This window comes from Manihot esculenta, chromosome 13, assembly GCF_001659605.2.
Source record: "Manihot esculenta cultivar AM560-2 chromosome 13, M.esculenta_v8, whole genome shotgun sequence".
Classification (NCBI taxonomy): domain Eukaryota; kingdom Viridiplantae; phylum Streptophyta; class Magnoliopsida; order Malpighiales; family Euphorbiaceae; genus Manihot; species Manihot esculenta.
In genome coordinates this window covers 3,683,947-3,748,549 of record NC_035173.2, presented here as the reverse complement: position 1 = coordinate 3,748,549, position 64,603 = coordinate 3,683,947, and the positions used below count along the sequence as shown (strand labels likewise).

The 64,603-nt window shown below is 34.0% G+C and overlaps 7 protein-coding genes and 1 long non-coding RNA gene across 20 annotated transcripts; 4 read left to right on the top strand and 4 right to left on the bottom strand.

Annotated features, from left to right (window-relative positions):
* Positions 1 to 18,035: 18,035 nt before the first annotated feature.
* On the bottom strand, positions 18,036 to 20,102 carry LOC110630525 (axial regulator YABBY 4). Of its 7 annotated transcripts, none has more exons than XM_021778056.2 (7): positions 19,894 to 20,102; positions 19,674 to 19,811; positions 19,408 to 19,540; positions 19,278 to 19,329; positions 19,106 to 19,184; positions 18,905 to 18,997; positions 18,036 to 18,422 (listed from the first exon to the last, which is right to left on the bottom strand). In XM_021778056.2, the coding sequence occupies exons 1-7, from the start codon at positions 19,972 to 19,974 to the stop codon at positions 18,339 to 18,341; spliced, it is 660 nt and encodes a 219-aa protein (XP_021633748.1). In that variant the 5' UTR covers positions 19,975 to 20,102; the 3' UTR covers positions 18,036 to 18,338. The 7 variants fall into 7 exon arrangements, with proteins under 7 accessions (XP_021633748.1, XP_021633752.1, XP_021633750.1 ...); XM_021778060.2 differs by having other exon boundaries at positions 18,036 to 18,416; positions 19,894 to 20,101; XM_021778058.2 differs by having other exon boundaries at positions 19,106 to 19,181; positions 19,894 to 20,101.
* Positions 20,103 to 24,692: 4,590 nt separating this feature from the next.
* Positions 24,693 to 25,392, bottom strand: LOC110629405 (ubiquitin-40S ribosomal protein S27a). Its single transcript, XM_021776364.2, has one exon. It carries the CDS (start codon positions 25,329 to 25,331, stop codon positions 24,861 to 24,863), a length of 471 nt encoding a protein of 156 aa, XP_021632056.1. The 5' UTR covers positions 25,332 to 25,392; the 3' UTR covers positions 24,693 to 24,860.
* Positions 25,393 to 29,947: 4,555 nt separating this feature from the next.
* LOC110630326 (CRS2-associated factor 2, chloroplastic) lies at positions 29,948 to 34,936 on the top strand. Its single transcript, XM_021777766.2, has 6 exons — positions 29,948 to 31,075; positions 31,190 to 31,317; positions 31,537 to 31,762; positions 32,179 to 32,306; positions 33,137 to 33,281; positions 34,133 to 34,936. The coding sequence occupies exons 1-6, from the start codon at positions 30,430 to 30,432 to the stop codon at positions 34,528 to 34,530; spliced, it is 1,671 nt and encodes a 556-aa protein (XP_021633458.1). The 5' UTR covers positions 29,948 to 30,429; the 3' UTR covers positions 34,531 to 34,936.
* Positions 34,937 to 37,319: 2,383 nt separating this feature from the next.
* Positions 37,320 to 42,016, top strand: LOC110630170. 3 transcript variants are annotated; one of them, XM_043949657.1, is made up of 10 exons: positions 37,320 to 37,479; positions 37,572 to 37,742; positions 38,488 to 38,839; positions 39,007 to 39,040; positions 39,461 to 39,688; positions 39,974 to 40,063; positions 40,598 to 40,663; positions 40,750 to 40,841; positions 40,932 to 40,979; positions 41,557 to 42,016. In XM_043949657.1, exons 3-10 carry the CDS (start codon positions 38,517 to 38,519, stop codon positions 41,672 to 41,674), a joined length of 999 nt encoding a protein of 332 aa, XP_043805592.1. In that variant the 5' UTR covers positions 37,320 to 37,479; positions 37,572 to 37,742; positions 38,488 to 38,516; the 3' UTR covers positions 41,675 to 42,016. The 3 variants fall into 3 exon arrangements, with proteins under 3 accessions (XP_043805592.1, XP_021633214.1, XP_043805593.1); XM_021777522.2 differs by lacking the exon at positions 37,320 to 37,479 and having other exon boundaries at positions 37,486 to 37,793; XM_043949658.1 differs by lacking the exon at positions 37,320 to 37,479 and having other exon boundaries at positions 37,486 to 38,839.
* A 422-nt stretch (positions 42,017 to 42,438) lies between these two features.
* LOC110629389 (signal recognition particle receptor subunit beta) lies at positions 42,439 to 45,720 on the bottom strand. 3 transcript variants are annotated; one of them, XM_021776334.2, is made up of 7 exons: positions 45,616 to 45,720; positions 45,363 to 45,517; positions 44,244 to 44,326; positions 43,915 to 44,001; positions 43,596 to 43,744; positions 43,344 to 43,475; positions 42,439 to 42,991 (listed from the first exon to the last, which is right to left on the bottom strand). In XM_021776334.2, the coding sequence occupies exons 2-7, from the start codon at positions 45,499 to 45,501 to the stop codon at positions 42,802 to 42,804; spliced, it is 780 nt and encodes a 259-aa protein (XP_021632026.1). In that variant the 5' UTR covers positions 45,502 to 45,517; positions 45,616 to 45,720; the 3' UTR covers positions 42,439 to 42,801. The 3 variants fall into 3 exon arrangements, with proteins under 3 accessions (XP_021632026.1, XP_021632027.1, XP_021632029.1); XM_021776335.2 differs by having other exon boundaries at positions 45,363 to 45,494; positions 45,616 to 45,718; XM_021776337.2 differs by lacking the exon at positions 43,915 to 44,001 and having other exon boundaries at positions 45,363 to 45,626.
* A 4,964-nt stretch (positions 45,721 to 50,684) lies between these two features.
* LOC110629042 (ATP-citrate synthase alpha chain protein 1) lies at positions 50,685 to 55,072 on the top strand. Of its 3 annotated transcripts, XM_021775881.2 has the most exons (13): positions 50,685 to 50,847; positions 51,167 to 51,272; positions 51,878 to 52,054; positions 52,152 to 52,313; positions 52,501 to 52,581; positions 52,847 to 52,898; positions 53,194 to 53,308; positions 53,444 to 53,525; positions 53,853 to 53,948; positions 54,057 to 54,158; positions 54,267 to 54,383; positions 54,573 to 54,689; positions 54,810 to 55,072. In XM_021775881.2, the coding sequence occupies exons 2-13, from the start codon at positions 51,174 to 51,176 to the stop codon at positions 54,879 to 54,881; spliced, it is 1,272 nt and encodes a 423-aa protein (XP_021631573.1). In that variant the 5' UTR covers positions 50,685 to 50,847; positions 51,167 to 51,173; the 3' UTR covers positions 54,882 to 55,072. The 3 variants fall into 3 exon arrangements, with proteins under 3 accessions (XP_021631573.1, XP_043805123.1, XP_043805125.1); XM_043949188.1 differs by having other exon boundaries at positions 53,853 to 54,158; XM_043949190.1 differs by having other exon boundaries at positions 50,687 to 51,066; positions 53,853 to 54,158.
* Positions 55,073 to 57,419: 2,347 nt separating this feature from the next.
* On the bottom strand, positions 57,420 to 57,770 carry LOC110629135. The gene is made up of 2 exons (XR_002490171.2): positions 57,629 to 57,770; positions 57,420 to 57,491 (listed from the first exon to the last, which is right to left on the bottom strand). It is a non-coding gene; the product is annotated as an uncharacterized LOC110629135 (long non-coding RNA).
* Positions 57,474 to 60,272, top strand: LOC110629134 (F-box/kelch-repeat protein At1g23390). The gene is made up of 2 exons (XM_021776045.2): positions 57,474 to 58,686; positions 60,087 to 60,272. Exons 1-2 carry the CDS (start codon positions 57,522 to 57,524, stop codon positions 60,104 to 60,106), a joined length of 1,185 nt encoding a protein of 394 aa, XP_021631737.1. The 5' UTR covers positions 57,474 to 57,521; the 3' UTR covers positions 60,107 to 60,272.
* The last annotated feature ends 4,331 nt before the right edge of the window (positions 60,273 to 64,603 follow it).

Here is a 64,603-nt window from a genome sequence, read left to right as displayed (position 1 = left end):
TATGACCTTTGTTGGTTGGTATTAACTTGCAAGATGATTGCAAATATAGCATCAAAAATAAAAAATTCAATTGGGATAAACCGTTGAAGATTTCGAGCAAACTACAGAAAGTTGAATGGGCCGGAAAAAAATCGTTAGTAATCATCATCACTCCTTATCAGGAAGTTTAAAGTTTTTTTTGTGAAAAGAAAATAATTTACTTATTCCAATTTAATTAATTTACTTATTACAAAATTATTTTTTAGAAAATAACATATTAGAACCAAATAAAATTTAAGAATAATAGTCATCGCTTATTATTTTACCCTTATCCTTAAGATGTAGAGAGTGATAAGTCTCTCCATTTATCTAATATATTTATTTTATAACGAAAAGAAAAAATGTTATTTTTCATTGTATAATATATTAATTCTATCGATTTTTGTATTTTTTAATATTAAAAAATAATATAGCTCATTGTATAAACTATTAATTATATTTAATATGATGGCTCATTGAATTTTTAATATTTAACTTAACACGCTAAAAAATTTAAAATTTAAATATTAATAAATGAATGTATCTCACTATTAAATTTTATTGGAAAAATATCAATATATATACTCCACATATAAATTTCTCTATATATTAAAAGAAAGACAAACTAAAATTTCAACCATGAAAATAAAATAAAGAGAATAACGAAATAAATCGAAAAGCAGAGTTTTATTGGAAATTAAGAAAAAAAAAAAAAGCCGGCCGGCAATTCCAGGGAAAAAAATTAATAAATAAAAAAGAAACGTGTGTGTGTTGGGTTGTGTTCAATCGCGAAATCAGAAGAAACGGAAGAGAAGAAGTGGGTGGGTAGGTGGGCCGAACAAACTTTCACTTGCATATTAAATTATCCTCCTAAGTGATTTTGTTCTTTTTTGAAATTATTCTTTTCAAGTGTTAATGGTTGGTAAATACATATAAACATGCTTAAATCATTTAAACTTTATTATTTTGTTAAATTTAAAGAATTGTCGGCAAAACTATGAGGATTATTTGAAATGTAAATTTAATAATTTTAAATTTTAAAATTTAAAATTTATATATTAATTTTTTTTTCATTTTATTAATTTATAGCTTGATGAGTAGAGTAGTATTTTGAAAATTAAGGAATATATAATAAATAAATGAAGGTGAGAATCATGAGGTGGTGGTGGTGGAGGCGGTGGGTGGCAGGTACGAGGGCCATCAAGAAAAAGGAAATTTAACAAGAAGCGGGAAAAGAGACAGACTGGGTCCCGTTCACATTTCTGACCCGCAATTCCTCGTTGTTTGTTGGCCGGTAATCAATACGACGCGCTTTGGAGGTCCAGGATTTGCGCAAGCAACAAAAATATCTATATTTGGGTTCTTATTCACTGTTTTCTGACTCATATTTATCAAAATCCTACCAATTTTACTTACTCCGTTACTTCTATAATTTTTATAAATTTTTTTTATATATAATAAAAAATAATAATTACTTTAATTAAAATAATTTTTTATTAATATTTTATTATATTTATTTTTAATATAAAATAAAATATTAAATTTTAATAAATACTAAAATATAATTTTAATTTTTTTTTAAAAATAAAAATTATATTGAAATAGTTTTATTTTTATATTAATCATAATATAAAAAAGTAAATAATATTTTAGAATAATTAAAAATTATAAAACGAAGTAATTAATTTGAATTTTAATGCATAAAAAATAATTTTATTCATCTACATGTTATGCATATATAACATATTTGGGATAAATTATTTATCGCAATTATTTTTATATATAAAAGTTAAATATTTACTATAATTAATATATATAATAATAAACTGTTGTACAATATAAAGTTTGGGTCCCTATGGTCATTATTTAATAGACCGAGCGGAAATTCGAAATTTAAGAAAAAAAATCCAAAGATAGAAAGGTGCATTAAAAATAATTATAAAACTAATTACATCTGAATTACCCATAGAATGTTTAATTACGGTGGTGACAGGCTCAAATAAAAATCCTTTTAACTCTAAAATCCTACACATTATCGGGAGCAAATAGTCTTCACATCCAACTTAATCTTAATTTATTTAGGTAAATTTGATCCGTATGAGGATTTAAAAGAATTAAGAACTCTCTTATTCGCTGTCTCATATCTATTAAATCAAGGGGACATATTCGATTGAGAAAACCTGAAAATCTTACCGGCGAGGAAAAATAAGAATATATTTAACTGAGAAAATCTGAAAATCTCACCGGCGATGAAAGATAAGAATCTCATCACAGTCGTAGCCACCATTAATTGTTAACTCAGATGAAGAAGAAAAAATCAACATGTAAGTCAAAAAATAAAAAAACTATAAGGAAAAATTCAAAAGACAAAATAAAGCATCATTAACATCTGTAAAGATAGAAACAAGGAGAAAAATCTCGTTCATAAGCATTAAGAAAAACTTGATAAAAATTGAACCGAAAAATAAAATTAAGACTCAAGAGAAAACCTATAAAGGATTGGAGCAACCCAAAATAAAGGTAAGCATTGCAAATGTCTTTGACATGATTTAATCGGAATTGTCAACAACGGAGAATCATCTAAAAAAATAATAAAGATATTAAAAGAATAAAAAAATTTGACATCAACAAACAAAAACAGCCTAAGCAAAAACCTTCTGATGACCGCTGGATTCCTTCACCCCGGACCAGGGGCTTGACCACAGCCCAAGGCCCATGACGTAGAGGCCCACACACCTGATATACATAACAAGCCTGGCTCATCCAACCTTCAAGACCGGGCTCGACCCATCTTTCTCACTCAAGCCGACCCGGTCCGCACGAAGCAGGCCCTCTCCACTCAGGCCTAACATCCGGCCCAACTCTCAGCCCAGCCCAGGACCCGGAATAACATTCACCAGACAGCCTGGCGGATCCGTTCGAACGTACGCACGAGGAGAATCAGAGGCCGTTGCGCATGGAGCAGGCGGCTGATACTCTAGTACCTCCGAATCCGCATGGCAGAGACGCGTGGCCCAATCCTGGAGAGACCTTTACACGTCACCAGCAGGCAAGACAATGTATAAAAGGAGAGTCCCCTCCTCAGAAAAGATAGGCCTTATTCAGTAATACAAAACCCTTGTAAAAACCCTATTCCATTGGATCTCAGATCATCAATTGGCGCCGTCTGTGCGAAACGAAGGAGATCTTTTCATCACCGGAGTTTTCACTTTCAAAACCCACTGAGATCCACGATGGCAAACCACCAAGACAGTAACCTTAATATTCCAAATGACCTGAGCTCTGCCCAAGATGGGCAGCAGTTCTCCTTTTCTAGCCCTACAACGTTGAATAACCAAACACCTATTTCTCTTAATCCCTCGCCAAGCCTGGCAGGGAATACTCCCACCATGACCCTGTCTAACCAAGACATTCAAACCATGGCTCTCCAGCTACAAACCACTGCTCACTGGTTGGGCCAGATAATGCAACAAAGGGGACTTAGCACCCCAGTAAACGCACTCCCAGTAGTGGAGGAACCCAGAACCGATGAACCCCAACCTACCTCTGCCCGCCTCCGAACTAACAACCACGATGCCGGAGAAGAGGAAGAACCGGAGGCCCGAATTCATGGGCGAAGGGCAAGAGAGTTGATAGAAAATGAAGAGGTGAACGACTATTCTGCCGAAACAACCAGAGAAACGGGAACTGAAACAGAGGAGGAAGAATGCAGTTTGGGCAAAAGATCCAACCCGGAAGACGAGAAAATGAACCAAAAGCTGAAAAGGTTGAAGGAGCAGCTCCTAGCCGAGCTAGGTAAGAAAGATCAGAGTCAAACCTCCTTGCCTACTTCTTCTCCCTTCTCAAAGTTAATGCAGCAGGAGACTGTTCCCAAAAAGTTTATGATGCCGCCGATGGCGGCCTATAATGGAGCTGGTAACCCGAGAGAGCATGTCATGAACTATAAGACCTTCATGGAGTTGCAAACTCTGTCAGATGCTCTGATGTGCAAGGTGTTCCCAACAACGCTCTCGGGGCCAGCGAGAGCATGGTTCAACAGCCTAGAGGCCGGAAGCATTAAAAGTTTCGGAGATCTGGCCACCCGCTTCATTAGCCGGTTCGTAGCCGGGGTGCCAGCAGATAGGAAGACGAGCTATCTGGAAACAGTGAGACAAAAAGCTGGTGAATCCCTCAGAGAGTATGTCGCCCGTTTCAATACGGAGGCCCTGCAGATTCCCGAGCTTGACGAAGGAAGGGCGGTAGAGGCCATGCAAAAGGGAACAACCTCTGCCGAGTTCTTTGGTTCTCTGAGCAGGAAACCTCCAACCTCACTGGCCGAGTTGATGAAGAGGGCGGAAAAGTATATAAGGCAGGATGACGCCTTAGTAACGAGTAGATTTGCCAAAGGGGGGGAAGGAAAAGAGAAAGCCCCGGAGGAGGGGAGGTCGGAGAAACACGAGAAGAAGCGTGGAAAAAGGCCTGAGCCGTACAAGCAGGCCTGGGAAAGAAGGGATCAAAGGCCTCCTCCTCCTCGGGTTCTCGAACCGAGAGTGCTCCCTCCTTGGGTCCCGGAGAAACCGACTCCATTAAATGCGTCCAGAGCCGAGGTGCTCATGGCTGTCCAGGATAAGGAGTTTCTCCAGTGGCCCAAACCTTTGAACTCAGAAGCAGATCAGAGGAATCCTGACAAGTATTGTCAGTACCACCGCACGCATGGCCACGATACAAATAACTGTTTTCAGTTAATTGCGGAGATTGAAAGATTGATAAAAAGGGGGCATCTCAAAAATTTTGTGAAGAAACCGGAGGGGCAGAGGCCTCCACCCGGTCTGGCAGCCCAGATGCCCAGGAGAACTGGAGCGGGACCAGTGAACGATGGGTCCAGTGGGACTATTAATATGATCGTTGGAGGAACTGGAGGACGGATGAACCGTCGAGGAAAGAAGAGAAACCGGGAAGGGGAGACCAGCAATGGCGAGGTTATGCAGATCGTTGAACACTCTCCCATGACCATCGCTTTCTCTTCGGAGGATGCACAGGGCATTCAGATGCCCCATGATGACGCGCTTGTCATTGAAGCAGTCATTCATAATTTTCGGGTGAAGAAGGTTGTGGTGGATGATGGGAGTAAGGTTAACTTATTGCCATATCGGGTTTTCCAGCAGATGGGAATCCCAGAGGAACAGCTGGTTCGGGACCAGTCACCCATCAAAGGGATCGGAGGAACACCGGTACTTGTAGAAGGGAAGGTGAAGCTGGCCCTTACCTTGGGAGAAGCACCCAAAGCTCGCACCCATTATGAGGTGTTCTTGGTGGTCAAACTCCCACTGAGCTACAATGCGATTTTGGGGAGGCCGGCGTTGTTCAGTTTCGAAGTTGTCACTAGCATCAGGTTTCTGGCACTCAAGTTCCCAACGGAAGGAGGAGTGGGAATGGTCCGGGGAAGCCAGGAGGAAGCAAGGGCAGTATACTTGGCCACAGTGACGGAACCGAACTCAACCGGAGAAGCGCTTGATTCGGAAGTTTTGAAGGTCAGGGATGAGACAAAGGAAGCCCGGACAGAGCCCGTTGGAGAGCTGGAGACTTTCTCCCTATCAGAAGAAGAAACGAGTAAGGTCTTCAGTCTCAATGCCGGCCTTACCAAAGAACAAAAAGGTGAAGCCATGGCCCTGATCCGAAGTCACTCGCCGACCTTCGCATGGAAGCCCTCAGACATGCCGGGAATTGACCCCAAAGTGATGACACACCAATTGAATGTCCTCCCCGAGGCCAGACCAGTAAAGCAAAAGAAGAGAGTAATGGGAAGAGAGAAGCAGCAGGCTATCCAGGAAGAGGTGCAGAAGCTAGAAGAGGCAGGCTTTATTAGGGAGGTTATGTACCCACAGTGGTTGGCAAATCCTGTGTTAGTCAAAAAAGCCGCAAATACAGGATGTGTATAGATTTTACCGACCTGAATAAGGCCTGCCCTAAAGATTGTTACCCCCTCCCCGATATTAATAAGATGGTCGACTCAACGGCTGGTTTTGATTATATGTCTTCTTTGGATGCTATGTCTGGTTACCACCAAATCCCAATGGAAAAAACGGATGAGGAGAAGACCTCATTTATAACTGAAGACGGGACTTACTGCTACAGAGCTATGCCCTTCGGATTAAGAAACGCCGGGGCAACTTACCAACGATTAATGAATAAAATCTTTAAAAACCAGATCGGCAGGAATGTAGAAGTGTATGTGGATGACATGGTGGTTAAAAGTTCAACTTTTCAACAACATATAACGGATTTAAGGGAGATATTTGGGGTGTTAGATCAATACAGGATGAAGCTGAATCCAGCAAAGTGCGCTTTCTTCATCAGGGGAGGAAAATTCTTGGGGTACATGGTGAGTGGAAAAGGCATTGAGCCCAATCCGGAGAAAGTGGAAGCCATATTGAATATGCCAGAGCCGACCTGTGTAAGAGACGTCCAGAGATTAACCGGGAGAGTAGTGGCGCTTCATCGATTTATGTCAAGGTCGGCAGAAAAGTGTTTGCCATTCTTCAAAAAATTGAGGAAGGTCCCGAATTTTGAATGGACAGAAGACTGCCAAAAAGCCTTCACAGAGCTTAAGGAATACCTCAGCTCACCTCACGTGCTCAGTAGCCCCGTAAAAGAGGAAGAACTCTTGATATACTTGGCAGCCTCAGAGCAAGCAGTCAGCGCAGTACTAGTAAGAGTGGAAGAAGGGGAGCAGAAACCTGTTTTCTACGTCAGCAAGGTACTCAGAGACACTGAGGTCAGATACTCGAACATTGAAAAATTGGCGTATGCCTTGTTGTTAGCAGTCCGGAAATTCAAAGTTTATCTGGAAGGCCACCAAGGAGTTGTGATGACGGACCAACCGTTAAAGAAGATCCTACGTAGGCCGGAAACTTCAGGACGGATGTTAGCATGGTCCGTGGAAATCAGCCCTTACTGTCTGGAGTACCGACCTCGGACAGCTATAAAATCTCAAGCGCTGGCTGACTTCATAGCAGAATGCTCATTCAACAAGGAGAAGGAAGGATCATCCTCGGAGATACCAAGCAAAGAAGGAGAGGGAGAGCTTTCCCAAGAGTCCAGCTGGAAGCTATATGTAGACGGAGCATCAGGCTCTGAGGGCAGTGGCGCTGGGATAATACTTAAGGGGCCGGAGGGCTTCAAAGTATGTTATGCCTTACGGCTAGAACTCAAAACTTCTAATAATGTGGCCGAATATGAAGCCTTGGTGAACGGAATGTTGGTAGCTTTGGAAATAGGGGTAACCGACCTCGAAGTAAATAGTGACTCTCAGCTGGTGATCAACCAGGTGACGGGAATATATCAGGCCAGAGATCCCATCATGCAGAGTTATCTTGATAAAGTAAAAGCTGTGGAAGCCGACCTCACGAGCCGAGGAGTATTTACGAGATTTCAGAGGATACCTCGAGATGAAAATGAGGAGGCAGACCTGCTTAGTCGACTGACCAAAGAAGAGTTAGAGCAGCTCCCTGATGAAGTATACATACAGCATGTCAGCACACCTGCTTTCAAGAAGACAAACACAGTACTGCAGGTGGAACAAAACCCAACTTGGATGAGCCCCTATCTAAACTATTTGGAGAAGGGCGAACTCCCTGAAGATAAAGACGAAGCCAGAAAGATAGCAGCTCGAGCTGCCAATTACCAAGTAATAAGGGGAACTTAGTACAGAAAGGGGAAGTCCAGCCCATGGCTCCGGTGTCTGAGTCCGGAAGAAGCTGCAAAGGTAATGGAGGAAATACATAGAGGCCTATGTGGAGCTCACGAGGGAGCAGGGACATTAGCTAACAAAATATTCAGGCAAGGATACTACTGGCCCACTGTTAAAAAAGAAGCAGAAGAGTTTGTCCGGAGGTGTGACGTATGTCAAAGATTTGCTAATGCCATCAGGACCCCTGTCACTCCTCAAGCAAGCATATCCAGTCCATGGCCTTTCTCACAATGGGGAATTGACATCCTGGGACCTTTCCCCAAGACTACGGGGCAAAGGAAATTCGTAGTAGTGGCTGTGGAATATTTCTCGAAATGGCCAGAGGCAGAAGCAATAGCCACAATCACAGCTCGCAAGATGATAGATTTCGTATGGGGACATATCATCTGCAGATTTGGCATACCAAGAGTACTTATCTCAGACAACGGCAGACAATTTGACTGCAGCACTTTCAGAGCCTTCACGACGAACATGGGCATATGGCATAAGTTCTCCTCCGTGGCTCATCCTCAGACTAATGGCCAAACGGAAGTCACTAATAGAGCTATCCTTCAAGGATTAAAGAAGCGGTTGGATGGCGCAAAGGAAAATTGGGCAGAAGAACTCAATAGCACTCTATGGGCACTCCGAACTACTCCCAGAGCGCCCACTCAAGAAACCCCGTTTGCACTTGCTTACGGCACAGAGGCTGTAGTCCCAGTTGAGTTGCAGATCCCCACTCATCGAGTTCAATTCGTTAGTGAGAACGCTAATGGGGACAAATTAAGGAGCAACCTAGATGCTCTTGAGGAAGTTAGGGAAGAAGCCCAAGTCCAAACTGCTGCTTATCAACAACGAGCGGCAAGATATTACAATCAAAAGGTCAGAGAAAAAAGCTTGAAGGTGGGAGACCTGACTTTAAGAAACCTGGAAGCTACAGGAAAAAGAGCAGCCGCAGGCAAGCTAGCACCAACCTGGGAAGGTCCATTCAAGGTGACAAAAGTGGTTAAGCCCGGGGTATACCGAATCGAAGATATGCAAGGAAACCCCGAGCCCCACGCTTGGAACATCCAGCACCTAAAAAGAAAAAACAGGGCTCAAAAAGACCCCTTGAAAACAAGACCTCAGTAAGGCACAAAAACCAGCTGAGATGACGAAGCGACAGTAAGGCCAATGAGCCTGAATCTTGCAAAAACAACCGGCGAGGCCCCGAGGTCGTCCCGAAAATTAAAAGAAAACCAGGATCCCGTAAGATCTCCTGCAAAAACAACCGGCGAGGCCCCGAGGTCGTCCCGGAAATTCAAAGAAAAACAGGATCCCGTAAGATCTCCTGCAGACAAAAACAACCGGCGAGGCCCCGAGGTCGTCCCGGAAATTCAAAGAAAACCAGGATCCCGTAAGATCTCCTGCAAAAACAACCGGCGAGGCCCCGAGGTCGTCCCGGAAATTCAAAGAAAAACAGGATCCCGTAAGATCTCCTGCAGACAAAAACAACCGGCGAGGCCCCGAGGTCGTCCCGAAAATTCAAAGAAAAACAGGATCCCGTAAGATCTCCTGAAGTCAGAAACAACCGGCGAGGCCCCGAGGTCGTCCCGGAAATTCAAAGAAAAACAGGATCCCGTAAGATCTCCTGCAGACAAAAACAACCGGCGAGGCCCCGAGGTCGTCCCGGAAATTCAAAGAAAAACAGGATCCCGTAAGATCTCCTGAAGTCAAAAACAACCGGCGAGGCCCCGAGGTCGTCCCGGAAATTCAAAGCAAAACAGGATCCCGTAAGATCTCCTGGAAACACAAAACAACCGGCAAGGCCTTGAGGCCACCCCGACTCAGCCAGGATCTCGTAAGATCTCTGAAAAACGAACACGGCTGGTGAAGGACTTAAGAGCCTCCTAAAAATATAAAATTTTTTCCACACAGGGACAACTCACAAAAACATAGTTCCGACCTCACAAAAACAGAGAGGCCCGGAGCTAAGGTTTCGACCTACTATAAAAGGCGCGAGGTGTAATAGCTATCGAAGTGCCGAGGACGAGCTCCCAGCTCGGATAAACTCATCTCCGCAAAAATTCAAAGTGCGAAAGAAAAAGGCCGAGTTTCCAGTTCGGATAGTCAGGTTTCGACCTATGGAAAAGGTACAAGGCCTAATAAGCTAAAGAAGCCCCGACCTCGAAAAAAAAAAAACAAAAAAAAAACAAAAAAAAAAAAGGAGGGGGGGCCGAGCTCCCAGCTCGGAAAGACTTATATTCTTACGACACTCAAGGTCGAGCTCCCAGCTCGGACTGATGTTAGCAAAGGCCCAAGACCGAGCTCTCAACTCGGGTAGACTTATATCCTTAAAGGATCCAGATACGAAGGCCAAAGAGAACGGCCGAGCTCCCTCCATAACAGGACTCATAAATGAAGATATCCTTAGAAGGATAAAAAAGGCTATAATCAAAGCCTAAATCAGTTTATCTGAAACAAATATACGAAGTCACAGCGCAGAAAGCAGGACTAAAAGCCAAAAACTGACATGATAGTTATCATTAAAAAGGTACGAGACTTGATCTCCCAAATCATCAGCTAAGAGCTGAGCTCGCAACTTAAGCTTAATTCAGCGCTTATGAATGAAAATATATAGTTTACATCACAAATACGAAGAGTAGAGATAAATGTCAAGAAATAAATGTCAAGAAATATGAAAAACAAGAAAGACACTAATATTGCATTACTGACTATTACAATTTATTTCTCCGGCGAGGAAGGAGGATAAATAGTCCTTAAAGGACTTACATCAGTAAGTACACCCTCGCCTGCATTATCTCTATTTACAGCCATCCCCGAAGGAAGCTCGGTGTCCCTGGGGCCAGAGCTCTCAACATTAATAGTAGGGGCCACTTCTGACCTAGGGTGGAGGCCGTCTTTCTCAGAATCAAGATCATCTTCCTCCGACCCTACCTCAGATTCCTCTGACGAAGACTCAGATGGCCGGTCTATGTTCCTCCGAGAATCCCCTCGGGGCAAAGGGCAATCATCCTCCCCGTATAGCACTGACTCGCCATCTGAGTCCACTTCGCGCCTCCGAAGCTCAGCTAAAGGAACATCAGGAGCCTGCCTAGCTTCTCTTAAACCGCGATTGTAGCCAGTTACGTACATGCGGTAGGCCTTATCAAGGATAGCCTTTTTCATCTCACCAGAAGCTTTATACTCATCAAGGTGTTCTTCACAAGCCTCAGCCACAAATTCCTTAAACTCAGAAGAGTCTTTGTAGTCCTGAAAATGAGCTTCACAGGCCTGATCAATTTTAACCTTCAGCTCATCAGACTCCTGATACTCCGCTATATAATGTTCACGCTTCAGCTGAGCCTTCCCTTCCGCATACTTTACCACCTCAAGCAGGGCTAAACATTTACGTTCCAAAGCCCTGACTTCATTCTTCAGCTGTTGTTGGCGAAGGTTGAACTCTTCAGCCGATGAAGACATATCTTTGATACGTTCAGAACTTGTGCCCAATTCCTGCTCAAGGACCTCCACCCGGGCTAGGGCACTTTCCTTCTGAGCCTTCACCTCACTCAGGTGAGCTTGAAGCCCCTCAAAATCAGCCTTTAAGGCCTCATGTTGGCGCTGGACCTCAGCCCTTTGGCTTACAGCCTCATCCCTCTCCTGAAGGGCCGTCGTCATAGAGGACAGCTGTTTTACAACCTCTACACAACGAGTTTCCACTTCAGCTGCCCTCTCATCAGACTCCTGGAGAACTCTGCGAGTACGAGATAGCTCTGACTCCAGGGATTTGCTATGCTCTGCCGCCTCAACTGCTTTGTCCTCAGCTCTTTTAGAGGCCTCCAGGGCAGAATGCAACTCCACTCGGAGAGACTGGATCTGCTCCCGGGCGGCTGCCAGGTGGCCCCTCGCGTCGCTGGTGGCAGTCAGGTTCTCATCACGACGCGCTTCCTCGATCCGGCGGTCCATGGACTCCCGGAGAGAGAGATCACGGGCATCCACCTCCATAACCAGGCCTAACACCTAGTACGGAAGAACAATTGTCAAGAAAAGAAACAAAGCAAACTCAAAGAAAGGTGAAAAAATAACTTACCATCAGCAACATTTCTCCAATCGTGGATCCGAGCTCCTCACGAGAGCGAGATTGGAAGGACACCTGCTCCTTGGTAGAACTGGCCAAGTGACCAGTCAGGGCCAGAAGACGAGGATCCGAAGCCTCTGTTATCCCGCCGAACATCCGTTCCTGGAGAAGTGCGGCAACAGCGGAGGCTGGAGACTCCGAGGAAATGCTTGACAGGTCCAGAATGTTGTCAGTAGGGGACGACGAAGGAACAGCATAAACACCCTTCCCTTTCCCAATGGGAGGAAGAGGTGGGGAAGGACCCACAACAGTCCGAGATTTTTTCCGAGCAGGAGATGGGACAGGCGTTCCAGAAGGGGTCGGACGCTTGCCCCCAGTCTTTGAGGGGACACCCTCAGATCCCTCAGGCTCAGTCCTCACAGGGGCAGGGGCACCTTCACCAGAAACCTCCGGGCTTTGATCCTCTAGGAGGACGATCTCCATCCCTGTCCCAGAGGTCTCCTTATCTTCAACAGGGGACTTAAATTTCCCCCCTAACACCTCCTCAGTAGAATGGACGGTACCCTGCCCCACTTGTTCAGTAGCTTGGGACTGCTCCACAACAGCTAAGGAAATTTCCCTCACGACCTCTGAGGAGGCTGGAACGGATCTAGACCCTTCAGCAGGCGTCGAGGTTGAGCTTGACCCACCATGGCTAGATGGCCGAGCTGATTTAATGCTGCGAGAGCTCGGCTTGAAAGTCCGAGAAGAGGCTTTGACAGGAGGTCGGCTGATCTTCTTGGAAGAAGCGGCCTGCGCCAGCTCTGCAGCGATCTCAGTTACAGAACGCCCATCCCCAAAGGCGTCAAAAATTGCATGCATGTTCTCCCGAGACAGGTCAAAATTCTTGGGGAATTTGATGCCATCCATTCTAACCTCAGAAGCTGCGAGAAACAAGAAGTTATAAAGAGTCAGCATACTTCCTGATATCATGAGCAAAGAAAAAAACAGAATAACCGGACAAAGCACTATACCCGTGTCCTGGATATCCCTAAGGTTTGACACAAACATACACTTCTCGACATCATACTTCCTCTCAACGGAAGTCAGTCGAAGCAGCCCGACCTGCTCAATAAGACTCAATTCGGGCAGATCGTTGCAGCCCGGAAAGATCTCCCCCCACCTCAGGTCCACATCCCACGATCGGCAGGACCCTAATTTCAACTCCGCCACAAGGAAATTCTCTACCCATCCCTTTATAGAATCCTTGTAGCCCGTAAGAAGAGACAGCCCATTACGGGGGGAAAAGTAATAGAAGTTTTGCTTCGCCCTAACCAGGCGGAAAAAAGTGACAAACAGACAGGCCGTAGGGGCGAAACCCCAACCCAGACAGATAGACTCGAAACAGGACATGAATAAAATGGAATTTGGGGATAACATTCGAGGAGTTACCCCAAAATATTCAAAAACCTCAACAAAGAAAGGGGTAAAAGGAAGCGGTAGACCAAATTCTCTCTGCTTCAGGAAAAACACTATGCTACGAACCTCTTGAGGATCCACTAAACCAGGAGGGCGAGGGTAAGGAAGAACTATCCTCTCATTTGGAAGAGGTGCTCGAATAAGATACAATGGAGTATCTAAAAGCCTCCGGGAAATGTGATTAGTTATGTTGGAAGGGGTAATATGCGACTCAAGGTCAAAAACATCAGGAAGCTTTAAACTTGCCATAGAAGAACAAGGAAGCGTACCTGAGAACACGATGGGATGAAAAAAGAGACGTAGAAGGAATTGCAGGAAGACAGAGAGCAACCAAGAGCTAGTTCTTCAAAGGACAGAAGGAATTCGAAAAGAAAGAAAGAAAGGCTATTATGAGGCAAAGCGTTGATACTGAACAGTTTTGTCTTGGAACGGTGCGATCATTAATTGTTCTCGAAATTTACCCTCTCGACGGTTAGGAAATAACCGGCGAGACGGTAAAGGGGCAAAAGGATGATCGCTAGGCTTCTCTACATCTATCAAGGGCCAAGTATACGATGACAGTCCATCATTTAAAAGCCCATTCACCACCCACATAATACAGGCCCAACTCATCAGTCAGAGCAACTTAGCCTACTACTTTACCATCCCTATGGTAAATGCCGAGGAAACAGAGGGGCAAGTCATGAAAAGACTCAAAAGTACAAGCAAATGGGAGCATGATAAAGGTCAGACTTGCGCATCACTTAAAAGTTATAAGATTTGATTTACCGCTACTAAACAAAGGGTGGGAGATCGGAAAGAAGCGCCAAAAGCACCTCGGAGTCATACAAAGCTGAGAGCTTAGAGTTCAACTCATCAGAAGCCGAGCTCAGAGGTCGGATTAGTCCAGCTCAAACAGCATGACTTGAGAGCTCGGCCAGCTAAAGGAAACTCAGAGCTCATTTCACTAAGCAAAGACAGAACTCTCAGGTCGGTCAGTTCAGCTCGGACAACATGACCTGAGAGCCCGGACGGATGAAGGAGACTCAAAGCTCAATTCAATTCATCGAAATAAAGACCGAGCTCACAGGTCGGTCAGACAGTCCAGTTCAAAAACTTGAAAGCCCAGTTGACTAAGTGGATCCGGAGTTCAACTCATCAGAGCTCGCAGATAGGTTAGATTAGCTCGGGAAAAAGCAGGACAGAGCTCAGTTGGTTAAAATTATAAGGCGAGCAATCTGAAGTATTTCACACATGATAAAAGGAGAACAGCTTAAGCATGAGAGCAAAACAAGAACTTCATTAAAAGAAAAGCACATTACAGCACGTTACAAAGGCCTACACTACGGGATGAAAGACTATCCTTAAAGAATTTACATATCCAGATACTTCCTCATCTGCGGCTATTATCTACCCTACTATTCTAGTCTTCAGCTCGGAGGACTTCTCGTAGCTCGGAATGAGAGTTTTTCAGAAAAGGCCAAGATCTGTCTCGCTATTACAGGGGAACTGAACAAGTTGATTCCCATAAGCATTTCTCATTGTTCCCCTGGGCAGACGTCTGGCTACCCAAATGTGATGCACGATACATTCGAACAGGCTCAGATATGGTATGCCGGCCGTACACCACACATGAAAAACATAAGTCTTCGAGGCTGTGGCCCCGAAGAGATCGCGAAGTACACATTCGAAGAAATCGCTGGAGACCTGACTGAGTGCAGCAGATCCCAGTCTCACGTAATACTGGTACTTCACACCAAAGGAAATAATAATACTGGTACTTCACACCAAAAAGAACAACAAGCTGAGCGCCGGCGCCACTCCCATTTATATCAAAAGAGGACAACAGGAGCATCGAGGAAATTCCCTGTTTCTCTGCGGAAAAAGGGGAAGTTAGAGCGAACCCCTCAACAGTCCAGAACTTCTCTGGAGCCCGGACAACAAGCAGAGGAGGAGGCCGGCCAGACGACCTGGGTAAAGCAGTTTCAGCAGCTTGCTGAATGGTCCCGCCCTTCGCCTGCCATATCCGAAGGATCTTCAATGCACCCTCCAGACGCCTTAGAGGTAACATCAAATTTTCAAGAATTTTGAACTGACCCATATTTATCTCAGGAACTGCAAAAAGTTTCAAAACAGGGACAAGTCAGAAACAGTTCTCCCTTAAGATGATAAGAGCACAATCAAGGCAAACCTCTGGGGCACAAGGCAATCTGTTTGAAGAAGGCGTCGGATAAACCTGCCACAGATAAAACAAGAATTTCTCGCTTCAACAGAAGACTCAAGAATGAATAAAAACTGGCGCTGATATATACTCGGAGCCTGAAGACTTAGCACGGGACGGAGCTACACTAGACTCTAAGCTAATGGCGTCAGATTTTAAAAAGATATTCACAGAAAAGGAAAGAAAGGAGATGTCCAGATAATGATGACAAGAAAGTAAAGGCGGCAGAGGACAAGAAAAATAGAGAAAAGACAGAAAGAGGAAAGAGCAGATAGAATTCAGAAACTGCGCAACGACTGAAAGATGAAAGGATGTTATTAAGGCACCTGAACCCGAACAGACGCGATCATAATAGTTCTTGGTATTCACCCCCTCGGCAGTTGGAGCAATAACTGCCGAGAAGGTGAAGGGGCAATTGATGACCGCTGGATTCCTTCACCCCGGACCAGGGGCTTGACCACAGCCCAAGGCCCATGACGTAGAGGCCCACACACCTGATATACATAACAAGCCTGGCTCATCCAACCTTCAAGACCGGGCTCGACCCATCTTTCTCACTCAAGCCGACCCGGTCTGCACGAAGCAGGCCCTCTCCACTCAGGCCTAACATCCGGCCCAACTCTCAGCCCAGCCCAGGACCCGGAATAACATTCACCAGACAGCCTGGCAGATCCGTTCGAACGTACGCACGAGGAGAATCAGAGGCCGTTGCGCATGGAGCAGGCGGCTGATACTCTAGTACCTCCGAATCCGCATGGCAGAGACGCGTGGCCCAATCCTGGAGAGACCTTTACACGTCACCAGCAGGCAAGACAATGTATAAAAGGAGAGTCCCCTCCTCAGAAAAGATAGGCCTTATTCAGTAATACAAAACCCTTGTAAAAATCCTATTCCATTGGATCTCAGATCATCACCTTCCAAAATCACCGCTGATGCAAGTAAAATCTAAGAACAAAAATATTTACACTCCAATCCAAACAGGAAGAGAGACTCACCCAGAGTTGGGAAAGGAGTGAACTTCCTCCGACCGATGACCAATCTAGAGGGACTAGCCCTAACAAAAAAAAAGGAATTGGGGAAAGAGAGACCATATTCTTTTTTTTTTTTCTATTAAATTAAAATAAATTAATAGGTAAGAAAAAGTTTGACCATATTCTTTTTTTTTCTATTAAATTAAAATAAATTAATAGGTAAGAAAAAATTTCACATCAAATTTTTTTTATTAAAAAAGACATAAAATCTTAATAAAAGATTTGAGGGGAAAGAAAAGTATGCATTGGAGCTTTTAATATTAACTATAATGGGATGGAAAATCATATAGATGCGTGTAATGGCGTACTGGCAATTTTTTGTTTGACCAAATGTTTGCATAATGGAAATGATTTGAGGATGCTGTCTATGAAAATCCACTAATTTATTAACACGTTGTTGCCTTTTTTGGGTCTACTTCTTTGATTTAACATGAGAAACATTATTTTAAAGTGTCATGCATGTATAAATTCAAATAATTAATATATAAATTTTATATAAAAAATTTAATATATTTATATTTTAGATTAATGATAGACCATATTTAAATTAAAATTCATCTGATAAAAATAACTGAATAAAATTTAAAGAAAATTATTTTTATCATTTTTAATTTGAAATTTTGTTAAAATAACTTTCAAAACTTATTTTATTCATTTATTAGGTCAAATTTCAAAAGCCTAAATGTTAAACATGTAAAGTTAGTGTACATTAGGCATAAATCCACTTTGATATGTTGGAAGTTTCTAAATTTCATGGGTATTAAGCCATGAGAAATCTGTGATTTATTAAATATGGCATAAGTAGTGACTTGAAATAAGCAGGTCAAGGAGAATTGTAATGGTGTGGAAAGGGTGAAGTGTAATCAAATTAGTGGGATATAGATCGATGATTTCAATCTGTATATCGAATCTGCTTATTAACGAATAAAATTACTTATAGTAAATATTTACTTCATTCATAAAAATCGAACTCTGAACTCATTTCGATATTTTTTATATCTCTTTGATTTGCCCATTTGTACGTGAGGAGAAATAGAAATGCATGATCACACCCACCGGAATCCTTCCTTGAATGCATGGCCACCCATGCATGGCTAAATTAGGATGGTCAGATCTAAAAACCTCTAGGAAAGGATTAGGATGGTAAGATCTAAAACCCTCTCTCTACTTCTCTAAAATCAAAACGAGTGAGCACTTGTGTGTTCTTGCATGCATAAATATAGAACAAGTTCACCTTACAGAGAAATGCTTGCTTCTTCCCATGAGCACAGACCAACATTCATCCTCCTGTTACACTTGCAGGTGTCTCTTTTCTCTCTGAGCAAGCTAAGGCCTTTCTTGTTCACTGTTTACAAAAGTCTACCAGCAACTTATTACACATATACATGGACAAGGATTTCTTTCAAGCATATTTCCTTTCTTCATCCAGACAAACCAAGTAAGAAATTGAACATCACACACCTCTTTTGACAATAAATTCCATAGGCTCGATTCATCATATATAAGTTTTTTCCGAAATTCCATGATCCAACCTTAAGTTATTAATCTTAATTAGCCCTAGTTAAAAGAAACTAAGAAAGCTTTATTTACCTCTGTAAATAGAAAGCTAGCTTGCTAGGCCTCGGATCAAATGAAAAGTTATTAGGCCCTGACAGACAAATTTAAGCACCTTGAAAACTTAAAAGTATCTTAAATTCAGTCTTTCACAAGAAACAGTACAGTGAAAATCTCATTTCCAAGAGCATCTACCCTCTAAAGGGACATATGATTCAGAAACCAACCCTAACCCTAAAAATTGACCAGTTTTCTTCTTACGGCAGTGTGTATAAGCCTCCTCCTCCTCCTCCTCCTCCTTCTTCTTCTTCACTTGAAGGGTGTCCTTGGCCATATGGAATGCCTTGGGACCTTTCTTTCATGGAAACCATTGCCTTCAGTGTTGTCCTGAAACTTTTCAAGACAGAAAGTTATGCATCTACTTCAGTGGCATAAATTACTATAAACATATAGAGTTAAAACTGTCTTTACAGTGAATTCAATGCCCTTTACAGGTTATTTCATAAATTCTAAAGAGGATAAATTATTTAATAAAATTATTATATATACAACTATATATTAACTTGTGTATAAAGAAAGTGACTGCCATTGGAATTTATCGAGAACTGAGGGACAAAATATCAGTAACTCGTCCTGTGTTGTGTCACTTCTGTCCATGAATAGCTTTCGACAAAACTAATCATTTCTTCCCACTTCAACCCAAATCTTAAATATTGAACTCTTGCACTCATATCCATCACAATACAGGATGTAATTAAGGTTGTTCAAACATATCAGGAAAAGGACATAATCATCGTCATCTCAATTATAATCAGTATGCAAAAAATTAACCAATTAATAAACCTGTGTGAGCAAATTATTTGATTCTTAATTACCTCAGTTGCATCACAACTCCATGTTGCCTTATCCTCTTCTTGGTCACCACCATCTCCACCTTCTTTATAATGAACTGGGGGGAAACTGGCCCACTAAAAGTCATAAAAGACAAGTTCAGGATTGAAACATTATTGTACTTCTCACAGATCAATAAAGAGTCTCATCAACAACCATGGTACGAGATAAAATATTTTCATTACATTTTTTGCAGCTGTACTGAAGGCTTCTTTGTGAGCCATGCTTGGATTTTCAGCTTTGAGCCTTCGGATCTCTTCTCTGCTATAAACATGTATATAATAAAGAATCCCAAAGCTAAATCATTACAGTAAATTAATATTGTCGTTATTTAAGACTAGCTAAGATTTTTCTTACTTGATGAAGCGGTTGTAAGCTGATGGTGCTCTCTGCCTTTTCTCTGGTGCTGCTAAGAGTATGCATGTGAGTTTACACAATTAATTTGCTATCACAGATCATCTTAATTAAGAAGATTAAGGTTAATTACGTTTATTAATGACACGATTGACAAGATTCTTATCCTCCTCTAATTCGTTATCAGAATAGGCCATCATGGATGATGATCTCTGAAGGTCTAAGGCTTTTGGGGTATCAGCTTCTTCTGGACCGACATCTTTTTGCTAGAGAATACAGAAAGATCATAACAAGAAACTATTTGATCATAATAATATTAATGGGTTATCTTTAGAATCAATATAAGGTTTCAAGAAAACGACAAAGATCAAGTGAGAATTAATAGAACTTATTGCACACCTGATGATCATGGCTGAGAGAAGCTAAAAACTGGAAAGGTACAAAAGAAACTTTCATCATGTTGACAGAAAGGAGGCTGGTGCAGTGCCCACATCTCACAGTCACCACCATTGACAGGCTGCTGCATGGGACACTTACCTATAAACTTGAAAGAGAAAAGGTTAAGTTTACAAGCCCTAAAAGAACAATCAACTGATCAATTTTCACTTTGAAACTCTACCAGTAAGATGGTGTTGCAGAAACCACACTGCACGTAGCAAATCTGCTCTGGAAGGTCAAAGAGATGGCTCAATGTCGCCATTGTTTGTGAGATAGAGAGGAATAGAAAGCCTTGTGCTTGTGGATCATATCTGATATAGAAAGTATAGATTTATAGAGTGTTGGAGGAAACCAATAAGGAACAATTGTCTTTAATATTGTGTTTTTGATGTTTTGTTTCTGCCAAAATGGTGAAGTCTAATTATTGTTTAACAAAAAAACAAGTACATATTCATAAATCAGCTGCCATTGGAATAAATGCTCTCTCTTTGCTCTAGTATACACTACTATAAATACGGATATAAGGTAATAGTTGCCGTTAGTTGCGATTATAAGATAATAATTAATTTACTTTTTTACGACGCATAAAAATATGATAAAAATTATAATTTTATTAAAGTTAGTGGTAAAAAGTGAATTTTTTTAATAATAATAGTAAAATTAGTGTCAAACTATTGTCTAATAAAACAATAAGACAATAATTTCATAACTGCTGCTAAAATATTATAGAATGTCTTAATCTCAAGAAAATCTGAATTACAATTACAGCCTTGAACAGGTTTAGGATTATCATCTTCCTTTGGATTTAATTATAACATCTCTTACCTTGGATTCACATTGTTTTATGTGGGTAGATGCTAAAAAAGAGAAAAACTTCAACATCTGAGATGGGGGGTTCAAATTTCAATGGATGCATGCAGCAAGTAAAATGAGCAGTGCCAATTTGTTTCATGTGTTGTTTTCTGTAATATTTACTCATCTTTGCTGTATGAGACACATCTCTCATTCAAGAGAGTGAAAGATGAAGAAAGATTTTGCCATAATAAGAAGAAGTGTAAGTTCCAGAAGAGTTCATGGAGAAGGAAAAGAGGCATCTTAAGATTTGTCTTTGTTGAGAAAGGGCAATTATAATTGACAATGTGAAGGGTTTACTTCCACTTTCTGTGCTCTCTTTGCTCATGCTATTTCTTATTCTTTATGGGAAATTTACTATTTACTCCCTGTGTTATGAAAAAACTCATCATTTAGTCCCTTCATTTAAAAAATTACATTAAAACATTCAATATTTTAAAAAGTATATTAATTAATCCTTCACTTAATTTTAATCACGTAAAATATTGTAAAAAAATCTAAAATATCTTCGATATGGAAAGACTAATTAATTAGTAAATTTTTTATAAATTTAAAAAACTAACTAATAAGTTTTTTCAAAACACATAAACTAAATCGTAAAACACTTAAGTACTAAAATTACCGTAGAAATTAGCTGGTAGTTTTTTAAAATGTTAAGAATATTTTAGTATAATTTTTCAAAATTAAAGTACTAACTAATAATTTTTTTCAAACTATAGGGATTAAATAGTAATATTTCCTTTCAGCCTTTTAATGCCTAACATCTACTTTGTCAGCTCAGCTTCAATTCCTCATTTTCTTCTTTGATGGTGTGGGTTGACTCACCCATGTGAGTCTTCTTAAGTTTTGGGTACATCAATAATTGAACTTGTGCGAGGAAATTTGCTAATTATAGTGTTGATGAAGAATGAGAAGAACTCAACAAATAAGCCAAGATTTTTATTTTTATTTTATTTTATTGTAATTGAGACTCAAATTTGTAACATGAAGGCTCACTATTTCATAAATAATTATAATATTTTTAAACTAATATTTATTAATTATAAATTATATTAAAATTTAAAAAAAAATACTATTTATTCTTTCTATTAACTGCGGACCGTTATTTTACTTTATAGTATAAAAAAATTTATTAATTAATATATTAATTTTATAAAAATATTTATTAATTAATTTATTAGTGTTGAGAGTATTTTAAATTTTATTGTAATATTTAATGGTTAAATTCAATAGAGAGAATAATTAAATAGATTTTTTAAAATTTTATAACTTTTTAATATATTTTTAAATTAAAAAATTAATTAAAAATTTTTGTTATATTACTTAGAATAAATAATAATTTTCTTTAAAAATTATACTATTTATAATATAAAAGCAGAATGATATGGTAAATAAATTTAATATTACACAAGTTGAATTATTAGAATTATTGCGCAACTACCACTGCAATCCTAGACACTGCCCTAGTATTGGAGAGGGACCACAGTCATTAGTGCTCCTTAGTTGTGAAATCTTCATCTTCATCTTCATCTTCATCTCACTATAATTGTCCTTTTGAAGACTAAAGAAAAAAAAAAAAAAAATCCTCAGAGGAGTATCTTTCTCTCTTATTAGATATCTTCGGAAATTCCTTGGGAGATAAGAGTTCAAACAGCTACAATAATTTATAATTGTTTGATGGATTGTTGCAAAAATTATATATACACACATGCTTAACTTTAAATTTTATTAATTTAGCTCTTAAATTTTTGAAACTAATTTCAATTTTAGTTGAGTTTTTGCATTGAAAACATTGCTGTAATAGTGTGTTTTTTTTCAATTCATAAAAATATTTTTGAATGAGAAACATTAAGACAATTAATAAAATATAGTTTTTTTGTACTAATATAATATTATATTAGTAATTTTGTATAATAATTTTTAAAGAAAATTCATCAAATACCTTAACTTTAAAATTAAAATGTTTCAGAGGTTGATTATTAATCTGATAAAATTAAGAAAAAAAAAAGTCAAATATTTGGCATTTTAGCCATCGCCACGCTTTTGTTTTTTAAAACTATCGATAGATAGATACAAGTATGGAAACTTACTCTTTGATAGATAAATGAATTATAAAAGGTTCATTATTTTATTTATAAATAAAATTAGTAATATTTTACGAAAAAATATTTGAATCCTTGAGAAATACGTTCTCATCGAGTCAAGACTGCTAATAAGGAGCAACAGCTTGCCTTGCGAATGCAATAAGCTTCCTAATTTCTAAATAGAATGCAATTCAAATGCATCCTGAACTAAGCCAAAGCACATAAAAATGAAACAGAATTCTTATTATAATAGGTTAAGAGCTGGTTGCCATTATTGTAAGAACTTTTCTTAAGAAAAAAAAAACATTTCTTAAATATTATAGTTAATATTGATTTATAATTATGTTTATCAAAATATAATAATAAAAACACCAAAATATTAAAATAATTTTTCATGTATCATTATACTAGAGCAGGATGTAAGATCTGACTAGGGGATCTGATGGCACTTAGAGCTGTAAACCTCCCTTGAAACAGAGTCGGGTATAGTCAAGTAAGAAGTCTACTTCAAATACAAACAACCACATCATTCCTAAGAATTTCCAAACTAAAAGGGAGAATCTAGCTGTAAATCCAACTGTGACTATCCACAGTTCAGAATCTCTTGGAAGACCTAATTCTTACATGCAAAGTTCAGTTCACCGCGAATATATAGATACCGGGAGCCTAATACTTGATAGGAGTTTGCTAGATCAATGTCTTCCTTAACAAATAGAACATGTCACAATTCTAAAACCACTAGGCAGCATTGGCCTTATGAATGTTTCAACACAGTTTTTCACATGAAAATGGAAAAAGATGAGAAGACATTTATGAAGCATGCAGCGAGATAACCTAAATAGTTTTGGTACAGTATTAATTGTATGAATACTTATTTTTTTCTCTGGCAAAGCTTTGAGCAATGACCATTTCGGAGGCAAAAATTCATACTCTATCCCAACAGCAATTTAACTTCCTGAATCTTAACTTATCACAACTCTGTACCATCATATCTACACAGTTTCATAATCAACACAAATTTCTCCTCGCAACCACATTATTTCTACACAAAACAATAGATGATATATATGGAATGGAAAACATCTAACATCAATTCACTAGATTTGCAAAGTTTCTCAGCATAGAAGCACAGAACATCCTAACATGACAACCCAATGCACCCATGGTTTGAACTAATTCATATTAAGAGGGTTTCTTCCAAAGAATTGGGAAAAATGTATTAAAAGAATAGCAAGATAGAAATACTGGCACCATTTTGATACATTCAACAGATTACTCATAAATCATAACAGAAATCATGATGTACACTTGGCGCAGACAACATATTACATACATAATAGGCAAAATGATTTACAGACAGTGATATACAGATTAACATATAGAAATCAACCGTGAGCTTCTTAAAATGAAGTGTGGGATGAGCAGAGTAACCAAACCTTACGGTGAGGGAAATTTGATATTGCAATCTGTTGCTCACTGAATGAGATAAAATTGCAATTTTGCTACAAATACTTTGCAAAGGTTCCAATTTGCACAGCAATACTCAAAAGGAATAGTTTATGAACTAGACAATTTTGTTCTCCTGTCCCTTGAGGAGAAATTAAGCTTTCAAGGGACAAGCCTAGTAGTTTAGGATGAGGACTGCATAGCTGACACTCCATATCCATCACTCACAATAAAATCCAACAACCATACAAGGTCGCAATATAGCATAGAAAGGATGATAATATTACTAGTATAATGTCTTTTTCAAATATATATATATATATATATATATGCACAATACTGGGGGATGATGACCACCAAGATCACCTTCACCTTCCGTATTAGCGAGAACCAAAAGAAAAAGGCTATTTTTTCTAGCCTAAAACTAATATACTTACTCGTTTAATAGTTCAATAGCATATGAAAACCACAAGAGCAAAAATACACATTAAACAGCCAAAAATCATTCAAATTCCAAGCAATGAATGCGAACATACCAAATCATACACCGAACTCTCAAAAACAAGATAGCATACTAACTAATCTAGAATATTCAGAATTTAGATAACCAAATAAATATATTAAGCAACTAAACCAGCAAACTCCATCTACTAATATCCAACCAAATCATAAAAATCAATATTCAGCTATTGAAAATTAAGCAAAAAGTACCAAAATTTAAATGCCAAGTCCATTATAACGAAACAAAAGCACATCATAAAAAAAACTAATCGCCACCAGCTTTATTGTAAACATAAGTCAAGCCACACTTGCCACAGTAGTGCCTATCAAAATGGTTGGCCATGAAAGTCCCAGCTCCGCACTCAGCATTTGGGCACTCCTTCCTCAGTCTCTGCACCTTCCCGGAGTCTTCAACCTTGTAAAACTGGAGAACTGCGAGCTTCACCTTCTTCTTCTTGTGCTTGATCTTCTTGGGCTTTGTGTAAGTCTTCTTCTTTCTCTTCTTGGCGCCGCCTCGGAGACGAAGCACCAGATGAAGAGTGGACTCCTTCTGGATGTTGTAATCAGCGAGAGTGCGGCCGTCCTCCAGCTGCTTCCCGGCGAAGATCAGCCGCTGCTGATCGGGAGGGATGCCCTCCTTGTCCTGGATCTTGGCCTTGACATTGTCGATAGTGTCCGAAGACTCAACCTCTAGGGTTATCGTCTTCCCCGTTAGGGTTTTCACGAAGATCTGCATGGTTGCAGACGAGGAAATAGATAGCCAAGTGAGAAATTAGGGATAGAAGAAAGCGAATGGTGCAAAGAGGAATTTATATACGAGGTGTTTAGGGTTTTCAGAGAGCCAATTCGATGCATTGCAGGTACATGTAAATTAGATAGTGCTGATATCAGGCCAAGACACGTGGATTTCACAAGTACATAACCCAACCAGATCTAATCGAAATTTTATTAACTAAACATTTTTTTAATCTAATTTAAAAATATATTTTGAAAAAAAAAACTAATTTTAAAATACTAATTGTATTTAAGTAAATTTTAAAATTTAACCAAAATTAAAAATTAAAATATTTCTTATGATTCTTTCTTATAATTAAAATTAACAAAGAAAATTTATTTGTAATATTTATGTTTAATATAAAACAATATCGATTATTAAAACAATAATTAACGTTATTTCAATTAGTTTAGTAATTAAATCTAATTTTCAGCTATTAAATAATAATCAATGGAGCTAAATATGTTTTTGTTAAATCCAATTTCATTAAACGGTGTATTCTAATAGGCTAAATACTAATTTTACTTTTATATTTTTTAGAAGTATTTAATTTTTTATTTTTTTTTTATGTAAACTACATATTTACACTCATTAAAATCACTTTTAAATATAATATAAAATTATATTATAAAAAAATACTTTAATATTTATATTTTTATTATAAACATCACAGTGTATAATACTATGTATTGATATTGTATTTTTAAGCTTATAATATAATAATATGACCATAATTTATATAAAATTTTAGATGATAAAATATTTAATAGAGAATAAACTAATAAATTTTTTAATTATTAAAATTACTAAATAATTTGTATATAATTCATTCAAACTCTAATAATAATAATAATAATAATATATAGTCATTTATTTTGAGTAAAATAATTTAATAATTCATCTTAAATATATCTTATACCCTTAATTTATCAGTATAAAAATTTTAATCTATGTTTAATTAAGTTACGCGCTGTAACGTTTAAATATTTAATTATTTAATTTATTTTAATAGTGCAATATTAAAATTTTCAAGTTAAATTGAATATAAATTAAAAATTTTAATTGATTTAATTAAAAATAAATTAAATCTAATTTTTTTTATCATATACACAATATTACATTAAAAAGTTCCACAATATCGCATTTGCCAATCATTTCACAAACATTTCGTTACTAATAGGTAGACATTTCAGAGTGAAAGAAAAAAATTATCAATTTTTTTTTAATTTTATTTTTTTGACACCAAAAAATTCCTTCCCTAATGTATAATCTCTTATAATATCCTCATTTAAATGAATTGTAAATGATAATAAATTTATAGATGATACTATATAGATGAATTAAGAGTAAAATTATTCGACTCTGAGAACACATAACAAGAGTTTTGGTTTGAAACTATCTTTTTATTGAGCTACTATTTTTGAACTTCTCAACATCTTTCATCATATTCTAAACATTGTCAAAAAATTTTGCGAGTTGCATAATTTAAAAAATATTAAAAAAAAGTTCTAAAATTCATATACAAAGTATCTTATTTTGAAACACCACTAGGATGTAAATTATCAACTTATCGATAACAACCATTTAATTTTCTTATGGTATGCATCCTATTTTTACATTTTTCAATAAATTTAAATAAAATATTAAATAATAATTAAATAAATAGTATTTTGATAGATTTTATCTTAAAATCAAATGTTAGATGGATTTCATCTCAATCTTCACCTTTGGATGGTATGCATCCCTATCCCCATATTTTTCAATAAAAGTCACATAAAATTTTAAACAATAATTAAACCAACAGTATCGGATAGACTTCATCTTAAAATGGATTTAATCTCAATTTCCACCTTTTGATGGTATGCATCCTTATCCCCACATTTTTATATTAAATAATATATCATTATGAGATATAAACATAACTCATATTTTATAGTTCCTCTTAAATTCGAGTCAAAAAAAATTATACGGATTGTTACTTAAAATAGATTTCTATGTTAAAAGTACATCAAATAATGATGCTGAAAATTTATCATCATCTTCTTCAGATATTAATGATTATATTTCAAATGATAATGAGTTTGAAGTGGAAGAACAAGCACTTAATCAACAAATTCTTAGAAATAATATGATTTTACAATAAATACAAAATCAACACCAAGTTTCTAGAGGTGGCTCTGTTCTTGGACATCTAGTAATCAATTGAGATCGTGAAACGGTCGATTGTAATTTAGTTCTCGATTATTTTTCAGATAATCTACGCTTCAATGATATAATATTTCGTTGACAATATAAAATGTCTCGAAATTTATTTATTCATATTGTCGATACAATAAAAGCGCATGATATGTACTTCTAACAACAAATAGATGCAATAGGTAAAATTAAATTATCTACTCTTCAAAAAATCATAGTTGTGTTCGAATGTTAGTTTATGATTTGCCGGTAGATACTACTGACGAATATGTAAAAATTGGGGAGTTCATTGCAATTGAAAATCTAAAGAGATTTTATCAAGCTACCATTAAGGTATTTGGTGAGCATCATTTGAGATCACCAACTACTCGGGATGTTGCAAGTATTCTCTATATTGGTGAGCAACGTCGCTTTCTAAGAATGTTAGCTAATCTCGATTGCATGCATTGAAAATAAAAAAAATTATCCTATTGTATATGCTAGCCAATATACAATTCATAGTGGAACGCTAATAATAATTTTAGAAGCTAATTATAACATTTGGATATGGCATGCATATTTTGGAATATTAATATTTTGGAGTCATCACATTTATTTTTTAACCTTGCTAAAGATATTGTTCCTCCCGCTTATTATATTATTCAAGGAAAAGAATATAATACGAGTTATTATTTAACTGATGGTATATATTCGAAGTGGTCAATTATTGTGCAATCTATTCGTGAACCACAGACAAAGAAGAATAGTTATTTTGCAATGAAATAAAAATCATGTCAAAAAAATACTAAACGTGCTTTTAGAGTGTTGCAGTCACGTTTTGCAATAGTTGCAGAATCATTATATTTTTTGAAAAAAAAATATTGTATGATATATTAACTACATGTATTATAATGCATAATATGATAGTTGAGGATGAACGTGACCTTAATGCACCTATTAAAGATGGTAAAAAATTTTCAGTTTCAACTGTTAAAATGTTGTCAATAAAACTACTTGATTTGAGTAAATTTTGGCTCAACACAAAAAAATTAAGAATAAAAATATTAATTTTGTACTTCGTATTGCATTAATAGTGTATTTATTGAAGTAATATATAAATTTAAATAATCATTTAAATTAATTTATATTTTGATAATTTAATACGTATGAGTTTAATTTATTTTTATTTTATTAATTAATGTTTAATTAATATATATTTATAATTAATATTTAATTAATGTATTTTTATAAATAATGTTTAATTAATATAATTTTTATAATTAATATATTTTTATTTATTTTTAATATAATTAAATATTTAAATATTAAATAAAAATATAAAATATATAAATATATTTGTGGATATATAAAATAATATGAAATTTTTGAGTAAAATAAATATATAAAATTAAAGTAATATAATACTTTAAAAAAATATAAATAAAATTTTTTTTAATATTAAAAATAATATAAAAAATAAAAAAATAATATTACGTCATTTTAATGATGCAAAAGACAGTGTATAGTGCTGAAGACCGGACTATTAAAAATAAAAATTGAAGACCTAAAAAGAAAGTTAACACCAAAATGGTGTGTAGTATACGGATGATCTAAATAACTAAATCATTAAAAATAAAAATTAGATATTTATAATTTAGTTTCTGAATATTGTCATTATTAATAAGTTAGTCCATATATTTTTAAAAATCTATTAAAATATTTTTATTTTTTCTTTCCGTCAATGAAATAGTTATTCCGTCTATTTTTACTCTTAAAAATATAATGAAAGACTAAATTACTCTCATTACTTTTCTCCTCCTTCTCCTCTTTTCTTTTATTCTTCATTAATTCTTCCAACTTCTCCTCTTTCCTTTTATTCTTCGTTAATTTTTTCTCCTTCTTCTGCTTCTACTTCTTTTTTCTTTTTTTTTTTCCTTCTTTTCATTCTTCTTCTTTCTCTTTTTTTTCTCTTTCTTCTTTTTTTTCTTTTTTGTTTTTCTTCTTTCTCTTTTATTTTTTTAGAATCGGAGGAAAAAAAAAAAAAAAATAGGTACTATTTTATTGACAGAAAAAAAACGATAAAAATATTTTAATAAATGTGAGAAAAGATAAAAAAAAGACTATTTATCTCATTTTAACGGAAAAGAGAACGAAAAAATTATTTTTTTAATATAAAAAAAATATAAAAATATTTTAATAAATTTTTAAAAATATAAAAATTAATTTATTAATAATAATACACTAAATTATAAACCTCCCTGTACAAAAATCGAAGACCTAACAAGAAAATTATCACTCGACAGTAAGAGACACGACAAAGAGGACACGACGTAGAGCATAGATTGTTGGACGTAGTCACGTAGCTATAATCCTTGAGTTGCTAATGTCGGATCGAAGTCCTCTCCAAATAAAGAACCTCATTACCAAAAACCAAGTAAACCGTCAAACCACAATCGAAACTCCAAAACACCCTTGATTGGAAAAACAAAGACCAAATTATAAATTGGCAGACTGGGAGGAGCCAACGCCCTTCCCGTCGACCCAACGCCGAAGACCATTGCTTTCTACTGGAACTCTCTTTTGCTTTCTCTCTCTTTTCCTTTTTTTTTTCTTTATTTTCAATTAAAAAACTAATATTCCTGATAATAGATGCATGCTCAATTGAGCAGTAAGCAGTTCATGATACCCTGACCCAAAGAAGAAGAGAAGTTCATGATACAGTGGTCAAAATGACGTCGTTTGAAGCTCGATGCATAGTATCATATCCACCTCTCTCGTCTTCCTCTTCTTGCAACGGAAAAACCAGAAAAAATCTGAGCTCTCATCACTGATTCTGGATTGGAAAATGCTCGTAGAGGTAGAGAATTGAATTGAAGGTACTCCAATGGCGATTGTGTCTTCTCTGCCAGGTCACAACCTCTTCTCTTCACTCCCATCAAATCCACCAAGAAACGACCCTGCAGCATCAATCTCTCCTCCTCAACCACCCATCCCCATCCCCAAATACCCTCCTCCTCTAAAAAAATCCAAAAATCCTCAAACTTCGCCTCCTTCCCCTGCCTTCAATCTCCCCCACCGTCGAACCAAGTACTACAAGCCAGTCAAAGACGGCGTCGTGTCATCCGAAGGTGACCGCTCCATCCTCGTCGGCGAGAATGGTGTCTCCTATCTCCTTCCAGGAGCTCCATTCGAATTCCAATATAGCTACTCCGAGACTCCTAAAGTCAAGCCCTTAGCCATCCGCGAGCCCGCTTTCTTGCCGTTCGCGCCTCCCACAATGCCAAGACCGTGGACGGGGAAGGCCCCGTTGAAGAAGTCGAAGAAAAAGATTCCGCTTTTCGGTTCATTTGATGTCCCTCCGCCTGATAAAGAAGGGGTAAAGTACGTGGAAATGCCTGTAGCGTTCCCGTTGGGTAAATATCCGGAGGAAGGGAAATCGCGAAAGGAGATACTCGGGGAACCCTTGAAAAAATGGGAAGTCAAAATGCTTATTAAGCCTCTCTTGTCTGATAATAGTCAGGTTAATCTCGGTAAGTTATCGACTTGCTTCAATTTCAATCCATTTGGACCTCTGTTACTCAAATTAAGCCCCATGAAAGTGCCAGGTTTCAAACTAGAATATGCTTAATTTCTTTATTGGATAGGGAGGGATGGATTGACACATAATATGTTGGAGTTGATACATACACATTGGAAGAGGAAGCCTGTCTGCAAAGTTCGTTGTAAGGGCATCCCCACTGTGGATATGGATAATGTTTGCTGCCGTTTGGAGGTGCCTGATTGCTTATCAGCATTCTAGTTATTATAGGCAATAGATGCATGCAAAATTATTAATTTAGCAGTGAAAATATGGTGATTATTTCGTCAATAGGAACTTAAGTTTGATGCATGCTGTGCTTGTGTAATTTCCTCGAGGTTGTTAAAGATAATTTATGCTGCAAGACAGCCTTTTTTTTTTTTTTCACGTTTTGTGTGATTTCCATAATGCTAGGAAAAAACTGGAGGAAAAGTCATTCATAGAGTTGGTGGTGTAGTATTCCTTTTTCGTGGCAGAAACTATAACTATCGAGCTCGTCCGCAATACCCAGTGATGCTCTGGAAACCAGCGGCTCCTGTTTATCCAAAGCTCATCCAAGAAGCTCCAGAAGGATTGACAAAAACTGAAGCTGATGAATTTCGGAAAAAAGGAAAGAATCTTTTGCCAATATGTAAATTAGGTAGGCCATCCACAATGATTCATTCAAAGTAGTCTAGTTTCTTGTTGCTTAAGTTGCAAGTAACTCTGTTTTGGACACAATGATCAAGTATAACTAATTGGCATCCCAAAAGGATATCATGGATGGCACTTCACTTACATATATTGGTTATTTTTCATGCCTACTTATTGTGGAGCATAAAGCAAATATGTTATCTGCACCAAATTTGTAGTTTATTATTTCTATTTTTTTTCTGAGTCTTGATATGTCAAATCTTCAGTATCTGCATATGGTTTCTAAACACTCAATTTATTTTGACAGTATATGTCCACCAATATAATGTGGACTTTTTTATTCAAGCTCCCATCATTAAGAACCTCTCTCTATATCAGTGAGTCATTAAGATCAAATAGCTTATTTCTTTGTCCAAATTGCAGCCAAAAATGGAGTTTACATTAGCTTGGTAAGCGATGTTAGAGCTGCTTTTGAAGGAAGTCCATTGGTGAAGATTGACTGTAGAGGGATGAAGCTGAGTGATTACAAGAAGTTGGGTGCTAAGCTTAAGGTCTATAAATTTTCTATGCTGAACTCCTTATGCTGCGAAAGTAGCCTGCTTTGGTACCAATGGAATGACAAATTATTTAGCATAAAGTTAAGTATCTTCACTAAAAAAAGGGGGGTAAAAAGAAGAAAGAGGATGTTTTCTCAGAACTTCATGCAAATAAAGCATTGATAGAATAATGTATGATTTTTTACTGCTTTTTAATGTCTAGAATCTGGGCTGTGAAACACTTGAGCTAGTTTTTCCCTAAAATTCTTATTGGATAATGAGAATATTAAGAGATGCACTTAAATGTTGATACACCTTTTTTAGTTGTCTGGCTTGAGGTGATTATTTTTAGCCCAACTAAGACGTTCTCTTTATTGTGAAAATATAGTTTTCTCATCTTTTCCTAAATCCTATGTTGTTTGGTAATGTTCACGAAAAAAATGTTGGCTGAACTGAGATATGGATGTTGGTTGCATCCATATCTGACTCCTCACTCGGGGAGGGGGGCTGTATTTTGCATCAAAATTTGAAGATAAGAGAAGGATGAACCTGCTAGCATCATACAGTAAAAAACTTTGGAACTGTTTTATGGTTCTTGCATGCATTTGGGAAAACAATAGTATGAAAGTCTCGCTTGTCCCAAAAACTTCTATGACTTGCAGTTCTAGTTGAGATGATAACCAGTTTAGTTCTGTATATGAAGGAAACTTGCTTACACTTAGCAGTTATTTGTGCTAGTATGGAATCATCTTTGAAAATTTGGCATCATCTAGTGCAGTTTAATTTCTTTATTTGTAGTGTGGGCTTCTACTCTGGATAACATGGCTCTGCTTATTTCTTCGCAGGAATTGGTTCCATGTGTGCTGCTGTCTTTTGATGATGAGCAGATATTGATGTGGAGGGGACAAAACTGGAAACCAATGTATCCAGAAGTTCCTTCAGTTTCAATTCCTGCTGAAGTTGATATTACAAATGGCTCAGATGATTCAGGTATAGTTTTAGAAAACAGAATGGAAGTAGCTACATTACATTTACCCAATTACCTTTTGAAAACCTCAAAGTTTTATTGCAGACTGCAGAGATAAAGGAGTTCATTTGCTAAATAATTTCACTCAGCCACCCTTCTTTTTATGAACCCAGTATTTTGAAATAGGTTTATTTTATGCACAGGAACTCAAGGCACACTCATTTGTGGTCTTGACTCCTAATGTAGTCCCCAAATAATAATCTTACCCGGGTGCAAGATAGGAAAATAGTTGTGCTAGTCCTTAGATGATTGACACGATGTCAATATGGATGTATCCAAGGCATATATGGAGCACCCACCAATACTAGTGTTATAAATAGTTTATCTCAATCATAATGGAATACAGCAGAATGTATTGCAATCAAGTAGGGGGAAGCTTCCTTTGGCCAGTATAACTGTCAGATTTTGGAAGAATAGAAATCCAGAGTCCCCACTGGGATCAGTTGTCAGTTATTGTAATAAGTTTGATAAGGTCCCTATCTGATGTTGCACCAAAGTAGTTTCCTAGAAGCTGCTTTCCTGATAGATATATGAACTGTTTGGGAGGATGTAGTTTACTTTGTGCACCTCTTCTATCTTGTCACTCTTCCATTATCACAATAGAATAAATAAAAATGAAGGGAAAAAGACATATCACAAGTCTCGACAACTTTTCTAGATATTTCTCTTTCACATTCTGGATTACTTGTCAATTTTTTTGATGCTACTGGTTGACAATGACGAGAGTAATAATTTTTCACCTGGGTTCCAATAAGAAGCATCTCCATAATAATACATAACTGATTCTCAGAACTGTTCCCATGATGCTTTTCAGGCAAACCTGATGATAATATAATGAGTTCAAGCCCAAAAATGATATCCCTGTGGAAGCGTGCAATTGAGTTGGGGAAGGCAATTTTGCTGGACGAGATTGATCTTGGTCCTGATGATCTTCTGAGGAAAGTAGAGAAATTTGAGAACATTCCACAAGCTACAGAACACTCGTATCCAGCTGTAATTCTGTCTAGTGAGGAAGGTGCCAATAACAGAATGTCGGCATTTGAAGACGGATCACTTGGTGAAAGTTTTGGTGAAGATGGCACAGGTACTGATGATGAATACGAAGAAGACGATTATTATGACAGCGACTCTTTTGAAGAGATAGATGCTTCAGCCTCTCTAGATTCCTTGCCTGTTGATCTGATAGCAGACGAACTTGATCAAGAAGAATGAAATGGCAGATGCATCTGCTGGAAGTGGTAACAATACTGTGAAGAATCAGACTGGTAGAATACAAAAGATATGAAACGGGTGAGTGGAAGATTTGAACCTGTCTTGTTCTGAAGGCTGTTCGTGTAAGTTGCTCAAAAGCAGTGAGCCAATGGCAAGTCTACCTGGGATGTAAAATTTTTTGATTAAATGAAAGGACTGTTGCCCTGTTAGCAAGATTCTGTTTATGTTTTTAACTTTTTCTCTCAGTGATGCGTCTCCATTGCAAGGCAAAGGGAATTGAAGGTGATACTTGATTGGAATTTTTTTTGGAGCCTCTGCTTTCGCTGGTTTAGTCTGCATGCAAGTGTATTAGAATTCTATCTTTAAAAAAGTCATTTTTTGTAATTTAAATATTTAATTAAGATCTCGATATAAATTTATTAATATATTTTATTTTTTTAAATTAAAATTTAACAATAAAAAATTATTTTATATAGAAAATATTTTTCAAATATAAATTTATTTCCATAAACAAACGAAAATTCAGTGCACAAGAATAATTCAAATGTATACCTAAACTATCTGTTTTGTTAATCTTTTTTTTTTATTATTAATTTAGTAATATTTTCATATTGATAAAAATATTATTTTACAAAAACCTGATACTTTGAAAGTTATTATTAGATTTATTTTGGTGATATTGTTCATTCATATTTGGCAATTAATTTTTTTATTTTAAAATTATTAGACTTTAAATTTGATATAAAATGGTGAGAAATATATGAAGCAAATGTGTAAATGAACATAAAGCGAAATAACCAAAAATTAAGATAACAATATTTGTAATTTTAAAAATTTACAACTTCTATGTATTTTTTTAAAAAATTATATTACTTAAAATACTAAATTTTTGATATTACAAATTATTAAAACAATATTTTATTATTAAAAAAATAACATTATGTTCAGTAAAATTTATTTGATCCTTAATATAAAAGTAAAAAATTTTAATTAAAAAATAAATTAAACTTATTTAATTCTTAATAGAAATAGAGTATTTAATTAACTTATTTTCAAATTAAATAATAATTGTTAATATGGTGTATAACCTCTGTTCCTCTAGTAATATCTTTAAATATACTAATTTTTTTTATCTGTTATCTTTATTTGTTATTATTTGTAATTTATATAATATATTATTAATAATTATAAATTATTTTTACATAAAAAATCATCTTATATCACTAGTAGAAATAATAAAATATTAATCATTAAATACTATTTTTTAAATTAAAAATTCTAATAAATTTTTGGTGTAAATTATAATCACTATTAAAATAATATTTAAAAAATTAATTATCGGACTAATTTAATACTATGTTTTATTATATTTATGCAAAAAGTTAAATTAACTTGTTTGCTAATTTTTAAATATTAATTATATTATTTCAACTAATTTATTTTAATATTAATGTGAATTATATCATTTCAAGCCATTTATTTTAATATTTAAATATATTTATCAAAATTCTCTAATATTTTAATATTGAATATCTTTTAATATTAATCCAATTAGCAATATAATGTTTAATTTTTTAAACTGATACATAACTTTTTTTTTTATAATACATAATTTAAAAAAAAAAAAAAACCTACCTTTTCACTTAACATCCTCGTGATTTTAAAAAGATTGAAAATAAATTCTCAATTTAAATAATAAACATAAAAAAGTAATTTTTTTTTCAAAAAAAAAAACTACTTTTTCATGTTTATTATTTAAATCAAAAATTTATTTTTAATCCCTTTAAATAAGATGAATTCTCTATTATAATTTATTTTTTGATTTAAAACACTTAAATTCAGTAGAGATATCATGTAAAATATTTGTTATATAGATATTTATATATAAAAATAATATAAAAATAAAAATTTATATATATAAAGATAACAATAGAGCTAATTTGATTTTAATATAGAATTAATTTAATATAAAAATATGATTAATTTAATTTATAGATTATAAATATATAATTTATAAATTTTATCATATTTTATGGTTAGATTTAAATAAAAAATTAATTGAAAAAAATAAAATAATAGTAAATTTATTTTTAGTTTTTTATTAATATTTTTAATTTTCACTAATTAAATTTAACTTCCTATAATTCTACTTAAAAATATGAATTTATTATTTTAATAATTATTCAATATTTTCATATGGTATTTTAATAATCTTAATTACTCTAATTGTATTTTATTAATTTAAGTTTTTTCTAGCCAACTTCCAAATTATTTAAATAATAAAATTATCATCTAATTTAATTTTTATTTAAAAATTTAATATCATTATATTTTTATATATATCTTTTAAATTTTTTTAATTAACTATAAAATAATTAAAGCTATTAAATAAATAAAAGATCTCAATATTCCCTCTAATGTGTATTATTATTTATCTTGATTGAATAATTATATCAGCTCAATATTTTATGGGAATTTTATTTTGAATTACATGGTTTTTCTAAAAAAGAAATTATTGTTGGGATACAGAATACGTAAATCTTTTTTTTAGTTAATTTCTTATTTATGACAATCTTAAAACCTCGTTGCTGCATTTGAGAATTTTTTATAAAACAGCTATAATTTCATTGCAAAGAAAATTCCTAACCACATAAAACAACAAAAACTGACAAACAATAATAATAGATTGGAGCTCAACCATCCATGGAGGTAAACGTGTTAATATTGGCTTTGTTATGCTGAGAAAGGAAGAAGAAAGTGCTATTTTTGTTCATATTAGTTTTGGTAAGTTGCTGAAATCGTGTCAAACAGTCATTCTTCCAGGTCCCACTCCAACAGTTGAGATTTTTATTTATTGGCTGTAGTTGTCTTTGTCTCTCTGGGGTTTTCTCTGGAACCTCACCCTCTCCCCCAAATCCCAGCAAACCAGCTCATGATTATAACAGCAAGGTTCGTTTTTCCTTTGGAAAAACAATACCCAGAAGCTAAATTTTGTAAATTTGCAATCCATTTTCTCTACTGAATCTTCTACAGTCTTTCAGGATTTGGAGAATCAGAAAAGTTCTATTTTATTTGTCCTTTTTATAAAAAGGTCAATAAACAAATTCCTTCAAAGAAAAGCAGCTCTCTCTCTCTTTCACACACACAGAGAGAGGACCGGAAGAAGGAATCATCATCTTCTTGTGCGTGATCAGCATTTCATTTTGGAAGCAGTAAGTGCCACGCCTTTTCTCATGTGTGATCGGTGATCATAGGCGTCATGGGTAAATCACATCCATAGCATAGAATCTCTATTTTGTCTTCTTGTATTTTATACAAACATGTGCCCTGCATGCTCATTGCTTCTTTTTTTTTTTGAAGCACCTTACTTCTAGTACTTGATTTTGGTTTTTTTTTTTTTTTTTTTTTTCATTCAAGGAAGTGAAAAGAAAGAGGGAAAATTTTTGCTCTTACAGTAGTATGATGCTGATGATTGAATTTTGAGATTATTGTTGAACCAGTTTTTGGTTTTTCCCCAATTCTATTATATATATATATTTTTTAATTTGTTTGTAAATTTAAGTCTCTGTGGTGTGGATTTTTTCATTTTTATTTTTTGCTTTAGTGATTTCTGCTTAGTTAAACCTTGAAGTTGTTATTGGAAAATCTTCCATTTGTGCAGAAAATGGGTCTTCCTGCAATGAATTTGTTTGGACTTGTTATGGGTTTTCACTTTTTTTACAAATACATTTTTTAATCGTGGACACTAGTTTTTTTTCTGCAGAAATTATTTCACTTGTTTACAGTTTTATCTAATCTGCTGTAATCAATGAAATTTTTATACTTTTTGAATTGAACTTGTAGTTGGATTGAGTATAGAAGTTTTTTTCTCGGATTCCAAATAAAGCATTAAAGAAAAATTCAGAATTTATATTATTGATGGAACAAGTTTAAATAATTCGTTGAGTTTCATAACAGGATCCTCAAAGCATACTTGGTAGCCTGCCATGTCTCCAGATACAACCACTTTAAGTTACTGGTTGAACTGGAGGTTCTCCATCTGTGCATTATTTATCTCACTTGCTATGATATTTGCTGCAATTCTAATATGGAAGTATGAAGGATCAAGGAAATCACAATCTGAGAGGAGAGAAAATCAGCAAGAAAGAGTGGGAGCTTTATATGAGGATGAAGCTTGGAAGACATGTCTAAGAGGACTTCATCCTGCTTGGTTGCTTGGTTATAGGATTATTTCTTTCATTATCATGTTCTCACTTATCACAGCAAATTCCATTGTTGACGGAGTTGGCATTTTTTACTTCTACACTCAGTAAGTCATCAAGCTGCACAGCATTCTTTTTTTTCACTTGGAAATTATTTCCATACAAGTAAATAAGATTTAAAGTTGTACTCAGAATAGAAAGGAGAAAGTAGATGAAAAGGAGAGAGATTTTGTTAAGTTTGCTCATTTTTCCTGCTTTTCTTTTCACCATGCAGGTGGACTTTTACTTTGGTCACAATATATTTTGCGGTACGTTTTCCATACAAATTTTGTTGCTCATTTTATTCGGCCCTCGATTGTCATGAATGATTTTACAAGAAAAGAATTCAAATAAATTCTTACAAAATCATTCATAATTTCATCTAATGAAAAATTCTTAAGTTAAAAAATTTTGAATCATTTTATTCCAAACAAAAATTTTACAAGAAAATAATGCAATTGAATTGAATTCTTATAAACTTCTTGATTCCAAACAGAGAGTTAGAGTTGTTAGGAATGAATTGTTTTTAGTTACTGTATTGATGAAAATAAAGTGCCTAATATAAGAGTCATCAATTGATAAATATTTCAATTTCCTTATTAATTTTAGAAGCAGTGATGCTCTTTTATTCTATATTATTTTATTGCCGGTTTGTATAAGTTGTTTAAGCTCTTGAGTTCCATCTGTAGCTTGGATCTGCAATTTCCATTTATGGGTGTTGCAAATATTGCAATGGACACTACAACTACCATACTTCTCATGAGAATATAGATTCAGATCGAGGCAACTATACAGCTCCCTCACCTGGGGAAACTGCAGATAGATGTGACTGGCCCAAAAGTCTAGATGTGAATGGAGAGCCTCAAGGTCGTGTAACTTCTGGTCCATGGGGCTATATTTTTCAAATTATTTTTCAGGTGAGCGTTTATAGGATTGTTTATTTCAGTATTTGTGCAAAGATTGAAAATTTGTTTTCAGTTCTTTTGTCTTCAAGTTTTTTTTCTTCCTTTCCACCTATAGGACTAGCAAATAGAGTTATGTGGTTCTGGTTCTGAGACGGTTCTTTGTAGAAATCAGAGTCGAAATTTGATTCTTTTAGTTTATTGAAATCAAAATTCAATACGGTTTCATGAAACCGTAATGTATTGGATTTCTGCAATTGAATCGTCTCTCTAATTGATATCTCTTCCATGAATGAGCAGATTTCTGCAGGTGCTGTGGTGCTCACTGATATTGTGTTCTGGTTTATTCTTTATCCATTTGTATTGTCCAAAGCTTATAATCTCGATTTTGTAAGTATTACCCTATCATCTCACTGCTTATTTAATTATTGTATTGGATGGTGCATAAAGGATCATAGTGGGGATCCTACTAAGATAGCAAATCCTGTTTAGCAATTAGATAGTTGCATCGTATTATCTATCATAGTGCAGAATTATTCTGCAATAAAAACATGGTTGATATTCACGATATGTTGCTTGAAGCGTTGTTGATAGTACTTAATGCTATACATTAGCCATGAACAGTGCTTCTGATAAGTGGAATAGAATCTATAGTCCATGAGAGGATGATTTTTTTTCTTCTCCCAAAATTGTGGAGTTGTTTTCAGCTTACCCCCATGTCAAAGAGCTTACGTTACATAAGCCATGATAATTGCTTTCTTTTAAACTCTGGAGTCTCAACTTTACATTGAGCAAGTCATGCCATAGACTAAAACTTACAAAGAACTAGCAGGACTTTAATGTATGCTAAAAAATATAACAATTTAGGCTCATTTTGTTGCCAAATTTTTTCACTTAAAATTGTGTTCTTTCTGTCAACTGCAGCTAAATGCTTGCATGCACTCGGTCAACGCCGTCTTACTCCTTGGGGACACATTTTTGAATTGTTTGGTAATTTTAATATCTCAATATTATTGGTGTTTTTCATTTTCGTTCCTTACTGGCTAATTACAAATTTACAATCTTTTCCTTTGCAGAGGTTCCCCAGCTTTCGGATTGCATATTTTATTTTCTGGACCAGTATATTTGTCATCTTTCAATGGATCATCCATGCTTGTGTTTCAATGTGGTAAAGTTATATTATCAATTTGCTATCTTGTTCCTCTGTATTTTAGTTTTTGTGCATCATGGTCATGCTTTTGTTTCCCTCTTTTTTTAGGTGGCCATATCCATTTCTCGACTTGTCATCCCCATATGCTCCCTTATGGTATGTAATCACTTTCTGCTTTCATCCCCATCATTATTGTTTTGCAGTAAAACATCTACATCCAACTTAGAAAACCTTACTCTCCGTTTAGTATGATTTATTTTACGATAAAAAAAATTCAAATGAATTCTTATAAAATTATACATAATTTCATTTCTTTTGAAAATAAAAATTTTATAAATTTAAAAAGAAATGAATTCTTCCATTTTAAACCATAGAATTAATAAAAAAATTGAATTAAATTGAATTCTTGCGAAAAAAGTTTCCAGCGATTAAAGATTAGTTTGAGAAACCACTTCTGCATTCAAGTAATTCTTGTCTAGTTTTGGCCAACAGGACTTGGGTTTTGACCCCATGACCAAAAACCGAGGATTTGTGCCTTTGGATTTTCTTTCATTTTATGTTTGTAAATGTAACTAGCTAGTAGAACCTGAGGCTATTCACACACAGTTTTGTTTTACATGTTATTGGATTCTTTATTTCTTGTGGATATTGCAACAGATAAAAACATTTTGATCTCGCCAGTATGAACTAAGAACTAACCATTGATGTGGGTATGCTATTATGAATTCTGCAGGTACATAGGAGTGGGGTTGATGCATATACTTTGCTATGGCATATTTGCTTTGATAATTAAGCTAAAAAATTATTGGTTGACGAGATCATATCCTGAGTCTTATCAGGGTTTTAGTTGAGAAAAGGAACTGCAATTGGCTAACACCACACAGTTATTCTTTATGGGTTTTGTAATTATAATCGTTGGTTGCTGAACGAAATCATTATTTTTGAGAGAGGAGCAGCTGTGGAGTAAAGTTGATCTTGAGTGGCTTACACAAGTTTTCTTATGAATTATTGAATATATGATCTATTTCCTCTTGTAAGTTCTTCCAGTGGGCTTTGGAAGTATTTGCAGTCGAATATTGTTTCTATCCTTGAATGATTTTAATGTAGAATTGTCAAGGCGAATTCTACATATTTTAAACTCATATGAATGTAAGTTTATCAATTATTAAATACAATATTTATATTTTACTTCACATATTTATTATATATGCTTTATTAAATTTGATATAAATTTTTAATATAATAATCATTAAATTTATTATTATATATGACCGAGTTTATATTAGAAAGCTAGTTTTAGCTGCCATCCATAGACTGACAAAGTGGATATATGTCATGCAACTCACTTTCAAAGCTAGTATTTACTGGATTTATTAATAAAATCTCTCTTCCCTAGTATTTGATGAATTTGTGCAAGTACCCCATGGTCATGCTACCTATAGGATGCCCATAGCCTTCAAAAGCCACATTGATCAAGAATCACTCGACTTGATCACACCAAATGATTTGGAGCATCACTATCACAACCTTTGAAATCGCTACTCATCTTAAATTGCTGATTCAAATGAAAAAATTGATAATTAAATCTCAACCAATCAACAGGGCAACCTAAAAATATCAAAGAAGAAGACCCAGAGGCCAGACTGATTTAGGGAGAATGCTGTTCACAAAAGAGGGGGAGAGAGAGAGAGAGAGAGAGGGTTTATTGTCAATAGAATCCAAAAAATATCAGCATTTGTCTTTTCTTTTTTTTTTCCTCTCTATTTTTGGTATCCTCGTTTAAGCAGACTAACCAGCCATGCCTCCACCTCAGTTCCTTGTCATTTTACTTTTGCTTTTTCCTCCACCAATTTCCTCTGGCAAATTAAGGCGCTTCCTCATTGCGTCCTCAATTTTTTTTCCAGCAATCAGGAGGCAATGACAACCAACTTCCTAAGAAGACTCATCAACAATGCAAGTTATCAAATGGAACACAAGTCTAGGGCTCTACATGTTCTCTAATGAACTGTTCCAGCTGAGATATATCGCCTGTCAAGCCAGAAGACTCTGCAATGCTAACTTTGTTGCTGCAATGAGAGAAAGAAAATACTTCCCCATGGACCCCAAGGGTAAATTCATTTGCAACATCAGCTTCTGATATTCCACTTCTTGATGCTCGCAATTTCTCACTGCAAGATAACAGGAAAAAAAGGTGTGAAAGCTGCATGCAATTCTTTATTAAAAATGAAGGGTACGCATAATAACTGGACAAATAAAATAAATAAAATAATCAATCGACTAAAAGTAAGCATGTGATAGTACTAAGAAAGTTGTCTAATATACTGGTATCCCTAGTAATGAACATCAGATGTCAGGTACTGAAACTGTTTGATATAACAGTTGTTATGAGAACAAGCTGTTATAATTCTTTAAGTGCACACCGACAATTTAATCAGGCATATGATCCACCAGATGTCCAGAATGCATACAACAGGAAAGCCACTAGAAAGAAAAAAAGAAAAAAAAAGGATAAAGCTTTACATTTCTTTCTCCAATTGTTTTCGGATGAAATCCTTGGTATGTGCTGTCACTTTGTCAGTCTTGTTACAACAAATGAGAACTGGAACTTTCCTTTTGACCACGCTTGCCTTGGTCAAAATATCGTACAGATATCTATCACATATAAGTTATAGTTTATCAGGATGCTGGCATATTTAAATCTGAATTTGTGGATGCATGGCTAAAGATGTATGCATAAACCAAAAAAAAAAAAAAAGCTATCCCAAGGCTTACTCTGAAACTGCACGCAAGTTGGGCAAGAATTCCAAAGCATCAACAACAAACACTATGCCAGCAGCTTGAGGCAAGAACTCATCTAGTTTAGGCCGAAGACGAGAATGCCCAGGAACATCAACAAGGTGAACAGGCTTTGTTTTGCCTTTCTGTCAGACAGAGAAAAAACAGTATGAGAGAGAGGGACACAAGTTTTACATAATATCCGCTTGAATGCACTGGGGAAAAAAAAAAAGAGGAGGGGGGAAAGTCAGTAATTAATACTCCTAAAATGCATAAACTACATTTATATTTTATACATGCCAAATTAAGATAACACCTTAGAGCTTTCAGAATGTAGAATGAAAGTGCCCTCATTTGGTTCCATTGAAGTAACAGTGCCCTGATGCGAAGAACCATCTCGAAGCTGGTACAAGCATCAAGTGATGGGATAATAATTAGACTAACTCTATAATGTACATACAGGCAGGATCATTTGCATAAACTTAATGGTCGTTGCAATCATCAAGGAAGAGAGGTAATAAAAATAGAATAGAATAGAATATATGATCAAGAAAAATTTACTCAAATCCATGGATCGTATGTTTATAAAAAATGAAAATTCACTGATGATTTTCAAGGAACCAAATCAACAGTATTGTGCCTTACTTGATAGAAAAGAACAGTTTTCCCACTCCCAGTGAGCCCAGTGAGCATAATGGTATTAGACTTTGTGCGTTTGAACAAGCGAACTGCAAAGGAAAAGACTTCCAGGTTATAATATTTTGTAGGAAATATTTTTTGGTCTTTCTAACATTGTTTGGTAATTGGTAGAGATGAAGATGAAGCTAAACGGTAGTTGAAACATTGGATATGACAGAGAGATCATTCATTCAAGATACCGATCCAGATAAGTAAAACAACCCCCTTCTTATTTTTGTTTGCTAGTGAGCAATGAATCAATAATGTCATTCATTCTCTAACCTTGAGAAAGCATCAACAAATTTTGAAAACAGTCTTCCCCATATTTTACAACAGATTGAATTCTCAGTTTCCACAAACTAGAACTTCAATTCTAGCCCCTATAGTTAAACTCACAAATCAATGATGAGCTAACAAATTGAGAGGAAAAAAAGAAGCTAAATATGTTCCACCTACGTAAGCTTAGCAAAACATAGCTAGCCCCAAGCCCAGATAAAGGAAAGTTGTGGTAGGTTGACTACAAGCATTAAACTTTATCATTTTTCATGATATTGCTCCTTATGATATGCTCACCTGAGTAGCACTATATCAGCAGACTTGGAATCTAACAAAAATGAACGGAAAAAGATTCATACAGCTGATCACAACTAGTTTGGGATTGAGAATTAGTTGTTGTATGTTCAGCACAGTTGCCCCGAAAATTAATTTTACTTTCCTATCTGACGAGAAGTAAAAATGCATCTAGACATCCTATAAAAAAGCTGATATATAATGGCAGGGGAATAATAATCCAAAACCTCAGACCCAGACCCTGTTTTAATGCAGCCACAATAGACTCTGAGAATCCATGCATTTGCTCAGAGAATCATTGCAAGTATTCCAACGACCCATTATGCCAATATAATCAACAATTCAAATGGCACTTCCACAAAAGATAAAGCAGTTCATGGCTCTAAAAGGTCTGGGTTCTCCAATTAACTAATTGTAAATCACCCAACAGAAAAAGCACTAAGAAAAAGTCAAACATTTCACAGTTGAGAGCTGAAATGACAGAAACAAAATTACAGAGGAGAGGGAGAGGCTTACCGATTACGAGGAGAAGGGTTGTGATAAGCAATACAGCAGCAGCGGCATAGAGCTGATTGGGAGGTATCTGTTGTGCATATTCAATTCCTCGTTGCAACCATTGCTTCGCCTCGTGACTCCACTGCTCCATTCCTTCCATTTTCACAACTCAGGTTCTGTAAATTCCATTTTTCCACCCAATTTGACAACCCAACATCTCGTAAATCAAAAATTAAAAATACAAAGCCAACTCAATTACACAGAAACCTTGTACCTGCTTGAAAAAAGGAGATTTGGTAATAATAGCGAGTCAGAATTCAGAAATTATAGCAGGCAAACAAGTTCAGATCCACGACCGAGAAACCACCGCTGATGGTTTCATTTCTGATAATTTGTTTTGCGTTTTGTAGTCGGATAAACGGGTCGGATCTCCCGGTCTGGGCCGCAATTTGGTTATGTACGGATCACAGGCCTTTCCTGACAGTTAAAATGTTAAATTTATTAAAAATTAATTTTAGTTTTGAAATTCAATCAGAAACAAATTTATGGATAATTATATATTGAATTTGATAATTTAGATTAATAAAATAATTAATTTTTAAGCATTCTCAAACTTAGTCGATTTAGTCTGATAGTACGTGTATTTAAATAAATTTAAAAAATATCAAATTCTATTATATCGATCTCGATTACTATTTAAAAAAATAATTAATTTTTAATTAATATTTAATTGTTTTAATGCTAGATTCATGTCTAATTAATTTATTTTTTAAAAGAATAATTTTAATTTTAATCTCTACTCAGATTATATAATTATTTAATAATTTTTTTTACCATCAACCCAATATATATATATATTAAAATTTAAATTTAAAAAAAGTGACATTATCTTTATTTAGTATTTTATTTTTACCAATTGAACCAATTAATTTTTCTAAGTTAAAATTAATATTTATTTATTAGATAATTTTAGAAATCGAAATCCTCTATATCAGTCTAAATTAATTTTTAGAAGATTTTTAAATTTTTATCAATTTTCTTTCTTTTAGAAATTTTTGATACAAAAGTTTTTGCATAAAAATGATTTTATAATGATAGGAAATATATAAATTGGAATTAGTTCAATTAAATGTTTCATTTTGTACATTATTAAATTTATTTTAAATCAATTAAATTAAAATTATTAACTTTTTATAACGTCTAAAAAATACGGTGAAAACAAGTCTAGTCATATAACATAAGTTAAATAAGTTTGCATAGCTTAATAACTTTTTTAAAATTTTTATTCTAGAGAAAGAAAATAAAATTGTAAAATGAGGGGTTGATTTTAGGGTGAGCATTCGTTCAGTTCGGTTCAAAATCGAACTGAACCGAATAAACCGAAAATCAAAATTTTAGTATTTATGAAAACCGAACCGAACTGATTTTGATTAGAAACCAAATCGAACCGAACCGGTCTAATTCGATTCGATTCGGTTCGTTTTGATTTTTAATAATTTTTTATTTTTACATTTTATTTTTAATATTTTAAAATTTAATTAAAATATTTTAATTTTAATATAATTTAATTTCTCTGTATTATTGAAAATAACATATTATTATCACTAATCGGTTCGGTTCATATCTTTTGATTTTTTTCTGATCAAAATCGAATTGAACCGAAATAACTGAAATTTTTAAAATTAAAAACCAAACCGAACCGAATTGAATAAAAAACCAAACCAAAATTTAAAATTATTTTAATTCAATTAATTTTTTCGATTTGAACCGAATACTTCTCGTGATTTTGTTGAAGGAGCACATGTTGATAATTGATTGCAATACTAAGTTTAGGGTTGTTTACTAATAGAGTCTAAACGAGTTTTTAAAAAATGAAAATTTAGTTTGTTGAAATTTTTTGAGTTTAAGACAGACTCAAATTTTGCTTGTTTCAAATTTAAATTTTATATTAATAAATTAAAATTTAGTTTATTTAACAAATTAGTTTAAATGATTTAAATTTTTATTAGATTTAATTTTAAATAGTTTACGAACAATTTAATTTATTTATAAAAATAATGAGTTTTAGTTTAAATTAAATAATTTTAATTACAAATTAGTTCATAATATATAAAAAATAAACTATTAAATTTTAATCATTCAAATTTCAGTAACTTTTAAAAGTATAATTAAATTATATAAATTTAAATTTTAAAAAATTTAAATTTGAAGATCTTGAATTTAATTCTCTCGTAATATTAATTTATTTAATAAAATTGTGTGTGAATTTATTCGTGAATCTATTAATAAATTTAAAAAATGAAACGAAATTAGGCCATCTCCAATGCTGCGCTAAATTCCATTTTGGCATTGGAGATAGCCCTCCAATGCAGCGCCAAAATTCACGGAATTTTGAGATTTTGGCGCTGCTACAGTGTGACGACATATAATTTAAAATTTATATATATTTTTAATTAAGTTTATTTTTTTTTCACTCTCATAATTTATTATATTTTTAATTTATTTTATATTTTTATAATTATTAAATTTTAATTTAAATTAATATATTCACAATTATAAATAATATTTATAATAAATTAATTTATTTATAATATATTATATAGAATATTATATGTTTATAATTAATATTTAAGTAATGTTTTTTTATAATTATTATTTAATTAATATATTTTTATAATTAATATATTTTTATTTATTTATTTATATAATAATTAAATATTTAAATATTGGATGAAAATATAAAATATATAAATATTTAGAGTGAATATATAAAATTATATGAATTTTTTGGGTGAAATATATAAATAAAATTAAAGTAAAATAAATAATATAATATTAAAGAAAGAGAATAACATAAATATAATATTTTTTTAGTATTAAAAATAGTGCAGAAAGTTGAAAATAATACTGCATTATTTTAGTGTACAGCACTAAAATAGTGTAAAAAATTATGTATAGAGTTGAAGATGGCCTTATAAATTTAATAAATTTTAATAAGTTAAATATAATAAAATTTTAAATTTAATTTATTTATTAAATAAATATAAAAATTAAAATTAAATTTAATTTATTTAAAAATAAAATTAAAACATATTAAATTTTAATCGAATTAAACTTTAAATAATTTACCACAGATTAATTTATTTACAGAAGTAATAAAGTCAAAAGATGTTGAGTGGAAGATACACTATGGAGAGTTAGGCCCAAATCCTTTAGGTGTTATTGTGGAGTGTTCACTTACCCACCCACCCACCATCACTATCCTAAATTCAAGCTTGGATGTTGGAAGACTTTAGTGCTAATGTGGAGGAGTATATTTTATACATTCAATATATTAAAAATTTTATCATAAATTCAGTCACTTCTTTATAAAAAATTATATAAATTTTTAATTTTTTTATATTAAAATTAACGGATATATTCGTATATTTTAAAAAACTAATGTTTAGTTCATGACTTTATCAAACTGAAGTAGTCACTTTGTTTATATTCTAAAATAATTTATTGTTTTAAATTTGATAAATTTCATATATAGAAATTAAAATATTCGTATTTAAAATAATAATTTATTTTTATTTTTTAATTTTTAATTTTAAAAAATAAAATTTATTAATAATTTTATATATAAATATTTTAATAATAATTTTAAATATGAAAAATGATTTTTTTCTATCGAAAGATAAAATTATTTTATTTAAAGTGATTTATTTTTTTTATAAAAAAATATTTTTTATTTAATAAATTTTTTAAATATTTTAACGTTAAAAAATGTAAAAAATATTTTTAACTTTTTTTTTAAATAACCAGGAGCCTTAAATTTTTCATAACTTTATATTGTAATTAAATGAAATTTGGATGAAATGATTTCTAATTTAATGGAGCAAATATAAAGACAGAATTTTAAAAATAGAATTATATACTCAAGCATAAAAACATAATAATTCTCATTTTAAATTATTTTATAAAAAAAATAAAATATTATATTTTTAATTTAATTAATAGTGAAATAAAATAGTACTCTCATACTTAATTTGATAGTAAGTGTATCTGAATAAATCTAAAAAAATTTAAATTCTACTCTCAAATTCCCTTGAAAAAAAAAAAACTATAAATAAAAAAAATTTTACTGAATATAATCTCTCGAAATGTACCGTATTAAGCTGTGAGTACTTTTTAACTTTTATGTTATTATTTATTCTTTAAACCATTATATTTCATATATACGCCAGCCTGGCCAATTTAACTATGATAAAATATAAATTTTTAACTTTGATTTGGGATATTTTTTAATTAAATTTAATGATTTGGCAAAAAGCCCTCATAATGTCTAGCACTACTAAATAATTTTAAGATTATTTGAAATTTAAATAATTACATAATTAGTTAAAATATTTATAGGTATTTAATAAGTGATTGACATATTTAATTAAAGTAATTTATAAATATATTTATTAATAAAATTATTAATAAAGTATTTTTGAAAATTTAAAATTTAAAAAATAATATAATCTACAAACAACAAAATTAAAAAATAATTTATACATCTTTTTATTCACTGATTTTTTTAAAAAATTTATAAAATAAATAAATCAACTTATTTTAAAGATGTATGCTAAAATAAATATTTTTAAATCACACATAGACTATATAAATAAATAGAAAATTAATTATTTAGTTTTTTTAATATGATAAAATTTATTAGTTAATTTTTTATTTAAAAAATAAAATAAAATATTTTTTTAATATTTTAAAAAATCTATTAATCAATAGATTTTTTATAAATATAAAAGATTAATTAATAAATTTTTTAAAATTATAAAAATTAAATAACAAAATATTTAACAAGTTAAAATTAATAAAAAGACACTAATTAATAAAACCTTACTGGGCCTTTAACCATTCCAAATGGGAGTATACCAAACCGCTTCATCACAAAACTATATATATAAAAAATGTTAGCGATCATTTTTAGATAACTATATGATATTTTTATTTTTAATTATTATTTTATTTTTTTAATTAATTATAAATTATTACATTATTCTGACTAATAAAATAAAAAAAGTAAGAAATTCAAAAAAATTTACACGCACTAAATGTATAAATTGATTTAATTAAAATTTAAAATTCGGATCATATTTTAAATATTTTTTTAAAAAATTTAAATTAGATATCAAAATTATTCTGAAGGGACGTATACAATTAGATGGGTGGAGGAATTTCCAGACAAACCCACTTGCAAAAAGGGCTGTCCGGTTGAAACATTGCTCGCAAACTGTACCTGCCGCACGTGGTCACCCCTAACATATAACTGATACCTTCCCGCTAACTAATGCAATTGTTTGGGAAAAAAAATGCAATTGTCTGAAAAAAAAAAAAAAAATTAAGTTGAATCTCTCACTATAAATGAGGTATGTAAAGCCAACTAATTCAAGTCTTTGTGTTTCGTGTGGTAGCTCCTAGCCACCTAACTCATAAATTCTCCCACCTTCCTTCTCTGCCAACGGTAATGGCTTTTCTGCTTCACTGTGTTTGATTCTAAACTTTTCCCATTTCAATTTATCATGATTTCTGGGCAACTATTGTCCGAAGATTCATTCTTTGTTAAAAAATGAAGAGAGAAATCAATACCCATTAGGGAATTTATAAAAAAATTGAGGTTTTCGTTGTCGTTTTGAGGTTTCCGTAGAATGTAATACTTGGATTGTTGGAATTTGGAAGAAAGGTAGTTTTGGTTTTGGTTGAGTTTGTGTTCTGGTAGTGTTAGATCTGTAGTGAATTTGCATTTGATTATTAATGGGATGTTTTGTTTTGGTGAAAATTAGTTAACAAATGGCACGCAAGAAGATCAGAGAGTACGACTCCAAGAGATTGTTGAAGGAGCATCTCAAGAGAATTTCTGGCTATGAACTGCCCATCAAATCCGCACAAGTGAGTGCATTTTCTTGATTTCAGTATGGAGTTTTGAGATCTTTGTTTGATTAATTACTGAGAGTTGCGTCTGAGTCCATGTTTATGTCCAAAACTGGATCCCTTTTTATTCACTGTAACATGAGAATTCAGATCCTGCTGCTAATGTTGAATTCTAAGTCAGTGGTTTTGTTTTAGTTTGTTGATTAACAAGATTTATTAATGGATTTGATCACCTTGTTTGCTAAGCACCCCTTTGCTGGTTAACATGGCTGCACAACGAAGAAGTTTGTGGGAATTTGGACAAATGTGTGGACCCTGTAAAACTAAACTGACGTTGTCTGATCAATAAGACATCTTCTGAATGTTTGAACCTTAAAGTAATGTCTTTAATCATCTTCTGTTATGTTGTGTTGTTTGAATCCCCAAATTGATAGATCTCTTAAGTAGTATCCTATTTTATCCGTTTCTTTATAACATTTTTTGAGCTTATAAGTTCAGCTTATAAACCGAAAAAAAAAAAATTGTGGAACCGGCTTTCATTTTGATGCTTATAAGCACTAAGCTTATAAGTTGGCAGTATAATACCATTTTCATATTATAAATTTGTTTGTATGATTTGTTAGGTTACAGAATCAACTGATTTCAATGAGCTAGCGGAGAAGGAACCCTGGCTTTCATCGGGGAAACTGGTTGTGAAGCCTGACATGCTGTTTGGGAAGCGCGGGAAGAGTGGTCTAGTTGCCTTAAATCTAGATTTGGCTGAAGTTGCTGTTTTTGTGAAAGAACGCCTCGGCAAAGAGGTAGAACTGCTTTCCCGAACATGGCTTAACAAATTATTTTGTCCTCCATACAGCTTTTGGTTTTTGGATTTTTTTTTTTTCTATTGGTTGTTAACAGGTTGAGATGAGTGGATGTAAAGGACCTATAACAACATTCATTGTCGAACCTTTCATCCGTCACAATGAAGAGTTTTACCTTAATATTGTCTCGGAACGACTTGGCTGCAGCATAAGCTTTTCAGAATGTGGAGGAATTGAAATTGAAGAGAATTGGGATAAGGTGCTCTAAGATATGAATTTATCCTCTTTTTTTTTTTTTTTTTTTGGGGGGGGGGGGGGTTGCACAGGAGAATTAGTCACTCATCAGTTTATAAAGAAGTCTTTCTAATTTTGAGTTCTCTTCAAGCTTCTGATACGTTGCCTATTTGCTTCACCATATTAACAGAGCTTGTTTTCTCTTTATCCAGGTTAAGACGGTATATGTTCCAACAGGGTCATCATTTACATCAGAAACATGTGCTCCACTTGTTGCCACCCTTCCACTGGAGGTAATTTTTGTGGAATCAATGATTTTGTTGACTGTTCATGTTCTTCTGTTGTGGCTTCACTGTTGTAATTGGTCAACATTAATTTCAGCATTAAGTTTGGTGTTCGAACCGCGATCTTTTATTTTTGTTAAAAAAGAATAAATGGAAGAAAAAAAACATTTCATAGTTTTTTGACCCTGGATATTTGCAGGTAACACTAGTGAAATTAGCAGATGATTTATAGGCTACTTGTATTCATTTGCAAATTATTCATCTTTGGATGCAGATAAAACGAGAAATTGAGGAGTTTATTAAAGCAGTTTTCGCTTTATTTCAAGGTATGTAAATTATTTTTGACATTCAATAAAAAGGGTAACAGAGTGCAGGAAACATCCCATATTTGCAGGCTCTGGGAAGAGTTGATGTATGCAACATTACCTCTGCCTTGCAGATAGGCTGTTTTTGGGGCTCAAACCTGTGACCTTCATATCACAAAATAGAATAAATTTTTTGTTAAACTGAGGCCACCCTCTCATTTTTTATAATAATTATGAAGAAATTCTGAATTTCAGATGCAATTTTTTTTTGGCTATCAGAAACTTTTTGTTAACTTTTGAATCTTGCATGAGTCAGATCTTGACTTCACTTTCCTTGAGATGAATCCTTTCACTTTGGTTAATGGAAAGCCTTATCCCTTGGATATGAGAGGCGAGCTGGATGACACTGCTGCTTTCAAGAACTTCAAGAAGTATATGTCATTTTCTCGTTTCTACTTTGCTTGCTGTTTCGATCTTTTCAGTCCTTGAATTTTTAATCGTCTGATCTATTAAATGAATGTCTCACCATCTTCAGTAATCCCTTATGCTTCTTTGTTATTTTCTAGGTGGGGCAACATTGAATTTCCGATGCCATTTGGCAGAGTTATGAGCCCCACGGAGAGCTTTATTCATGGGCTAGATGAAAAGGTACATTAATCTTTAAATGCTCAGGCCTACACATGAAATTTGCTTCCCTATCGCCTTGGTCTCTCTTCATATCTCTAGTCTCTCATGAATTCTCAGTAACCATGAAGTTGAAGGCCTACGACCTTTGCTAAAATGTATTTTATTGTCAAAAAAATTTGTTACAACATAATGTTCTGGAAGGCTTTTTGAATCATGTCTGAAACTAAAGTTTGCATCTTTAAATGTCTCTTAGTCTGATTGGTATTCAAGTTTCTTTGAGACTTCAACTAGTTTTCTCCAATATGAATTTTTTCAAGTTCTTCTCTTTAACCTTAATTTTTATTGCAGACAAGTGCATCTTTGAAATTCACAGTTCTGAATCCAAAGGGGCGAATTTGGACTATGGTGGCTGGAGGAGGTGCAAGTGTCATCTATGCAGATACAGTATGGTTCTTTTTGCTTGGATATAGGATTTCTGTGAAACGAATCTTTCTTTCTTTTGTTTTCTCCGTTTGCATCGGCCTGTTATGTGATAAAAATTGTGTTCATCAGGTTGGAGATCTTGGCTATGCTTCCGAGCTTGGTAACTATGCAGAATATAGTGGAGCCCCCAATGAAGAGGAAGTGTTGCAGTATGCCAGAGTTGTCATTGATGTAAGAACTCACCCTCCACATTAGCAGTGTGTCACAGTTTGATAATGCTCCAGGATGTTTGCAATATAATTCATCATGACTGCACACTGATCTATCACTTCCCTACAGTGTGCAACTTCTGATCCTGACGGTCGTAAGAGAGCTCTTGTCATTGGAGGAGGAATTGCTAACTTCACTGATGTAGCTGCTACATTTAATGGCATAATTCGAGCCTTGAAGGAAAAGGTGCGCGACTGAACATAAACTAATTAGGCTCTTCTTTTTATGGATTTAACCCTGAATGGCAGAGCTTTTATAAACCCTCTGCCGCAAAATGTCGAACATTTAACAGACATTTAAAAATATATGCTCAATTTGAATGTTTTCTTTGCTTTCATCAGCGTTAACCAGGATATTGGAACTTTGATCTTTCAGGAATCTAAGCTTAAAGCAGCAAGGATGCACATATATGTGAGGAGAGGAGGTCCTAATTACCAGAGAGGCCTTACAAAAATGAGGTCACTTGGAGAAGAAATTGGAATTCCAATTGAGGTACCCATATTTGTGAAACTCTCCTCTCCTGTCCTCAGTTGTATTCAACTAACTGCAAATTGCCAGGCTTAACAAAGCCATTTCTAAAAGAAAATTGTTGCTGTCTTTGTTTTCTTTTAGGTTTACGGGCCTGAAGCAACGATGACCGGTATATGCAAGCAGGCAATTGAGTGCATCTCCGCTGCTGCGTAAGTGGCAAACTCCGGCGAGCCATCTATGTTTCTTCTTTATTCCTGGTGTCAAATCTCAGAGCATCATTTTAGATGTTTAGTAATATTTTCTTTGTACCAGAAACCCCATATGCTTATTTTTAGTTATTGATGGAACCATAAGCAATGGACTGATGTTATCAATGCCATAATCAAATTGTAATCTCTAGTTAATGTTATCTGTCCCAATATATTACCTCGTCTTATAATATCTGTTTTTAAACCTTATAAGACTAATTAATAGCTATAACAAAAGAACTATTATCCCAAAAAGTAAGTAAAATCAACACCATAAAATCAGTAAAACATCACTAAACTGAAATTGCAAAGATATCTGGCAATTCAATTTAATGTCTTGTAGATTCGACTATGAATAGAAAGTAGTTTCAAGATTGGCTGCTACGGTATTGGTGGATTTTAATTTTATATTCCTTTTTTGACTTGGGGCATAGCCGACCAAACACTTTAAAAATTCAGTGCGTCAATTTAATTATAGAACTATGTTTATACACTTAATTTAATAATGTGTCTCCCGCTAAAAAAAACAAAAAAACAAAATAATAGTGTGCCTTTCTCAATTTTTGGATTTACATCCGGACAATACAATAGGACACTTGCCTATACTACTCCCAAAATTGATATATATAAAATTTTTATTATTGATCTTGTTTGAAAATAAAATTTTACTTCATCAACCTTAAAATTTCTGTTATATAAGCGGATATTATTTGATTATAATCGAATAATCAAATCAAATTGATAAAATTTAATTATTTATATATATTTAATTTGATTTGTTTATTGAATAATGATTATTAAAAAAATTATTTTTTAATTTTTTTATGTTTGGTTACTTTCAATTTAATAAAGTAACTAATTTAATTAATTGAATTGCCATTAATTAATATTTATTGAACTATAATTTTATTAATAAAATATTGTTTATAATTATAATTTCTATAATTTTATTAATAATATTAAACATCCCTCAAAATGATTTTTGTCCAAGCCGGCCGGTGAATCCTTAACCACTTCTAACTCAAAATGATTTTAGCTTTGACATAAATTAGAGTTGCCTTTATGGAGATCTTAAACTCTAATTTTAATCGAAGTCTTAAAAAAATTAAATTAAAAAAATTAAGAAATAATGCATAATAAAAAATAGTGTCATTTTCACCTCGTTTCAACTGAACTTCCAAGTTTTTCTTTTTTTTTACTTTTTTTTTTCATGGTTAGCTCACCAAATAATGCATACAATTCAACTATGGCTTTTCAGTAGTTCATAAAACTGCTAAAACAATAAATTAAACCCCTTAAATATACAGGGAATATTAAATATATTAAAATTTAATTATCGGTATAAAAAAATTAATGAATTATCATTAAAATTAAATAAAATAATTTATTATAAATTTAAATTCTATTTAATAATAATTTAAAAATAATTTAAATAAAAAATAAACTTTGATTTTTTAAATGTTGTTATATAATTCACCGACAAATTGACCCATAAGTGACTGTCCGTTGTATTGGTCGCACCGCGGCGTACACAATTGGGATCAATTTTGTTTTTAATTTTCATTTGTTCTCACAAGCGTTAGGACTCAAAAGTTAATTATTCCACAGGTACGATAAGACGTGTTATAAGTTGAGCAATAAATATTAAATTTTTGTGTTTAGGTTTTTTTTTTTTCTTTTGAATATATTGTTTCATTAAAAAACTCAAGTTATTAAATTAAATTAACAAATAAATTATAAATATTAAATAGGGATTTAAGTTAGATTTTAATAATAGTTTTGTTTCAAATAAATATATTACAACAGTAGTTTATAATTATATAGATTATTATTGAATTAATAAATTTTATTTCGGTTCGGTTTTAAATTTCAGAAATTTTGGTTATTTCGGTTCGGTTCGGTTTTGATAAGAAAAAACTGAAAAAATCGAACCGAACCGATTAGGAATAATAATATGTTTTTTCAATAATATAGAGAAATTAAATTATATTAAAATTAAAATATTTTAATTAAATTTTAAAATATTAAAAATAAAGTTTAAAAAATTAAAAAAATATTAAAAATCGAAACCGATCAAACCGAACCGAACCGAATCAGACCGGTTCGGTTCGATTCTGTTTCTGATCAAAATCGGTTCGGTTCGGTTTTCATAAAAACTAAAATTTCGATTTTCGGTTTATTCGGTTCGGTTCGGTTTTGAACCGAACCGACCGAATGCTCACCCCTAGCGTGGGCCAACCAACCGTCTATCCAATTCCACAATTTCCTCCCTCCTATATCAAAAACATTCCTATAATTATTGTATGTACAATTCTGTTACGTGTTAATTATTTTTTATATTTTAAAATTTTTAATAAAATATTTATATGTAAATTTATTAATATATTTTATTTTTTAAACAAAAGATAAATTATTTTGCTTTCAAAAAAAAATTATTTGTTGAAATTTTTCATATGAACTATTTTTTAATAAAAAAATACTTCTTCATTGAAAATATAAGTTACCTTCGGCAGCGGAGCCTTGTAGTTAAAAAGATCTTATAAAGCCACCTCAACGCCTCCTCTTTCTTCAACAACTGAAAAGAAAGAAATGGTTGATTTTCAAAATGGCAGAACATAGTATCATGAAAAGAGAACAAACAACAACAACAAAAGCTGAAAAAGAAGAAGCTGCTGCCTCAATACATGGAGACATCTTAGAGTCTGTACTCACTCACGTGCCTCTCATCGATCTCGTCCCCGCTTCTCATGTCTCCAAGTCCTGGAAACGCGCCGTTTCAACTTCTCTTCGTCACTTCAACAAAATCAAACCCTGGCTCCTCCTCCACTCTCAGGCCACCAGGTCTCCTTACTCCACAACCGCCTACGCTTTTGATCCTCGCTCCTGCCTCTGGCTCCAGATCCGCCGGCCACCCATCAAACACATCTCACCCCTTCGATCTTCTCACTCCACGCTCCTCTACATGTTATCATCCTCCAAATTTTCCTTCTCAGTCGACCCCTTGCATCTCACCTGGCACCATGTTGACGCTCCAGTTGTGTGGAGAACGGACCCCATCGTCGCCGTCGTTGGCCATCGCGTAATTGTCGCCGGCGGAGCTTGTGATTTTGAAGATGATCCTCTGGCCGTAGAAATGTACGACCTAAAGACTCGCACGTGGGACACGTGCGAGTCTTTACCCGCGCATTTCAAGGATTCTGCAGCCTCTATGTGGCTCTCTGTTGCTGTGAGAAGTAACAAGATGTACGTTGTAGAAAAAAGTACTGGAGTAACTTACTGGTTCAATCCAGAAACCAAGTCATGGTACGGACCTTACAGTCTACGTCCTCAAAGAAATGTATACAGCTCCGCCATCGGATTCGCCGACGACCGGCTGATTTTGATCTGTCTAATAGGAGACGATCATGGAGAAGAAGTTACTAGCGTGAAACTGTGGGAGCTAAACGACGCGTCGTTCAAGTTCTGCAAAGAGATTGGTGAAATGCCAGAGCAGCTAATAGAAAAGCTTAGAGGCGACACTTTTAGCATCTCATCAGCGATTATCAATGTGATGGGCGATTTTGTGTATATAAGCAATACTTCGGCGCCTGAAGAGGTGATCTTCTGCGAGTTTGGCAGTGGCCCGTGTAGATGGAGCAGTGTTCGGAACGCGGTGGTAAATGATCATCGTCGATTGACGGAAAGGTTGGTGTTCACCTGCGCTAACGTGGGCATGAGCGCTTTGCAGAGGGCGATTAATGCCGAGGATACGCAATTCGCGGTACTGGGAAGTAGGGGTGAGCATTCGGTCGGTTCGGTTCAAAACCGAACCGAACCGAAATAACCGAAAACCGAATTTTAGAATTTTACACAAACCGAACCGAACCGAATAAGAGGAATAACCGAATCGAACCGAACCGATTTAGTTCGGTTCGGTTCGGTCGGTTCGATCGGTTCGATTCGATTTTTAAACTTTTTTTTTCACATTCATTCTAAAATCCAATTAAAATATTTTAATTTTAATTTCCAAAACCATCAAATACATCAAACGAATACAAAAATTACACGGAAATTTCAGCGCAATATAAAAAATGACAATCCCAAAGCAAAATCAGCTAGCTAAAACCCAATTTGACCAAAAATGATCAAAAAAATATTGGATTTTATCTCAACAAACCAAATCCAACCCATGAAAGTTAAGCACCAAGAACAATCGAAAGAAGAGCTGATTACTCAAATTTAAGACACAGCTAATCAAACAATAAAAATTGCAAAACCCACTCGACAAAGAGCATCAACAAAGTATGAAGAGGACAGAATCATAAGAATGACAAGAAATAGAGCAAAGGATCTGAATTAGAAAGCCTACCTGTCTTTACAAATAAAAAATCAATACTGAAGACTGGGGACGGGGACGGGGACGGGGACGGAGGAGGACGGAGGAGGAGCGAGGAGCCAGAAGCGAGGAGGGAGGAGGGAGGAGGGAGGAGCGAGGAGGACCGAGGAGGACCGAGGAAGACCGAGGAAGATCGAGGGCAACCAAGTTGTTGACGGTGCGGAGAGCCGATAGACTGGAGAGCGATGGCCGACGATTCCGTGCAGAGTGATGACCGACGCCGACGATTCCGTGCAGAGTGACGACCGACGCCGACGATTCCGTGGAGAGTGACGACCGACGCCGACGATTCCGTGGAGAGTGACGACCGACGCCGACAGTGAGGTGAGGAGTCGTCAACGTTGCTAATTCGCGCATCCGCAACGTAGTGAAGATCGATGACCCAAGTTAGCCGCGACAGTTAATCGGTCGATGTCGGGAGGAGAGTGGAGGTCGGACGGTGGACTGTGGAACTGCTGGAAGTGGTGGAGCTCAATGCTCAGAGAAAGGCACAGGCATGTTTGATCTGTGATGTGAGGCGGCGTGGAATGGAGATGGGTAGCGTGACTCAGGCTTTTAGATTTAGGGCAAATATAAGGGTACATTTCAAAACGACGTAGTTTAGTGATTTCGGTTCGGTTCGGTCTAATCGAAATTTTTGAATCTAAAACCGAACCGAACCGAAATCACCGATTTTTCAGAAAATTAAAACCGAACCGAACCGAATTAAAAATAAAACCGAACCAAATTTTTAGTTCGGTTCGGTTCGGTCGGTTATTTCGGTTTAAACCGAAATCTGCTCAGCCCTACTGGGAAGAGCGAGAGAGCTTTCGTGATTGGCTGAAGAACGGGACCAAATTAAAAAATAATAATAATAATAATAAAGAAAGAGGGCGAATCGCTGTGTGAGGTCCAGCGCGTATGCAGAATGAAAGATTGTGATTCTTAGCAATGGATTGTTATTTTATCAGATATTAAAAAGTATATATATATCTTTTCTTCAATTTTTTATCAGAAGCTGCGAAAGTTTTATTTATAGTATTTAAGGAATTGAATATTTATTTATTATTTAGGGTGGTAAGAGTAGTTTATAGAATATTGATTTTATTTAATTTTTGTTTTATGAGAACTGATAAGTTATTTCAATGAAGATAAATCTGAATCCCTATATTACTAAATATAGTAATAATAAATTGGTATCTTCTTAGTAGATTTTCGATCCCGTTTATTGCACCAAACACAAATCAGTCATATTAATATACATTTTTTCCATTTTATAATTTTTATTTTTTATTTTAAAATTATTATTTATCATTTATTTTAATATTATAATAATTCACAAATTTAATATGATAATAAGTTTCCGGTCCCATTTTATAGCGAAGTTGTCAGGAGAATGTTAACAATTGATATTTGATGTAGCGTGGAATTGAAGGGCGGAAAACAAAATGGGACTCATTGTCAAGGGTCACTTGTGTTCAGCATTTGCGGTCGAGTAAACGGCAGTCAAATAAATTAGCCTAGGCTATTAATTATAAACTTAAAATTCATTAATGTTTTGTTGTTACTATTATTTAAAAATGAATTTTTATCTTTAAAGTGGAAATAAATATTTGAATTTTTATCTTTTATTTTAAAAATTATTTATAATGAAAAATATTGACATAAAACTGCCCATATATTGTTAGACCATTAATTTAGTTTTCTATAGTAATAAATTATTAAAGAAAAACAAATTAATCAACATAAATTTATTTTAAAAAAATGAATTTGAGCCACTTTAAAAACCAGTTCTGGTCCTCATTAAAGGAGAGGAGACCAGTAACCAGTCTCCTAATAAATTGTTATGGTCTGATCGAAAACTATTTAGCCAGTTTAACTGGTCTGATTCACCATTTGAATTACTGTGCAAATATGTATACAGCTGTCATTAGTTATCAAATTTTTTTTTTTTAAGAACTGTCCTTAGGTATCTTACTTTTTTAGGAAACTTCCTTTTTTTTCCCCTTTATTTGAACAACCAAACAAATTAGGTTAAAATTTTTTTGTCAAATTCAGCTACCAGAATCAGAATCCTGAATTGATAACTTACCAACCCAAACCCAAATTTAAAGCAAACTCACACCCCTCATCAAACCATTGCCAGAATCAATTACTACATGACAGCAATAATCAATATTTATTTATTAAAAAAATTCTTAAAAAATATACCAAGAAATTACCAATTCAATCTAACCATCTAATATAAGCTATAAACATTAAAAAAATATCCAAGTGGTCCAACGGGGATGATGATGGGGACAGGATGAGCAATTAGAATCCACAGACAATAGAAAATCTGAAATTGAAGGATAATATTAGATGAAACAGCACAAGTCACTTCAGTAGTCAGGAGACCAACATCAACATCATCCTCATCCTTTTGTCTTGTGGATAAGGATTCTGAACTACCCAAAACTGCTGACCTCTAAACATTTCTGTCCAATTCCCGCTCTTAATGCACCCTTCATGAATCATATCAGGGCCAAACCTCAAACACAACCACACAGACACTGTCTTGTTTGAGCCCAATATTTAGCATTGTCGACGTTCCATTGGGCTTTTGCATGGGCCCATATCCATATAAAAATTTGCATGAGCTGAGGTCATCACATTCATGTCCAGTCCAATATATGTATAAAGTGGACAAGCCCCAGAAGTCAATTTCTTATTGGGCCACATCTGTGTTTTCATTTTCAACACCCATATATACGTTTGAGGAAAGCCCTTGCTCAAACTGGGCATTGGAGTTCAGGGTCAAAACCGAAATTTGACACGTGTCTGTAAATGGTCTTTCTAAAATGATTTTTTTTTAAAAAAAAAAATTAAAGTAATTAAAACTAGAACTTAGAATTGAATCAAAGGGGTTTGTTTGAATAAGGTTCGATCTTATTTCAATCTTTGATTTTTGGCCTAAAATTGGATCCAATTGATTAAAATTAACATATTGGATTTAAAATCATTGAAATCAAATTTGTATTTGAGCATTTCAATTCAAACTCTAATGGCACCATGTCTCACTCCAAAATATTTTCAGCTAATTTTTTTTGTTATCTAAAGATTAAAAAAAGAAAAAGAAAAGAAGAGATTTTAAACTTTTAATCTCAACTTGAATTCATTTGAAAGCCAGAGGAATATCAAACAATGGCGTTGGATACCACTAAATGGATTTTTCTTTTTCGATCTAGCTAAATAATATTTGATATAATTTTTTCAGGTGGTTTAAGTTTTCTTAGAAAGAATTTCCTTCAAAATTATTGTCGAGTTTTTTGAGATAAAGGCTTATTTTTTTGCAAGAGTTCACAACGATTGTTTTTATTTAGTACTTCTTCAACTTATTCAAATATGAGTCCGCCTTTCTTCTAGTCCGAGTGAGGTTATATATTTTTTAATCTTGTTTGAACATGAATTCACCTTTCTGTCTGCTCGAATGAGGTTATATATTTTTTTGTATTTATTTGTTAGCAGATCGTGCTTTGATGGCGAAAAAAATAAACTTTGATCTTGGTTTGTTGTTAATTTCATTGTTTATTTTCTTTTATTTTATTTAGAAAGAGATCTCTCCAGGTTGAATTTTTCATGATTACATGCTAATGTCGCTATCGGTAGAACATCTCTAACATGTAACTTTTTGAAAGTGGTTTCATCGACCTTAAACGATTGAGCGATTACAGAAACTCCATACTCTTTGTTTATTAACGATATGATTTTTTTTTCATCTCTTCGTGATTCAAATTGCATGTGACTATTATATTGTTTTCATATCTTCTTACCTTTTGGAATCTCTAGTTTTGATGTTGAGCATGTTTCTTGTTCTCCATTGTTCAATTTGTTGATATAATTTTTATTATTGTTGAGAAAACTATTTCTTTCAAACTGTTTGTTCACCACAAATAACGGCTATAAATGACAGAGGGAGGAGCAATAAAGGTTTTTCTAAAGAGATTTTTAGATCATACCATGAATTTTTCTTGAATTTTAGTTTGTAGAATTAATTTTTTATTGAATTATTTTTTTCCTTAAAAATTTTAATTTTTAATTTTTGATATTTATGCCTTTAAACGTATATCTAAACTGTAACTTAATTCTCGGATGAAACTTAATATTTTGAGAAGGAAAAAGCATGTAGGAAATAAATCATTCTATTCCATCGAAGTATTAAAAAATGAAGATTTGGGTAACCATCACTATCAAACACAAGCCACCATATCCAGAGATTAGTTAGAAGCATCACATAACCAAAAAAAGAATTTGGGGATATTGAAATGTAGAATGATGGAATTGGTCACAGTTGGTCTGAGGCAGTTGGCCCACCAAAGGAATCATGGTGACTTGGACAAGGACCCACTGCCCACAACATAATACCTAATAATTCATCATCCTCCACACCCTCAAACTCAAAGCCATTTCTTTTTTATTATTATCACGTATATAAATTTTAAAAAATTTCATTAATAATCAACTTATTTTATCCTTATTCATAGAAATTAAATAATATAAATATTTAAAATTATAAAAATTAATTAATACATATGTAAAGTTATAGAAATTATACGGTATAAACAATTTAAGATAATTAATTATTTTTTTAAGTTGAGAGATTAAAAGTTAAATTTTATAAAATATGAAAATATTTTAATTGAATGATTTTAAAATAAAAATAAATTAATTAATACTATAAAATTTTAGAGACTTGATAATAATTTATTTTCTTATTTTTATAGAAAATATGAAGGTGGAGGGACTCCAACTTAACTTTTCTAAATTTGCCTAGGCCTATTCAGTGCAGTGGCTCAAGGTATATAAATACATAAATACCAGTATTCGGTTGGCAGAATTTTCAAATACTATAAATAAGGTAAAAAAAACTTCTTTTAATTTTTAATTATTTAGACTATTAAGGAATAAGTCTAAATTTAGAATTAATTTAAAGGAAATAATAATTAAACTAATAACTGAACGGGTAATTATATGAGATGAATATTCAGGATTAGATGAATATTCAGGATTGAGTAGGGAGGTAAACGGGTAGGGTACCCGTGAAATTGAGATACTCAAACCCGAACCCGATTATATATAAAATTTCTGAACCCGTCCCAAATTCGTTTAGTATTTTAATTTTATTATCTGTACCCGTTCTAAATCCATTTAACAGTAACCGCATAATACCCGAACCCGATCAAACCGGATTTTTTTTTAATTCAATTCAATAATCAAATATCAATAATAAAACCCAAAAGCAGAATCCATCCAGTATCAAAGCAGTGAACTGTTACAGAGAAGAGAAAGCAACG

Coding starts and splice junctions, on each gene's coding strand:
- LOC110630525 (XM_021778056.2), bottom strand. CDS start 19,974: ATGGCGACATTGAGCCATCTCTTTGACCTTCCAGAGCAGATTTGCTAC. Junction 19,812..19,893: donor TCTGCAACACCATCTTACTG/GTAGAGTTTCAA, acceptor TCAAGTTTATAG/GTAAGTGTCCCATGCAGCAG. Junction 18,998..19,105: donor TCAGTACAGCTGCAAAAAAT/GTAATGAAAATA, acceptor TATGACTTTTAG/TGGGCCAGTTTCCCCCCAGT.
- LOC110629405 (XM_021776364.2), bottom strand. CDS start 25,331: ATGCAGATCTTCGTGAAAACCCTAACGGGGAAGACGATAACCCTAGAG.
- LOC110630326 (XM_021777766.2), top strand. CDS start 30,430: ATGGCGATTGTGTCTTCTCTGCCAGGTCACAACCTCTTCTCTTCACTC. Junction 31,076..31,189: donor TAATAGTCAGGTTAATCTCG/GTAAGTTATCGA, acceptor TTTATTGGATAG/GGAGGGATGGATTGACACAT. Junction 32,307..33,136: donor AGTTGGGTGCTAAGCTTAAG/GTCTATAAATTT, acceptor ATTTCTTCGCAG/GAATTGGTTCCATGTGTGCT.
- LOC110630170 (XM_043949657.1), top strand. CDS start 38,517: ATGTCTCCAGATACAACCACTTTAAGTTACTGGTTGAACTGGAGGTTC. Junction 40,064..40,597: donor AAGCTTATAATCTCGATTTT/GTAAGTATTACC, acceptor TGTCAACTGCAG/CTAAATGCTTGCATGCACTC. Junction 40,980..41,556: donor TCCCCATATGCTCCCTTATG/GTATGTAATCAC, acceptor TGAATTCTGCAG/GTACATAGGAGTGGGGTTGA.
- LOC110629389 (XM_021776334.2), bottom strand. CDS start 45,501: ATGGAAGGAATGGAGCAGTGGAGTCACGAGGCGAAGCAATGGTTGCAA. Junction 44,327..45,362: donor AACCCTTCTCCTCGTAATCG/GTAAGCCTCTCC, acceptor TTTCCTTTGCAG/TTCGCTTGTTCAAACGCACA. Junction 43,476..43,595: donor AACTTGCGTGCAGTTTCAGA/GTAAGCCTTGGG, acceptor TATATGTGATAG/ATATCTGTACGATATTTTGA.
- LOC110629042 (XM_043949188.1), top strand. CDS start 51,174: ATGGCACGCAAGAAGATCAGAGAGTACGACTCCAAGAGATTGTTGAAG. Junction 52,314..52,500: donor TTGAAGAGAATTGGGATAAG/GTGCTCTAAGAT, acceptor CTCTTTATCCAG/GTTAAGACGGTATATGTTCC. Junction 52,899..53,193: donor AGTTTTCGCTTTATTTCAAG/GTATGTAAATTA, acceptor TGCATGAGTCAG/ATCTTGACTTCACTTTCCTT.
- LOC110629134 (XM_021776045.2), top strand. CDS start 57,522: ATGGCAGAACATAGTATCATGAAAAGAGAACAAACAACAACAACAAAA. Junction 58,687..60,086: donor GCAATTCGCGGTACTGGGAA/GTAGGGGTGAGC, acceptor CCCTACTGGGAA/GAGCGAGAGAGCTTTCGTGA.